This window comes from Oryctolagus cuniculus, chromosome 2, assembly GCF_051225735.1.
Source record: "Oryctolagus cuniculus isolate XC-2025 breed Fujian yellow rabbit chromosome 2, ASM5122573v1, whole genome shotgun sequence".
NCBI lineage: Eukaryota > Metazoa > Chordata > Mammalia > Lagomorpha > Leporidae > Oryctolagus > Oryctolagus cuniculus.
In genome coordinates, this window is record NC_142868.1 from 49642874 (window position 1) to 49714962 (window position 72089).

Genomic DNA, 72089 nt, shown 5'->3' on the forward strand with positions numbered 1-72089 from the left:
ATTTATTTTCAGTTAAAATATTTTTGTTCCCCAAATACCTCCTTTTCTATCTTTTTAAAGATTTTATTCATTTGAGAGGCAGTTAGAGACAGGGAGAAAGGTCTTCCATCCGTTGGTTCACTCCCCAAATGGCCACAATAGCTTGAGCTGGGATGATCTGAATCCATGAGCCAGGAGCCTCTTCTGGGTTTCCAACACAGGTGCAGGGGCCCAATATGGGACGTTGGTGCCACAGGCAGAGACTTAGTCTACTGTGCCTTAGCACCACCTTCTCCCCTTTTCTTTCTTTTTTTGTGTGTTTTCTAAAAACTGTATTTGAGTTATATAAGTTTCATGTATTTCACATGTACAGATTTAGGAACATAGTGAGATTCCCACCCTACCTTCCCTCTTTCCAACGTCCAACCCTCCCCCTCCTCCCTTTCCCATTCTCACTCTTAATTTTTTTACAAAGATCTGTTTTCAGTTTACTTAATGATCTTTAAGTTAACATTCCACTAAGTAAAAGAGTCAAACAAATAGTGTGTGTGTGTGTGGGGGGGAAACACTGTTCCTCAACAGAAGAGGCAAGGGCTGTAAACAATCTTCAGACCTCAAAATGTCCGTTGCACTTCAGTACATTACATTTTAGGTACTCTATTAGTTACTTTGGATCAAGGAAAACATATGATGTCTTTTTGGGAATGGCTTATTTCACTAAGTACAATAGTTTCTAGTTATATCCATCTTGTTGCAAAAGACAGAATTAATTTCTTTTCCTTCCCTCCCCCCTCCCCCTTCCTCCTCCTTCCCCCTCCTTCCCCCTCCTTCCCCCTCCTTCCCCCTCCTTCCTTCCCGTATTTCTGTCTTTCTTAAGATTTATTTATTTGAAAGACAGAGTTACAGAGAGAGGTAGAAACAGAGAGCTATTCCATCCACTGGTTCACTCACCAGATGGCCGCAATGGCCGGAGCTGCGCTGATCTGAAGCCAGGAGCCAGGAGCTGCTTCCAGGTCTCCCACGTGGGTGCAGAGGCAAAAGGACTTGGGTCATCTTCAACTGCTTTCCCAGGCCATTGCAGAGAACTGGATTGGAAAAGGAGCAGCCAGGACTAGAACTGGTGCCCATATGGGATGCTGGTGCTTCAGGCCAGGGCTTCAACCCACTGCACCACAGTGCCGGCTCCCTTTCTTTTTCTTTTTCTTTTTCTTTTTCTTTTTCTTTTTCTTTTTCTTTTTCTTTTTCTTTTTCTTTTTCTTTTTCTTTTTCTTTTTCTTTTTTCTTTTTCTTTTTTCTTTTTCTCTTTCTTCTTTTTCTTTTTCTCTTTCTTCTTTTTCTTTTTTACAGCTGACTAGTACTCTGTAGTGTATATATACCATAATTTCTTTATCCAGTCAACAATTGATGGACATAAAACTATGGATACTAATGTTTCATCTGTAATAACATTTTCACATCTCTCAGTAGCAGCCTTTTTATTCTGCTTAGTGATACATATATTTTGATTCAGAACCATGTCAAATTCAATGTAGAATAACAGTATTTTGTGTGTTTTAAATAAATGTTTTACTGTGGATTAATTTTAGATTTATTATAAAGTTACAAAGATGGTACTGAGAATTTTAGTGTATTGCTGGATCATATGGTAGCTCTATTTTCATATTTCTGAGGTATTGCCACACTGTGGTTATTAAAAAAAAGTTAATTTATTTACTTGAGAGGCAGAGAGGTCTTTCATCCACTGCTTCACTTCCCAAATAGCAACAATGACCAGAGCCAAACCCATCCACAGCCAGGAGCTTCTTCCAGGTCCCACATATAGATGCAAAGGTCCAAGCGCTTGGGCCATCTTTCTACTGCTTTCCCAGGCCATCAGCAGGGACGTGGATCAGAAGTGGACCAGCCAGGATTGGAACTGGCACCCACATGGGATGCTGGCACTTTAGGCAGATGTTTAGCCTACAATTCCACAGTGCTGGCACCATCCATATTGTTTTCCACATTGGCTGTACCAGTTTATATTCCCACCAGTAGTGGACCAGGATACATTTTCTACACATCCTCACCAGCATTTGTCATTTGTTGATTTCTATATAAAAGCCACTTTTACTGGCGTGAGGTGAAACCTCATTGTGGTCTTGATTTGTATTTTTCAATGTCTAGTGATCTTGAGCATTTTTTCAAGTGTATGTTGGCCATTTGAATTTCCTACTTTGAAAAATGCCTTTGTCCATTTCTTAACTGGATTGTTTTATTGTTGAATTTCTTGAGCTCTTTATAGATTCTGTATATAAATCCTTTATCAGTTGCGTAGTTTCCAAACATTTTTCTCCATTCTTTTGGTTGTCTCTTCACTTTGCTGAGTGTTTCTTTTGCAGTGCAGAATCTTCTCAGTTTGACATAATTCCACTTGTCAATTTTGGCTTTGGCTACCTGTGTTTCTGGATTTTTCTCCAAGAAGTCTTTGCCTATGTGCATGTCTTGCAGAGTTTCCCCAGTGTTCTCTAATTTGGTGGTATCAGTTTGTAGATTTAGTTCCTTGATGCCTTTTGAGTGAATTTTTCCAACAACTCTCTTTCATGATCAAAGAAAACAAGGCAACAGGGTTGTGAGTTTTTTAAGCATGAAATCTTTCAGGTATAAGCTCCAAGACCATTTTTTAGGATGTTTTAGAGCAGGATCAAGCACCAGTATGTTTGAATTGGGCTCTATGTCCTCTCCCAACAGTTTAATTGTACACTTTTATGACATCTCAAAGCTATCCTTAAAGAAAACTTCCTAGGACCATCTGCCTAGGATGTGAAGTGACAAATTCAAAACAACACTGTCATTTGGTGAGAAAACTCAATGTGAGCCTAGGCATTATAGGTCTTAGCCTTAAATTCTAGGATCAGCTCATGCTGATTTCAGCTCAGATAAGCAGCTCTCCAACACTTGGGTGCTGACGATTCTGCCATTATAGGAACAGGGGTACTCACTCATTCCAACGAAGAGCAGAACTGAGATGAAAACTGTCAACCTAGGAACTCTCAAATTATTTTTCTTTTTTTATTGCCTCAGTTGTCATAAAATATTCTCCTTTTTGCATATAGCTCATAGGAGTCATCTCCTGGATGACAGTCAGAGGAGAGACTTGTAATTTGGCACTGGTTTTGATGGAGATATTTGACAATTTATGGTTTTGGCAAGTGAAAGCTAAAATAAAATGAAGACATTACAGCTTTTTGGGAACAAAGATTTTTCAGTAAGTTTCCTCTGCCAATTAATTTGTGTTTGACAGATTACTTTTACAATAATAGAGATGAGTAGAAACAACCATTCCCAGAATGGCTCTTTTTATGCATATTGTTTTTAATGTCCCAGTTTAGGGTTTAGAATCTGTAGGGTTTGATAATACAGACTTATGCAGTGATATTCTGCTGAGTATTCAAGATACTTTTATTAATTTGTTTATTTAGCATAGAAAATATTTTTTCCTGAAGTCAAAGTGTATTAAAATTCTTGTTCAATGAATCTTCATTTAGAAGGAGACAACTGCTTGCATAAAAGTGAGAATATTAGTATGTTCTCCAATTTTTAAGAAATAAACTCACATAGAATAACACAGCTCTATGATTATCAGAATTAGGGCCATTATAAGATTCAAATTCCATTAATTATAATTCATACATGGTTACCTGAGATGACTATTTCTTTGTGTTTTTCCAAACTATGTAAGGTACTGAGCAGTTGTCTCAAAAGTCTCTTACATAGCGTAGATCTGATTCTCTGATATCTGGAAGACAGCATTCAATTTGCCACAACAGATAAAGGAGGAGTTAGCTGGATCTAAGCCATCTTAAATGTATATGTAAAATGTTCTCTTGTGACACTATGGATAATAGAGATATTGATAGATTAGTTTGAAGATGTTAAATTTTTGAAGTTTGTAGTTTTATTTGTTTATTATTTCCCCTTCTGCCTCATGCTTTTGAAAGTTAGAAAGAAGGAAATTTTCATGGGCCTAGAGAATTCAAGTAATGACCTAAAGCTCATAGCATATTGATGAGGCTACACATTTATATTAATTTCCTCACCTTACTGGAGTCAGTAAGCTGGTTTATAGCTTGCATTTTTTAAGAAAATGCTATATATGAATCTTAAGAGAATAATGAATAAATCAGGGATAATAATGATTATTCATATTCTAAACAATCTTTATTTTAAAACGGATTTAGACTGAAACAGATGACTGATTATTTTTGCTCAAAAAAGTTGTGTTCATAAATCAAAATGTGGGAAGAGAGGGGAAAGTAGATGCTGAATAATAATGTAGCTTAAAAAATTCTAGGTAAATCTTGGATCAGCTAAGAAAGATCACACCATTATGATAAAATAATAAAAGATAAGTAAGCCCTCAAAATGACATTATTTTTTTAAGATTTATTTTTTATTTATTTGAACAGGAGAGAGAGAGAGAGAGAGAGAGAGAGAGAGAGAGAGAAAGAGAAAGTATCTTCCATCAGCTAGTTCACTCACTAAAAGCCTGCAATGCTGCAATGGTTGGGGCTGTGCCAGGCTGAAGGCAGAAGCCCAGAGCCTCCTCTGGGTCTCCCATATGCGTTCAGGGCCTCAAACACTTGGGCTATCCTCTGCTGCTTTCCCAAGTGCATTAGTGGGGAGCTGGATAGGAAGTAGAACAGCCAGGACTTGAACAGGCATCTAGGCAATGGCTTAACCTGCTGCGTCACAGTGCTGGCACCTATTTTTATTAAAAACACACTTTTGGGGGCCAATGCTGTGCTATAGCAAGTAAAGCTGCTGCCTGCAGTGCCAGCATCCTATATGAGCACTGGTTCAAGTCCCACTTGTTCTAATTCTGATCCAGCTCCCTGATAATGGCCTGGGAGTTAGTCTGAAGAATAGTGGAGGGGCCAGCACTGTGGTGTAGTGGATAAAACTGCTGTTGCGATGACAGCGTCTGATACAGTAGTGCTGGGTTGAGACCCAGCTGATCTGTTTTGCACCAGGCTTCCTGCAAATGGGCTTGAGAAGATAGCAGATGATGCTCCAAATACTTGGGCCCATGAGATCCATGTGGGAGCAAAGATGGAGTTCTAGATTCCTGTCTTTGACCTGGCACAGAACCAGCTCTTTTGGTATTTGGAGTGAATCAGTGGATGGAAGAACTCCCTCCTCTCTTACTCTTTTTCACTCTGCCTTTCAAATTAAATAAAACTAACACAAATGATGGTGGAGTATATTTTTTTGGGTTGAATCTGGTTGTAAATTTGCCATATCTGTACCTGGATAGTTACATCTTTTTCTAGGTTTGAGGCATTTTTTGTCACTGTCTCTTTGAATATGCTTTCTATCCATTTAGTATTTTCAAGTCAGTCTTGAATCCTAGTAGCTTGAATATTTTTTCTGGTCTTGTGAACTCATATTTCCTGTAATCTTTCTCCCTCTTCTTGGTTCTGTTTCCTTTTTTCCTCTTCCAACTGTATACTTTCAAATAGTCTATTTTGGAACTGACTGATTCTTATGTTTGATCTGTCCTGTTATTGATGTCTCCTGTCATGTTTATTTCCTTTTGTGTATTTTTCAGTTGAAGAATTTCTGTATGCTTGTGTTTAATTATTTCCATCTCTCTGTCAAATCTGTTAGGATATTGAATTGTTTCTCTGTGTTGTCTTGAATTTTGTTGAGGTTCCTTAAAACAGCTATTTTCATTTCAAATCTTCATGTAAGCACTTAGAAATTTGAATTCCTAAATGGTTGGTTTCTGGCACACACACACACACACACACACACACAATACTGAATAAGGAATAGAATGGAAGGGAGAACTAGAGAAATGGAGAGAAAGAGAACTTCAAAATGCCTAAGTACATTATCCGTTTGTTTGTTTAACGATGATGTGAAATTTACTCTAACTTAAGTCATAGAATGATTTACAGTCAGTCACTCCCATAATCCTACTGTGTAATTAACCTGCATTTCCTTTGCAGGAGGCTCTTTCTACTTCTTGTTAACCCTAGCTCTCAAGGGTGACCTGGAGCTGGCTTTGGAATTGCTGCAGCAAATCCCTTGGGACAATCAAGGAATAAATAGAGTCCTTTAGAAAAGTTTCAAAGAGACAGGACTGATCTCTTCCATTGCAGAAGGGCAGTGTACTCCCTGCAGGAGGAAAGCTAGGGCTGATTTAACCAGATGCTGAGAATGCTTCTTTGAGAAGTTTGTATGTATCTTTTGAATGGAATACTCAGAGCCATACCTCATTGTTCACTATTTCAAGCTATGACACAACTCTTAAAAATGATGTAGAGAAAGCTACTGCTCTTCTTTCCTCAAGGAGCCCACTGAGCCTTGGCAACTCAAGGGCTCCTACACTGACAAGTAGGGAAGCAATGATCAGGCCAGCAGCAGGGATAATAGTGGTAAAAATTAGAATCTTTTAATCAGATGTTCAAGACTGTCCAGGTTTCAAAGGTCCCTTATCTTTAGTAAAATACTTTCACTCTAGAATCTGTTCTTTCATTATATGTGTGTTTCTTTGATAAGGCACAATTCCTTTGATAAATACCCATTATCAGTCTGTTGGTATCTGTTAGTATTATCTTTTTGGATGGAAAGATTTTTTCATGCATGATTTAGAACATTGTATTCCCTTAGCATGCTAGGGATGCCATTATGCACTTTCTAAACAAGTTATTTAGGAGTTTTCTCATCATGGTTTCTCTTTGGGTAACATGTTGAATGGGCTGGTATTTCGCAGAAAGATTGATGGTGCAGTGGAACATATGCAATGGCATGGACAGTTTAGGTTCCATTTTGCAGATCTCTAAGTAATTCATATAGACATGATTTAGTCGTGCATTGAATATTTGACTTTGAAAACCATCTGGCTTATAGTTTTAGTTATAATGCAGAAGTCTCTCAATTGTCCCCTAATCTCTCATTCTTGGAAGGCTATGCTGTTTAATTTCAGAAATGGAGAAAACTTGACTGGCTGCCAAGTGTCAGCTTCCAGAGCATTTTTTATGGTTCCATTTACACACCCTTCCAAAGATCAGGGCTGTATGGAGCAGTTTATGGTCTCTTTGCTCTGGCTTTGCTGGTAAAACAAATCAAGCTGTAATAAAAAGAACATCTGTACAGCTTTGTATGTTGCAGTATTATTTCTTTCAGTTTTAAAAACAGGATGAAATACAGCATGAACCAGAAACTCTAAATTTAGACAGCTTCTGGGCTTCTATATCAATATTTCTTTCCTCTCCATACTACTCCTCTCCTCTCCTTTCCTTTTTTCCTACTCTGTTCTCTCTCCCTCACTGCTATATATACTCATTTTTCTATTTAGTCTTTATTTCCTATGGATAGAGATATGTACTTATGGTAGGTTTGGAATATTATCTCATTTTATCATCTAAATATTCAGAGCTTGTGCTACTTGCTACTTTTTGGAATTATGCGCAAGAAAATATTGGAGCTATTATAGGATATAGTCTTAATAAAATCCCGGTATTTATTTGGTGATGGTTTTCATAATCGTGGTTAGCATATAAAATTTAAAAGTAAATACACTGGGGCCAGTACTGTGGTATGGTGGGTTTAATCCTCTACCTACGGCACCTGAATGCTGTATGAACACTGGTTCTAGTCACGGCTCCTCCTCTTCCAATTCAGCTCTCTGCTGTGGCCTGGGAAAGCAGTAGAAGATGGCCCAAATCCTTGGGCCCCTGCACCCATGTGGGAGACCCAGAAGAAGTTCCTGGCTTCAGATCAGCTCAGCTACAGCCGTTGCGGCCATTTGGGGAGTGAACCAGTAGACAGAAGACCCCCCCTCCCTCCACTGTCGGTAACTCTTTTCTTTTTTTTTTAAGTCAAAACATTAAAATTTAATAGATAGGAGAAATGAAGTGTTTACTTAATTTTTGTTTCTATATTGTTATTTTTTTTTTTTTTTTTATTTTTTTTGACAGGCAGAGTGGACAGTGAGAGAGAGAGACAGAGAGAGAGAAAGGTCTTCCTTTGCCGCTGGTTCACCCTCCAATGGCCGCCGCTGCAGCCGGCGCACCGCGCTGATCCTGGCAGGAGCCAGGAGCCAGGTGCTTTTCCTGGTCTCCCATGGGGTGCAGGGCCCAAGCACCTGGGCCATCCTCCACTGCACTCCCTGGCCATAGCAGAGAGCTGGCCTGGAAGAGGGGCAACCGGGACAGAATCTGGCGCCCCAACCGGGACTAGAACCCGGTGTGCCGGCGCCGCAAGGTGGAGGATTAGCCTATTGAGCCACGGCGCCGGCTCTCTATATTGTTATTATGCATGATGCTATTATGATGTTATTATGCATGATGTTATTATTACATCCACTCCGAGGATGTAAGTCCCCTTGAATTAGATTGTTTAGCTTTCGACTTGTAATTCTGTTGTATTCTTGTGCTCCCATAAAACTGAACCACTTCCCTTTCCTGCTTTGCAAAACTTTCTTCTTTTTCTATTTCTACCTCCATCTGCCCCTTCAAAAAGAGCACTTTTCATCACTTTACATCAAATTATTTCTTCTTAACTCTTTGGGATTCTAAAAACCACAATTTACCACTGATGCCAAAGTGAAATTTCTCTGTGACCTCTTATAGCACTTGCTTTTTAATATTTCAATTCTTCTCTCCTTTCTTTTGTATTGTATATTCTCTCTCTCCATACTCTTTTATCTGTATCTATTTATGTACTTACCAATACTTTATCTACAGGGGAGAGATGGATAGAGACAAATCTTCCACCTGCTGGTTCACTCCCCAAATGGCCACAACAGCCAGAGCTGGGCAGATCCAAAGCTTGGGGCTTCTTCCCCATCTCCTATGGGGTGCAGCAGCCCAATCACTTGGGCCATCCTTTGCTGCTTTCCCAGGCACATTAGCAAGGAACTGGATTGGAAGTGGTTGCGGCTTTACCTGCTACACCACAGTGCTGGGTCCCATCCATTTCTAATCTATCAACTATCATCATCTATCTGGTTTTATCATTTCTGTTTCTCTAATAGTTCTAAAATCCTTGAACTCTGTTATATCCTTGTTTCTCCTTACAATATCCAGCACTTCTTACTTATATTATCTATTCATTTAAAAATTATTAATGACTCAGTAAATGAGAATCCCTGCATATCCATGCATAATAGATATATTTATTTTGTAATAATAATGGATTCCAAAACTGGGTCTCTATAACCATTTCAGGTTTTTCTTTCAATTCAGATTTTTTAACCACTCCCATATAAAACAAATGGGTAGTGGGGATCTGAAACAATTAAGATTAGAGAAATGAAAGTGGGAAGAAGAAATAACTCTCTTCTCGTGTTCTTCCCATTTTCTACCATGTTCCCTGTGCAGGAGGAAGGCAGAAGACGTATCACCTTTCCTGTGTGTTATAATACCATCAACTTTATTTTTTTTCAATCTGAATAAGAAATTTTTATCTACAATGTGGTGAGATTCTTTTTAGAAGCAGCTTTATAGTCACTAGTGCCATCCTAAGTACTTTTTAAAAAATTTTAAAATTTTCTTTTTGACAGGCAGAGTTAGACAGTGAGAGAGACAGACTGGCTTAATTCACTCAGCATGATGTGTTCCAAATTACTCCATCTTGTTGCAAATGACCGGGTTTCATTGTTTTTGACTGCGGTATAGTATTCTAAAGAGTACATATCCCATAATTTCTTTATCCAGTCTATCGTTGATGGGCATTTAGGTTGGTTCCAGGTCTTAGCTATTGTGAATTGAGCTGCAATAAACATTAGGGTGCAGACCTCTTTTTTGTTTGCCAATTTAAATTCCTTTTTCATAGATTGCTTTGATTGTATTGAGGAATGTTCCTTCCAAACCCAGTTTGCTTAGAGTTTTCATCATGAATGGGTGTTGTATTTTATCTTTGGCAAATGGCAGGGCAAAGTTACCACTTATCATTAGTCACTTTGGACGTGAATGGCCTGAACTGTCCAGTTAAAAGACACCGATTGGCTGATTGGGGTAAGGAACAAAACCCATCTATTTGCTGCTTACAAGAAACACATCTTTCCAACAAAGATGCATACAGACTGAAAGTGAAAGGCTGGAAAAAGATATACCATGCCAACAGAAATGAAGAAAGAGCGGGCGTAGCCATCTTAATATCGGACAACATAAACTTTACCACAAAAACTGTTAAGAGAGACAAAGAGGGACACTATATCATGATTAAGGGATCAATTCAACAGGAAGATATAACAATTATCAATGTATATGCACCTAACTACAGGGCACCAGTTTATCTAAAAGATTTATTAACTGACTTAAAGGGAGACTTAGACCCCAATACAGTAGTACTGGGGGACTTCAATACTCCACTCTCAGAAATAGACAGATCATCCGGTCAGAAGATCAACAAGGATACAGTAGATTTAAACGACACTATAGCCCAAATGGATCTAACAGATATATACAGAACTTTCAATCCTACAGCTAAAGGTTTTACATTCTTCTCAGCAGTACATGGAACCTTCTCTAGGATTGACCACATACTAGGCCATAAAGCAAGTCTCAGCAAATTCAAAAGAATTAGAATCATACCATGCAGCTTCTCAGACCATAAAGGAATGAAGTTGGAAATTAGCAACTCAGGAATCCCTAGAGCATACACAAACACATGGAGATTGAACAACATGCTCCTGAATGAACAATGGGTCATAGAAGAAATCAAAAACTTTCTGGAAGTAAATGAGGATAACAGCACAACATACCAAAACTTATGGGACGCAGCAAAAGCAGTGTTAAGAGGAAAGTTTATATCAATAGGTGCCTACATCAGGAAATTGGAAAGACACCAAATAGATGAGCTTTCAATTCACCTCAAGGATCTAGAAAACCTACAGCAAACCAGACCCAAATCTAGTAGGAGAAGAGAAATAATTAAAATCAGAGAAGAAATCAACAGGATTGAATCAAGAAAAACATTACAAAAAATCAGCCAAACGAAGAGCTGGTTTTTTGAAAAAATAAACAAAATTGACACCCCATTGGCCCAACTAACTAAAAAAAGAAGAGAAAAGACCCAAATCAATAAAATCAGAGATGAAAAAGGAAATGTAACAACAGACACCACAGAAATAAAAAGAATCATCAGAAATTACTACAAGGACTTGTATGCCAGCAAACAGGGAAACCTATCAGAAATGGATAGATTCCTGGACACATGCAACCTGCCTAAATTGAACCAGGAAGACATCAAAAACCTAAACAGACCCATAACTGAGACAGAAATTGAAACAGTAATAAAGGCCCTCCCAACAAAGAAAAGCCCAGGACCAGATGGATTCACTGCTGAATTCTAACAGACGTTTAAAGAAGAACTGACTCCAATTCTTCTCAAACTATTCAGAACAATCGAAGAAGAGGGAGTCCTCCCAAATTCTTTCTATGAAGCCAGCATCACCTTAATTCCTAAGCCAGAAAAAGATGCAGCACTGAAAGAGAATTACAGACCAATATCCCTGATGAACATAGATGCAAAAATCCTCAATAAAATTCTCGCCAATAGAATGCAACGACACATCAGAAAGATCATCCACCCAGACCAAGTGGGATTTATCCCTGGTATGCAGGGATGGTTTAATGTGCGCAAGACAATCAATGTGATACACCACATTAACAGACTGCAGAAGAAAAACCATATGATTATCTCAATAGATGCCGAGAAAGCATTTGATAAAATACAACACCCATTCATGATGAAAACTCTAAGCAAACTGGGTTTGGAAGGAACATTCCTCAATACAATCAAAGCAATCTATGAAAAACCCACAGCCAACATCCTATTGAATGGGGAAAAGTTGGAAGCATTTCCACTGAGATCTGGTACCAGACAGGGATGCCCACTCTCACCACTGCTATTCAATATAGTTCTGGAGGTTCTAGCCAGAGCTATTAGGCAAGAAAAAGAAATTAAAGGGATACAAATTGGGAAGGAAGCACTCAAACTATCCCTCTTTGCAGATGACATGATTCTGTATTTAGCGGACCCAAAGAACTCTACTAAGAGACTATTGGAACTCATAGAAGAGTTTGGCAAAGTAGCAGGGTATAAAATCAATGCACAAAAATCAACAGCCTTTGTATACACAAGCAATGCCATGGCTGAGGAAGAACTTCTAAGATCAATCCCATTCACAATAGCTGCAAAAACAATCAAATACCTTGGAATAAACTTAACCAAAGACGTTAAAGATCTCTACGATGAAAATTACAAAACCTTAAAGAAAGAAATAGAAGAGGATACCAAAAAATGGAAAAATCTTCCATGCTCATGGATTGGAAGAATCAATATCATCAAAATGTCCATTCTCCCAAAAGCAATTTACAGATTCAATGCAATACCAATCAAGATACCAAAGACATTCTTCTCAGATCTGGAAAAAATGGTGCTGAAATTCATATGGAGGCACAAGAGACCTCGAATAGCTAAAGCAATCTTGTACAACAAAAACAAAGCCGGAGGCATCACAATACCAGATTTCAGGACATACTACAGGGCAGTTGTAATCAAAACAGCATGGTATTGGTACAGAAACAGATGGATAGACCAATGGAACAGAATTGAAACACCAGAAATCAACCCAAACATCTACAGCCAACTTATATTTGATCAAGGATCTAAAACTAATTCCTGGAGCAAGGACAGTCTATTCAATAAATGGTGCTGGGAAAATTGGATTTCCACGTGCAGAAGCATGAAGCAAGACCCCTACCTTACACCTTACACAAAAATCCACTCAACATGGATTAAAGACCTAAATCTACGACCTGACACCATCAAGTTACTAGAGAACATTGGAGAAACCCTTCAAGATATTGGCACAGGCAAAGAATTTCTGGAAAAGACCCGGGAGGCACAGGCAGTCAAAGCCAAAATCAACTATTGGGATTGCATCAAATTGAGAAGTTTCTGTACTGCAAAAGAAACAGTCAGGAGAGTGAAGAGACAACCGACAGAATGGGAAAAAATATTTGCAAACTATGCAACAGATAAAGGGTTAATAACCAGAATCTACAAAGAGATTAAGAAACTCCACAAAAACAAAACCAACAACCCACTTAAGAGATGGGCCAAGGACCTCAATAGACATTTTTCAAAAGAGGAAATCCAAATGGCCAACAGGCACATGAAAAAATGTTCAAGGTCATTAGCAATCAGGGAAATGCAAATCAAAACCACAATGAGGTTTCACCTCACCCCAGTTAGAATGGCTCACATTCAGAAATCTACCAACAATAGATGCTGGCGAGGTTGTGGGGAAAAAGGGACACTAACCCACTGTTGGTGGGAATGCAAACTGGTCAAGCCACTATGGAAGTCAGTCTGGAGATTCCTCAGAAACCTGAAGAAAAATCGCTTTAGATGATAGTGTCCTACATGCTATAAATAAGGTGAGAGAGACCAACTTGGGAGCAGAGTGCTAGATACTTGAAGAAACATCTGGGTCGGGAGCGAAGACACAAATCAGTAGACAAGTCTCAGTGAATAGATCAGGACTCCATTATATTCCAGGAAACAAGTTAATCTAAAATGACATAGATACTGTGAAGTTGGCAGCAATGTAGCCTGTTCTGAAATTTTGCAGCAGGTCTAACAGTCACTGATGCTACAGACACTGCATTTTATGTAGTGAATTGGATGCAAGGCAAGAAAGGTTGAAGTGGATAGTTAAGATTTCTGGAGAAACATGCTGTCAGAATCTCCTGATCTGAAAAGTTCCTACTAAAAGATTTATTATGAATGTCTTCGTGAAACTAGAGAGACAGATTTAGAGTAAAATGAACTCTGGGGACTAGGAAGGCTCCCTTCCCAACTTCAGGTGGTTGACAAGGATATTTAAATGCTGTCATTAATTCATACAAGTTAGCATTTATTGAGCATGCCCTTGAGTTTTTAGCACCTTAGGTGCTGGGGATACAAGGATGAAAAAGAACTTTTGTGTCAGTGCTTTGAAAGAGTTTACCCTTTGCAGGGTGGTGCTGGTTGACTGAAGAAGGTAGGGCTATCTTTACTTCACTATATTTGTATATGTCTGGTTTGTCACAGGATGTGAGTTTCTTTCACTAAAAGGTAGTTTATTTTTGTACATCTTGATTCTGCATTTGGCCAAGCAACTTTATTTGATCAATGACATTTTAGCAGATACGAATCACCTGCAGCCTGAAAAAGCATCATGTTCTTTTGCTTCTATTTTTATACCTTTGCCATCAACTGTGAGAATAGGTCAAGGTTAGCCTCCTGAGGGCTATGAAAAACATTTGAAACAGAGCCAACTAACCCTCCCCTGCAGCTGGTAGACCATCAGATACACAAACGAGCCCAAGTAAGCTCAAAAGAACTACCCAGCCTAAATCACCAGCCCACTGATTTATGAGCTACACAAAAATGTGTAGTTTTAAATCACTGAGCTTTGAGGGGGTTTGTCCCACAGCATTCTCACAGCAGTAAGTACCTGACAAGGGAGATACAGATAAGTATACAACCACAATTAAACATTATGATAAAATGCACACAGGGAGATTGACACCTCTGAGAAACTGGGATAGTATTTTTCCCCAGGTCACAACTAAAAATCCTGGATACTAAATATAAAAAAAATATGAATTGTAAAAGTGCGCAGAAAAGGCAGACAGGTAAGGGAAATGTTGATCCGAAGGATATATAATGATTAATTGCCTGAGTCCTCTTGATGCCCTGTAGGTTCCTTGACTTGAAGACAAAGAAACTGGAGACCCAGAAATGCGAATGAGTGCAAACAAACTAAATATCAGACCAAGAAAGAAACCCTCCAAATCTTAGTCCAATCCCGAGTTTACTCTCTAATCAAAGGGCTAGGAAAGAGGCAGCTTTGCCAATCAAGTAATTTTTTATTAATAACTATTCTATTCCAGACAAATTCCACAAACATGTGATCCCACTCCAATCCCCACCAGAAAATTAAAAAAGTTTAATTAAGGAAATACATATGGGGTGCTGGGAAGCTTGATACTGGCCCTGAGGTCTTAAATACATTCTCCAAAATTTTGCTCCTTGATGTAACTTCGAATCATTATTTCAAAGTGGATTTAGGCCACCAATGAGTGGTGAGAAAATGCTCTAGGCAGATGGCGATGGGAAGAGGTTGAAGCTGGAGGGTTCACATATGTGTACGTATGTGCAGAGTTCTCATGCCCCTGATTTGATCATGGTGTTATTGCTCCCATGCATCTATGAGTTTCAAGTCATTTTTTATAATCAATATATATTCACCTACCTGTCTCCTGCCGTTGGTTTACCACATGTACTTAGGAGGTCTGCAGATACTTCTAAGACAGGGGTTAATATACCACAGCTTTGTCTAGAATTATAAAGGACAGATCAGCTAAAATTCATAAAGCTGTTCATTCTGTACTTAAACATTTTTCATTGAGATAAAATTTACATACATTGAAATGCAGGAGCCGTAAGTCTGAAATTTTTGTTTTGATTAATGCATGCACCTATAACCATCACCTCAATCAGAAGGTAGAATTTTTATCCCTGGAAAGTTCTCTCATTACTCCTTCCAGTAAGTCCTCATTCGGAATATTCAGTCACTTTGCTAATATTGCCTACCATAGATTGGTTTTTGCCATTTTCTATGCTTTATGTAAGGAACTCACTCAAAATTGTGTGTGTGTGTGTGTGTGTGTGTGTGTGAATGAATGTGAGAGAGAGACTGTATCAGTTGAGTTTCCTTTAGACAATGTGGTTTGGGAGTTAATTCTATATTACAGAGGGAAATTATAAATATTAAATAGGGATTTGCCCTTCAGAAAAAAACTTGGGTTGGAGTTGTGGAGCAGTGGGATAAGCCACCATCTGTGATGGCATCCCATATGAGTTCTGATTCAAGTCCTGGCTGCTCCACTTCCTATCCTCCCCTCCCTGGTAATTCCCCTGGAAAAGCAGTAGTAGATAGCTCAGGCACTTGGACTCATGTCATCCACCCGGGAGACCTGGATGGTGGCCATTTGGAAAGTGAACCATCAAGTAGAAGATCAATCTCACTCTCTCTAACACCCATACACACCTTTTAAAAATGCTCCAGATAGTAGATGCTTTTCTACTTCATGACTGATCATATGTTAATACCATCCAATGTGGGATAAAACTTCCATGTTATGAGCCCCAAATCTTCGATATATAATTCAAAAATCAAGTTTCTATTTCCTAGCTTCCTAGATCACTGATATTGTGTTACACTCTCCCAAGCAGATACTCTCTTAGGGAATTTTGGTATGGAAATGAGGAATATGAACAGGCTCAGAACTCTGTTTTTATCTTACTGGCAGAAGTATCCATGCTTTGATTTTGGGACAGTGGTCTTAGAAATGTAAATTTGAATTGTTGTTCTGTGTCTTCTAATGATTCTGAGAATTAACTAGCACCCTTTAAATTTCAGCCTAACCTATCAAGATTGGATTCTATTGCTTGAAACTAAGAACTCTGAGTAGGATACTCCATTTGCCATGAAATTCACATATTTTCACTCTTCTACTATAAATCTAATATTACAATTATGCAAAGTTGAGACAAGATTTTAATGTCTTCAAAATAAAATAGGTTTTGGTTCAGTAGATGCTTTGGATTAGACATATTTTTTTTAACTTTTATTTAATGAATATAAATTTCCAAAGTACGGCTTATGGATTACAATGGCTTCCCCCCCATAACGTCCCTCCCACCCGCAACCCCCCCCTTTCCCATTCCCTCTCCCCTTCCATTCACATCAAGATTCATTTTCAATTCTCATTATATACAGGCAATCAGATTAGCATACATTAAGTAAAGATTTCAACAGTTTGCTCCCACACAGAAACATAAAGTGAAAAATAATAGATGATTTTTTAAATGATGATGAAATCAGATCAGACCTATTGTCATGTTTAATCCCAGTGAGAGTCAAGTTGGGAGTTGATAATTTCTTCTTTTTTTTTTTTTTTTAACAGAAGATCAGTTTAGTATACATTAAGTAAAGATTTCAACAGTTTGCACCCCCATAGAAACACAAAGTGAAATATACTGTTTGAGTACTCGTTATAGCATTAAGCCTCAATGTACAGCACATTAAGGATAGAGATCCTACATGAGGAGTAAGTGCACAGTGACTCCTGTTGTTGACTTTACCAATTGACACTCCTGTCTATGGCATCAGTAATCTCCCTATGCACCAGTCATGAGTTTCCAAGGCTATGGAAGCCCCTTGAGTTCTACAACTCTTACCTTGTTTAGACAAGGTCATAGTCAAAGTGGAGGTTCTCTCCTCCCTTCAGAGAAAGGTACCTCCTTCTTTGAAGACCTGTTCTTTCCACTGGGATCTCACTCACAGAGATCTTTTGCCAGAGTGTCTTGGCTTTCCATGCCTGAAATACTCTCATGGGCTTTTCATTCAGATCGGAATGACTTTAGGGCTGATACTGAGGCCAGAGTGCTGTTTAGGACATCTGCCATTCTATGAGTCTGCTGAGTATCTCGCTTCCCATGTTGGATCACTCTCCCCTTTATTTATTCTATCAGTTAGTATTAGCAGGTACTAGACTTGTTTATGTGCTCCCTTTGACTCTTAGTCCTTTCATTATGATCAATTGTGAACTGAAATTGATCACTTGGACTAGTGAGATGGCATTGGTACATGCCACCTTGATGGGATTGAGTTGGAATCCCCTGGTATGTTTCTAACTCTACCATTTGGGGCAAGTCAGCTTGACCATGTCCGAAATTGTACATCTCTTCCCTCTCTTATCCCCACTCTTATGTTTAACAGGGATCATATTTCAGTTAAATTTCTTTTTTTAAAAACTTTTATTTAATGAATATAAATTTCCAAAGTACGATTTATGGATTACAATGGCTTCCCCCCCATACCGTCCCTCCCACCCACAACCCTCCCCTTTCCCACTCCCTCTCCCCTTCCATTCACATCAAGATTCATTTTCGATTATCTTAATATACAGAAGATCAGCTTAGTATACATTAAGTAAGGATTTCAACAGTTTGCTCCCACACAGAAACATAAAGTGAAAAATAATAGATGATTTTTTTTAAATGATGATGAAATCAGATCAGACCTATTGTCATGTTTAATCCCAGTGAGAGTCAAGTTGGGAGTTGATAATTTCTTTTCTTTTCTTTTTTTTTTTTTTTTTTACAGAGGATCAGTTTAGTATGCATTAAGTAAGGATTTCAACAGTTTGCACCCCCATAGAAACACAAAGTGAAATATATTGTTTGAGTACTCGTTATAGCATTAAATCTCAATGCACAGCACATTAAGGATAGAGATCCTACATGAGGAGTAAGTGCACAGTGACTCCTGTTGTTGACTTTACCAATTGACACTCCTGTCTATGGCATCAGTAATCTCCCTATGCTCCAGTCATGAGTTTCCAAGGCTATGGAAGCCCTCTGAGTTCTCCGACTCTTATCTTGTTTAGACAAGGTCATAGTCAAAGTGGAGGTTCTCTCCTCCCTTCAGAGAAAGGTACCTCCTTCTTTGAAGACCTGTTCTTTCCACTGGGATCTCACTCACAGAGATCTTTTGCCAGAGTGTCTTGGCTTTCCATGCCTGAAATACTCTCATGGGCTTTTCAGCCAGATCCGAATGCCTTTAGGGCTGATTCTGAGGCCAGAGTGCTATTTAGGACATCTGCCATTCTATGAGTCTGCTGAGTATCTCGCTTCCCATGTTGGATCACTCTCCCCTTTATTTATTCTATCGGTTAGTATTAGCAGGTACTAGACTTGTTTATGTGCTCCCTTTGACTCTTAGTCCTTTCATTATGATCAATTGTGAACTGAAATTGATCACTTGGAATAGTGAGATGGCATTGGTACATGCCACCTTGATGGGATTGAGTTGGAATCCCCTGGTATGTTTCTAACTCTACCATTTGGGGCAAGTCAGCTTGAGCATGTCCCAAATTATACATCTCTTCCCTCTCTTATTCCCACTCTTATGTTTAACAGGGATCACATTTCAGTTAATTTTCAACACTTAAGAATAACTGTGTATTAATTACAGAATTCAACCAGTCATATTAAGTAGAACAGACAAAAAAACTACTAAGAGGGATAATGTATTAAGTTGTTCATTAACATATTTTTGATACACTTTAATTCTATGAAAGTTGGTTATCCATAATATGATTTAGAATATGTTGGGGATGGCATTGTGGAATGGCGGGTAAAGCTGCCCTTGTGAAGCCAGCATCCCATATGGATACCAGTTTGTGTTCCAACTGCTCTACTTCCAATCCAATTTCCTGCTAATGTGCCTGGAAATCAGTGGACAATGAACAAAGTGCTTGAGCATCGCTGCACCCATATGGGAGAACCAGAAGAGGTTCCTGGCTCCTGGCTTCTGCCTGGTCCAGCTCCTGCTGTTGTAGCCGTCTGGGAGAGTGAACCAGTGGAGTTGAATCTCTCTCACTGTCTCTACGTGCTTCTCTCTAACTCTTTCAAACAAATAAAATACACAAAAAAATTTATCTGAGTAGTGTTAAATTCACAAGAAAAATCAAGATAATAACACTGTCTAATACTAATATAATGCAAGCTACATGTAAACATTCTAGTTTATGAAAGCAGCAAAAGTAAGTAGGAAAAATTAACATATTTTGTTTAGTATAATAAACATAAAGCTAATCAACAGGTAATCAATATATAAAGTTACTAATGAAATAATTTACATTATTTGTTTGTACTAAGTCTTCAAATTCCAATGTGCATTTTACATTTACAGGACATCTTAGTTTATTTTAGTTACATTTCATGTGTTTAACAGCCACAAAGGCTAGTAGCTGTCATACTGGGCAGTAGTAGGCATGCTCAAATGAATGGATTTATCAGAAGAAAAACTCAGCATGGTGTGTAACTGAACTAAAAAGACAGTGATTTGGGGCATGTGCAGCCAAAATGAGGGTGATTTGAGCATTAATAGTCAGAAGATCTATCTGGGAATAAAAAAACCCAAACTTCAAAATGGTGTTTGAATCAAGGATAAGTAATCAAATGTCTAGGCATGGTGTGCACTCTGACAAAAGCAGTGCTTTGTAAGCAAATAAGTTATTTTATTATTCTTGACTTTTTAACCTATCCCTTTGTTCAGTTAGCACCAGTAATATGATGGTTATACTCTTGTCCCCAGTTATCAATTGATAAATAGTTAAAGCTGTGTAATTCATGCCAGCTAAACCAGAATCTGTAACATCTTAACTAATAGAAAAGGCAATTTTTTCTAGATAGCCTTCTATTTTCTGAAAAATAAGATTGTGTATTCTGTAAATATTTCATAGAATTATTACTCAGATGAAACAATATGAGAAAATTTAAAAACTGACAATATAAAAATCATTGAAATGTGGGATAATTGCTATAGGTCTGTGCTATAATTATATATTTTTTTTATTTTTTTAACTTTTATTTAATGAATATAAATTTCCAAAGTACAGAATATGGATTACAATGGCTTCCCCCCCATAACGTCCCTCCCACCTGCAACCCTCCCCTTTCCCACTCCCTCTCCCCTTCCATTCACATCAAGATTCATTTTCAATTCTCTTTATATACAGACGATCAATTTAGCATACATTAAGTAAAGATTTCAACAGTTTGCTCCCACACAGAAACATAAAGTGAAAAATACTGTTTGAGTACTCGTTATAGCATTAAATCTCAATGTACAGCACACTAAGGACAAAGATCCTACATGAGGAGTAAGTGCACAGTGACTCCTGTTGTTGACTTAACAAATTGACACTCTTGTTTATGGCATCAGTAATCACCCTAGGCTCTTGTCATGAGCTGCCAAGGCTCTGGAAGCCCCCTGAGTTCACTGACTCATCATATTTAGACAAGGCCATGGTCAAAGTGGAAGTTCTCTCCTCCCTTCAGAGAAAGGTACCTCCTTCTTTGATGACCCATTCTTTCCACTGGGATCTCACTCGTGGAGATCTTTCATTTAGGTTTTTTTTCCCCCAGAGTGTCTTGGCTTTCCATGCCTGAAATGCTCTCATGGACATCTCAGCTGGATCCACATGCCTTAAGGGCTGATTATGAGGCCAGAGTGCTGTTTAGGACATCTGCCATTCTATGGGTCTGCTGTGTATCTCACTTCCCATGTTGGATCATTCTCTCCCTTTTTGATTCTATCAGCTAGTATTTGCAGACACTTGTCTTGTTTATGTGATCCCTTTGGCTCTTAGTCCTATCATTACGATCAATTGTGAACAGAAATTGATCACTGGGATTAGTGAGATGGCATTGGTACATGCCACCTCGATGGGATTGAATTGGAATCCCCTGGTATGTTTCTAACTACCGTTTGAGGAAAGTCAGCTTGAGCATGTCCCGAATTGCACATCTCTTCCCTCTCTTATTCCCACTCTTATATTTAACAGTGATCACTTTTCAGTTAAGTTTCAGCACTTAAGAAGAATTGTGTATTGTTTACAGTATTCAACCAAAAGTATTAAGTAGAACAAACAAAAAAAATACTAAGAGGGATAACATATTAAGCTGCTCATCAACAGTCAGGGTGAGGGCTGATCAAGCCACCATTTCTCATAGTGTTCATTTCACTTTAACAGGTTTCCTTTTTTGTGCTCAGTTAGTTGTCACCTATCAAGGAGAACAAGTGGTATTTGTCCCTTTGGGATTGGCTTATTTCACTCAACATAATGTTTTCCAAATTCCTAACAGGGATCACTTTTCAGTTAAAATTTAAACACCTAAGAATAATTGTGTGTTAATTAGAGAGTTCAACCAATGGTACTAGAACAAAAAAAAATACTAAAATGGTTAAAGCATTACATTGTACATCAACCGTCAGGACAAGAGCTGATCAAGTCACTGTTTCTCACAGTGTCCATTTCACTTCAACAAGTTTCCCCTTTGGTGCTCAGTTAGTTGTCGCCAATCAGGGAGAACATATGATATTTGTCCCTTTGGGACTGGCTTAATTCACTCAGCATGATGTTTTCCAAATTCCTCCATCTTGTTGCAAATGACTGGGTGTCGTTGTTTTTGACTGCTGTATAGTATTCTATGGAGTACATGTCCCATAATTTCTTCATCCAGTCTACTGTTGATGGGCATTTGGGTTGGTTCCAGGTCTTAGCTATTGTGAATTGAGCTGCAATAAACATTAATGTGCAGACAGCTTGTTTGTTTGCCAATTTAATTTCCTTTGAGTAAATTCCAAGTGGTGGGATGGCTGGGTTGAATGGTAGGGTTATATTGAGGTTTCTGAGGAATCTCCAGACTGACTTCCATAGTGGCTTAACCAGTTTGCATTCCCACCAACAGTGGGTTAGTGTCCCTTTTCCCCCACATCCTCTCCAGCATCTATTGTTGGTAGATTTCTGAATGTGAGCCATTCTAACTGGGGTGAGGTGAAACCTCATTGTGGTTTTGATTTGCATTTCCCTGATTGCTAGTGATCTTGAACAATTTTTCATGTGTGTGTTTGCCATTTGGATTTCCTCTTTTGAAAAATGTCTATTGAGGTCCTTGGCCCATCTCTTAAGTGGGTTGTTTGTTTTGATGTTGTGGAGTTTCTTGATTTCTTTGTAGATTCTGGTTATCAACCCTTTATCAGTTGCATAGTTTGCAAATATATTTTCCCATTCTGTCGGTTGTCTCTTCACTTTCTTGACTGTTTCTTTAGCAGTACAGAAACTTCTCAATTTGATGCAATCCCAAATGTTAATTTTGGCTTTGACTGCCTGTGCTTCTGGGGTGTTTTCCAAGAAGTCATTGCTGGTACCTATATCTTGCAGGGTTTTTCCAATGCTCTCTAATTATATGTTTATTAAAAATTTTTTCTAGTGGTGGGTGTTGTGGCAAAGTGGGTTAACCCACTGTTTTGGATGTAGATCCCATTTCAGAGTTTGAGTCCATACTGCTCCACTTTTGATCCAGTTCCGTTAATATACAGAGGAATATGGAACATGGCTTGAGGACTTGAGTTTCTCCCACCTATATGGGAGACCTGGATGAAGTTCCTGGCTCCTCTTTGGCATGGCCCGGCCCTGGTTGTTTTGGTTCTTTAGGAAGTAAACCAGTGAATGGAAGATCTCTTCTTTCACTGTGTCTCTCCTTTTCTCTCTGTCACTCTGATTTCAAATAAATGAATAAAGATGTCTTAAAAAAAAACCTGTTCAGAACATTTTTTAAAAGTTTCTACTTAAAATTTAATTTCAATCCAAATTCAGCTTTAAGACCATTGAAACTTAGTTAAAGCAATTACTTGGCTTTTAAAAATGTTAGCATTCTTTTACTTGAGGAAATCACACTAACGATTTAACATGATTTGGAAACTTCAACATGTTGTCTCACTAGGACACAAATGGACCAGATACCTTCTCTGACATCAGTACTTCACTTTCATGTTGCTATCACCACCACAGTCCCTGTGTGTTTTTGATCTTGATGTCGCTGTTGCTTGCGTTGACACTTTCAGTCCTGTTATATATACTCTTTTCTTTTAGAGGAAAACTGAATAGAACTTACGTTATTTAGATCCTTTTTATTTTCCTTCTCTTTTCCTTTCTGTCTTCACGCGCACACACACACACACACACACACATTTTTATCTACTCGTTGATTGATCAACTGTAGGAAGTTATTATATAGGTTCTCAGTATTTTATTTTAAAAAGAGTTATTTGAAAGGGAGGGAGGGACAGAGGGAGGGAGAGAGAAAGGAGACAGAGAAGATAGACACAGAGATATCATCCATTAGCTGTTTCACTTCCCAAATGGCCACAAGACCTGGGAGTGGACTAGGCCAAAACCAGGAGCCAAAAACTGAGTCTCCCATATGGGTGGCAGGAACTCAAGTACTTGAGCCATCATCTGCTGTTTCCAGGTAAAATAGCAGAGATCTGGATCAGAAGCTGAGAAATCAAGACTTAATTCAATGCTTCAGGGTGGGCTGTTGGTGTCCAACGTGCTTGCTTAATTTGCTGTGCCTCAAAGTCCACTCCCTTCCATCGCTCTTTTACATCCCCTGTTTCTCCAGGTTTCTAATAACTTTTGATTTGATGCTGTGCTATTTGGTGTGGATTATAGTTACTATCAGAAACAATTTCACTTGTCTTTTAACACATTTCTACTTTGACATTAATACGCTAGCCTGGCTTTCATTTTCTTTCCAACAACTTTGTATATCTTCGCTCATTCCTTTACTGTCATGAATTTTCGTTGTCACTTCATTTTAGATGTATCTTTTTATAAAGAAGTATGTATGTATTTATAATCACATCTGAGATTTTGTCACTTAAGGGGATTAAGGGATACAATATAACTAATATGTCACCTCTTTAATATTTTTTGATTTCTTATTCTCTTTAAATTATCATGTTTTATGCTTTGTACTATTAGAAACCTAGAAGGTATATACCTACTTTTTAAATGTGTATTTCTTTAAATAATAACATAATACCCAGATCTTTGTCTATGTAAGATGAAAACAACAGTATGTTGTCATTTTCTTCTAGCTTCCCCTCTTGTTTCCTCATTTAAGTTAGTAGAGTCTAGAAGCCCAGCCCATTTTTTCCCAAAGAAATCTTTCATTTAATGAGTACAAATTTCATAAGTATAACCTTCGGAATACAGTGATTCTTTCCACCATACCCGTCCTCTCACCCCTACCCCAATTCCCATCCCTACCCCTATTCCCACCCTCTTCTTCCTCCCTCTCTCATTCCCAGTCCCATTCTCCATTAATAAAAAAAAAATACTCTCCTTGACAGTCAAGACAAAAAAAATACTCTTCCTTGACAGTCAAGACAAACACTGTTCAAATTTTTGCTTATCAAAGTGTCAATTTTACTTCTACAGATTTCCTTTAGGTGCTCTATTAGTTATCACAGGTCAGATAGAACATATGATATTTGTCCCTTTGAGACTGGCTTATTTCACTAAGTATGATGTTATCCAGATTCACCCATTTTGCTTCAAATGACTGGATTTCATTACTTACCACTGTGTAGTATTCCATAGAGTACGTATCCCATAATTTTTTTTTATCCAGTCTTCAATTGACAGGCGTTTAGGTTGATTTCATGTCTTAGCTATTGTGAATTGAGCTGCAATAAACATGAGAGTACAGATAACTTTCATATGCTGATTTCATTTCCCTTGGGTAAATTCCCAGGAGTGGGATGGCTGGGTCATATGGTATGTCTATATTTAGATTTCTGAATTATTTCCAAACTGATTTCCATAGTGGTTTTACCAGTTTACATCCCCACCAACAGTGAATTAGGGTAGCCTTTTCCTCACATCCTTGCCAGCATTTGTTGTTTGTTGATTTTTGTATGACAGCATTCTAACTGGAATGAGGTAAAACCTCATTGTGGTTTTGATTTGCATTTCCCTGATGGCTAATGATACTGAGCATTCATGTGTCTGTTGGCCATTTGGATTTCCTCTTTTGACAAATGTCTGTTTAAGTCCTTTGCCCATTTCTTCACTGGGTTGTTTGTTTTGTTGTTGTGGGGTTTCTCCATCTCTTTATATATTCTGGTTATTAATCTTTAATCAGTTGCATTGTTTGCAAATAATTTCTCCCATTCTATCAGTTGCCTCTTCACTTTCCTGATGTTTCTTCTGCAGTACAGAAGCCTCTCAATTTGATGGAATCCCATTTGTTAATTTTGGTTTTGATTGCCTGTACCTCTGGAGTCATTTCCAAGAACTCTTTTTGTGTACCAATGTCTTGCAGGGTTTTCCCAATATAATTTGATGGTATCAGGTCATAGATTTAAGTCTTTAATCCATTTTGAACGGATTTTTGTGTAAGGTGTAAGGTAGGGGTCCTCCTTTATACACCTGCATATGGATTTCCTTCCTTTTCCTTCTTCCATGGTGATGACCATGTTTCTGTCTTTCTGTGTGCAGCACATCCTTAAACATCTTCTGCAGGGCTGGATGGGTGGTGACAAATTCTTTCAGTTTTTGTCATGGAAGTTCTTTAATTCACTTTCATTCATAAATGAGAGCTTTGCAGGGTATGGTATTCTGGGTTGAAATTTTTTTTTTCCTTTTTTTTTTTTTTTTATTTGGCAGATAGAGTTAAACAGTGAGAGAGAGATGGAGAGAAAGGTCTTCCTTCCGTTGGTTCACCCCCGGCGCCAATCCGAAGCCAGGCACCAGGTGCTCCCTCCTGGTCGGGTGCAGGTGCCCAATCACTTGGGCCATCCTCCACTGCACTCCTGGGCCACAGCAGAGAGCTGGACTGGAAGTGGAGCAACCGGGACTAGAACCCGGCACCCATAGGGGATGCTGGCACCATAGGGGGAGGATTAACCAAGTGAGCCATGGTGCTGGCCCTCAATTTTTTTTCTTAAGACTTGAGCTATATCTCACCATTCTCTCCTAGTCTCTAGGCTTTCTGATGAGAAGTCTGCTGTGAGTCCTATTGGAGATCCCCTGAAAGTAATCTAGAGCTTCTCTTGTGCCCTTTCTAGAATCTTTTCTTTATGTCTTACTGTGGATAGTTTGATTATCATGTGTTGTGGTGAAGATCTTTTCTGGTCATGTCTACTAGGGGTTCTATGTGCTTCCTGTACTTGGATACCCATTTATTTCTCCAAATTAGGGTAATTTTTGTTACTTCACTAAAAAGCCCATTATTCCTTTCTCTTTCCATGCCTTCAGGAACTCCTAGAACCCGTATGTTGGGCCATTTGATAGTATCCTGTAGATTCCCAACAGTGCTTTTTAGTTTTCTAATTTCTTCTTGTGTTTGGTTTGACTGTATAATTTCCTGTGCTTTGTCTTCTAAGTTGGGTATTCTTTCTTCTGCTTCACCAAATCTGTTAAGGCTTTCCACTGAATTTTTTATTTGTTCCATTGAATTCTTCATTTCCAAGATTTCATTTTGATTTCTCTTTAAGATCTCAATTTTGTGGGTGAAATTTTCTTTCATGTCATGTATGAATTTCATTAGTTAATGCATTTGCTTCTGATTACTTCTAAGTAATCCTATAATTAATTTTTTGAATTCTATTCCTGGCATTTCTTTAATCTCATCATTTTCACAATCTAGTATTGAAGTGTTGTACTTTTGGGGTGTCATATTGTCATCCTCATTCTTGTTTCATCAGTTGGTGCATTTACTATTCAGCATTTGCAGAGACACTCTTAGTTTCTTCTTTGTTTTTTTCACTGTGGTGGCTTTTATCTTTGGACTATGTCTGAGTGGATTAGAAGATTGTCTGCTTTTCAGGAAATGTCTACAGGCATGTGGTAGGTGTGGCCCAGGAGCTCTGTTTAGTGCTCCAGGGTGAAGGGCATGTCTGACACCAGGTTTGGAATGGTAAAATATTTTTTTTTAATCAGAGGGGAGGTTTCTTCTTGTCTGTTGGCATAGACTCAGCCGAGCTCCTCTGCTTGAAGGAGACCAATGCCTGGGCACTAGCCCCAGTGAGTGTATTTTTTATCCACTCTGCCACAAGGACCACACAAAGAATCTATGCAGTCCTCAGTATAAGCTCAGATTCCCTAGCAGCATCCCTCACCAGGGAGCCCTGATCATGTGGTTCCTCCTACAGTGACTGCCCGGTGTCTCAGCCACACCCTGAGTTCTCCCATGAAGCCTCAGTGTTTTCACAGTCCCAGCATGCTAGCCTCCCACTGTCACAAGCACCCAGCCTCTTATCTGTTCTCCCCACCGGACATGAGCTGGTACAACTGTTTCGCATGTCCAAAATGGCACCTGCTCTCTGTCAGTTTTTTTCAGAATGCCTTTGCAGGGTAATCAAGGGGAGAGAAAACATGCCCCTACTTTGTTTTTTCTCCTCTAGTTTTATGGGTACAGTGTCCCCCATGGAGCTCTAAGCCAGATTCCCTCTAAGCTTTTCCTGCAGCTTTTTTGCCAGTGACTTGGGCTGCTGCAGTCTGGTCTCAACTCACTCTCCAACACTGGTACAGTGGCTCTCGGCTTCTGAGATCCTAAGTTGTGCTCATTCTCACCCTCCACATATGTGCACTGTGTTCCTCCAATTTGTGTAGAATTAGACCACTTATAGCTATTATGGATCTCTCTTTTTCTGGCAGGGATATCTTTCTGTAAGCTTTCTTTTCTGTGTTGCAAAGGGCTTCAGGTGGAATATTTTTGGATGCTTTATAATTATGAGAAAATCTTCTGTAGCTTTCATACTTGAACGATATTTTGGGTGTTGTAAGTCTTGAATCAAAACCTTCTCCTTGTAATATTCTGTCTATTAATTTAACACAGTAGCATAAATAAACAGTATTTAGGGACAGCACACTTGGTGCAATGGTTCTATCTATTGTTTACAGTGAATTTTTTAACATTCTTAATATTCTGCATCTTATTTCCTGTTCCTTATGACTTACAGAATTCTCTTTGTCTTATTTTATCAACAGCACAGAATAAATACTGTTGAAATGTTCTTTCTTCCTTTCCAAAATATAGTTTATTTCTGCTCCTCTTAAGTGTCCTCTTTCCTCACTCCATTTAAGATGCAGATGTTTTTCATGAGCTCTGCTGGCTTTGCTCTGTTTATCTTTGTCTTGGGAGCACTCTGGTAGCCAGCCATATGCAGGATGGCTGGATTGGTGCCTTGCCACATTGTTGGAACCCTCTCTGCATACTCTATGCAGAGTTGTATCCAGCAACCGAATGGTCCTGCTGTCCAAAGGAGTGGGGAAGGAGCCAGGATCACTGATGAACTGCAGTTTCTTTTCTGTGGCAATGAAACTGTTGAGTGGAGAGCCAACCTTCTGCTTCTAGGTTGTCATTCATCTTGGCCTACAGATCAAGTGAGTGATCCTAAAACTTGCTACACCAATTGAATCAGAATCCCTGGGGCAAAGACCCAGGCATCAGTATTTCTGAAATGTCTTAAATGATTCTATCATGTAGCTGGGCCAGGAGTCACTGACTATAGTACCTCTGTGAATGGACTTCCAGGAGGCCTCCTCACCTGTTGGCTTTCTCCTTGGTCTCCCATCAATAGCAGAAGTGATGTTACATGGAATCTCCTTGTTTTCACAGAAGCTTTTATTTGCTTTAGTTTTCTTCCCCCTCCAAAAACATGACATTTTGCTACCAACTGAGGCACTGTACTGCTTTCTTCATAATCAACTCTGTGAGTCAGTCATTTGCAAAAGAAGCTAGCAGAAGTATCTGTCTACTGGGCTGTATTTGTGTCTGTATTCTGTTGCTGATGCTAGGTTCTCTAAATTTTTGTATTCCTCTGAGCATTTTAATTATCAGCTAAAAGGGAGAAAGATGTTTATATTTCATAACTACTACAAGAATTAAGATGATTATTATGACTACTGTATAATAAATGCATAATATTAGATATCATAGCAATATTCAGTGCATGAATTATCACATTGAATCTTCACAAAAATTTTGAGAACCAGATATGTTATTATATGAGTGATGCATTAGTTGTCATCAATGCTGGAAATCTTCAAAGTTATTTAAAATGATGAAAAGCATTCTAACATATGGTCAGTGGTGAGGGACATAAAGGGAATGAGGTGGCACGGAGGAGCTACTGTAAGGCATGCTACTGCTGCAAACTCAGGCCTTCACAGGATCCAGGTCATGAGAACCAAACGAGGTGGTACAATTGGAAACCACTCTCCACAAATATTACTTAGAATTAGCCTAGTCAGTTCAGTTCCTGCGTTCTTCCACTATTAATTCCAAGCAGGTTTAGTGTTTTGCTTTAATGGTGCCCATGTGAACACTAAACTTTACTAACTGAATAGGGTGTGGGTTAGGAACTACCTGAGGCCTGGCCTTTCCATGGTGCCCATCTACTGTTTACAGTGAATTTTAAAATGTTCTTTTATTAGCATATTCTGCATCTTATTTCCTGTCCTTCATGTCTTTCAGAATTCTCCCTGTTTTAAAATATTATTGACAGCACAGAATAAATACTTCTGAAATGTTCTTTTTCCCTTCCAAAAATGGTGCATTTTTGATCCTCTTGAGTGTCCTGGGTTTAAATGCAGCCACATTTTGAGTGCCTGAGAGTTGACTTAGAGTCATCACCTTCTCACTGTGTCTTCACCATTCCTTTTCTGTGCTTCTAGACTCAGCTTCCTAGCTTCCTTTTCCTATCTAACATGGACTTACTTATAGGCTGGGAGTGGTCTTGTCCTACAATCGAGATGCTGCCTCACTGCATTCGCATTGCTTGGACTCCATCTTGCTCATTGAGTTCTGCTTACATTGACTTTTCCTTTTCCCCTGTTGCTTTCAGGAAGGACTTGCTCCTGTCTCCTGGCCACTTTTTCCGGTGTCCTATTTGGGGTGGATATAAGCTGCTATCTATTCCTCCAATATAAAGTGCTCCATATTCTCTGTGGCCAGGAGAGAATTGCTTCCAGTACCTTTGTGTGTCTGACTTGAATTTCTCATCACTGTTTCTGCAAGGAGGGTCCCAAACTCCATTTTTTTTTTCTCCCTGAGGTGAACATTACTCCTTTCAGGACTTTTGTGACAGAAATTTTCATTAGGCTCCAAAAATCTTTGTTTTGTCATCCAAAATTTTCTACCTTGAAAAGGAGAAAGCTCAATCACAACTGAAGATTGCTTATCTTATCTCTGGCCTGAAGACAGGAGAGTTTAATTTTTTTGGAAACTGCCTTGGTTGGGCAAATTACAATGAGAAGAGAATATATTTGGCTTTTCACTAAGAGACTTGGCCACACACATTAAGCTATTAATCCTTTCAAATCATGGTGCATCCATCTCCTGAATGCCAGAGGTTTTCAGTACACTGATGAGCCCAACTCTATTATTTCTGTCTTATCTCACCAGGAGCTTTTCACCCAGGTGTTCAAAAATGTCAATCTTTGAAATTTCCACAGTGTTCTCAATTCCAGAGAGGCAGCACTTAGCTGGGGAATTGATTGGAAGCTTTGAACAAGAAGGTCAGAGTGCTGAGGAATAGAGCCCACAGCAGGGGCGGGAAGGAGACAGAGTCTTTGCAGAAGCTTATTTTGTGTCCGTGGCTGACTTTATTCTCATGATGTGCAAAGATTGGTATGGAACAGAGCTTACAGTTTGATAATGTGGGATGTCAGCGCTTCCAAAAGACACTGTGCTTTCAGGTGTTTGCTGAGCCTTGGCATGGCAGCAAGGCCCCATACTGAGACAGGCAAAGCAGAATGCAGCAACAAATTTTTTTCTGACAGTTTGCAACAGAAAAATTACCCTATTCTGCAGGACTGGAGGAGGAGGCCCCTGGGAGGAAATGATAGAAAGGAATTAAACAGGAGGTCCTCTCAATTATTTAAAGTCAGCTGGGGATGTAATCTGTTTTAGTTTCTTTGGTACATCCCTAATAGTTAAAAATAAGACTCTCTCCAAATATCTTCTGGCCACCTCAATGACCCAATTAGTTATTTCTGCTAAGAACTTTCAGTTGTATCTTAGTTTTTGTGTAAGACAAGTGTTTTCTGTCGTAGAGGCCAGTGTGTTTTTCGTCATGGCATGCTGTATCAGATGTGGTCTCTGTCTATTTTTAAGAAGACTAAAAGAAGAATTCTATTCATTCACCTATAGGTCTTACAGGAGAAAACTGATTTCTTCATGCTTTAAAAAATTCTTTGCAAAGAACTAAATTCCTTTCAACCACCAGCTCAAGGGAGATCTCTTCCCCCTTTTACTTCTCCCCCCTGCTCGCTAAACAAATCTTTGTCCTCAGCACATGAAATGCAAGTTTCTTTCATGTTCCAAATTGTCAGCCTTGAAATAAAATTTGCTCAATAACACAGAAAAGACATTGAGTAGGAATTTTAGCATCAGCATATGCTAGGCCTAGTGCTTAGTTCTTTGCCTACAATATGGTTTTAGTTTTCACAACAACTTTATGAAATTTCATTATCCTCATTTTTCAGATAAAGAACTACAGGTTCATAGACACCAAGTAACTTACTGAGGATATTGCAATTAGTACGTAGCAGAACCTTGTTGTAAGCTTGGGGTTGTCTGATATTAGAACCTCGCTTCAAATCCACCATGCACTATTCCCTTTTTGCATAGCATTGCTTTATGAATCTGATGATCGCATATTACTATTCCATTAGTAGATAAGCTGATCACTGAAGCATGCATTTATTCAGTACCTGCAACAAGGTGTCAGTCACTGTTTTGGGTATCTGTGGTATTGTGTTAAGACCTAAGCAGATTGTAGAATGCAAACTATGGAGTTTCTAAGTATTGAGATCACCCGGAGCCATGAAAGGAGCTTTGGAGCACACTGAAGGAAGAAGGTGTGACTGTGGTATCAGAAAAGACTCATGTCAGAGTCCTGAATCTAAGACTCATGAGGTGTATAATGCTCAGAAAGCTACCTGTCTTTTCACGGTTTGGTTTCTCATCTATAAAATCATTGTTTTTATTTTTAACAGGCTTTACTGCTGATAAGACATTTTCTTATATGAATAAGTTTTCTAATACATTTTCTTGTGTTTTTTTTTTTTTATTTTTTTTGACAGGCAGAGTGGACAGTGTGAGAGAGAGACAGAGAGAAAGGTCTTCCTTTGCTGTTGGTTCACCCTCCAATGGCCGACACGGTGGCCGGCACACCACGCTGATCCGATGGCAGGAGCCAGGTACTTATTATGGTCTCCCATGGGGTACAGGGCCCAAGCACTTGGGCCATCCTCCACTGCACTCCCTGGCCACAGCAGAGAGCTGGCCTGGAAGAGGGGCAACCGGGACAGAATCCAGCACCCCGACCGGGACTAGAAGCTGGTGTGCCGGCGCCGCAAGGTGGAGGATTAGCCTAGTGAGCCGCGGCGCCGGCTCTCATTTTCTCGTTTGAATCTCATTAGATCCAGGTAAAAAGGGAATAATTAACCTAATTTTACAGATGATAAAACAAATTCAAAAAAGCCAAATGGTTTGTATGAAGTCAAATAGATGTCAAATGGCAGAGAAGGGAATGGCAATTCTAGCGCAGAATCAAGTTCCCCAAGAGTTCACAGGATTGTGAGGAGCAAGTAGCATAAAGCATGTGAAAATCTTAAAATATTAGTTATCACGGTAGCCAAATTTTAACTATTTATCCACCAAATTCTTATTAGACTCCTAATTCTTGGTGAAGAGTCAGCCCTTTATTGCCCAGGGAAGTGGGAACAGAACAGAGGAGGACTTGGCTTGACACAGACTTTGGCCCCACAAGAGCCACTGATTATACAGTGCCCAGAATGCCTTAGAAACACCTTACATTCAACATATAAGAACACTTCATTGAAAGAAAATAATTGGTATAAATGTGAATTCTGCAGTGTGCATAGTGTCTCCAAAACATATCCCTCTGCAGGCATGGAAATGACAGAGGGGTGTGAACACTGTCCCTGCGGACATTTGCGAAGGGGGAAGAAGTCACTTGGACTCTGAGGATCCTGAAGAATGCCTCTGGCCCTAGGACCCCTGCATGGTGCCCTTCTGGATCTATGTTGGCTTAAGGGCACAGACTTGCCTTTCGCGGTGGCTGCATTCTGCCGCTGTGGTAGGCCAGGTTCCCAGAGCTGTTCCACAGCATCCTGTGTCCCCCTCAGTGTCAGAGTAATCGCTTCTCTTCCTCTACAGGGATGCCATTCATTCATCCTTATTTATCTTGAAAATAAAACCTTTAAACAATGTGAAAAATGTAGAATTGGACACATAATAAAATGTGGAAAATATTAATCCAAAACACTCAGGCACAAAAGTGTATGTGTGGAGAGGGAGAGAGAGACAAAGTGGGAGAAAGTAAGGAAAACGTGATTATTCAGAGGTTTTAAGCAGGTCTGGAGAGGGCCACAGGACCGTGGAATACAGAGGGGAAGCAAATCCTTGATTCTCTAGTACATGTTCACGAACTGCCTGATAATCGTGTGCATGAATGATCATTTTTAGGCTCCAAAGGGAAGGAGAACAAGGGATAAGCCAGAATGTTGACTGAAAGTGTCAGGGGAACAAGAAATAGGACAAATGTGGAAAATTATGAAATGAACAAGGCCTTTTCTTGCTGTAGTTTCTCAGTCTTAACACTCTTGGAGGTTTTGTTTGGATAATTTGTTTTGTGAGTGATTGTCCTGTGCATTGATGCACATCTGGCCTCTATCGCCACATACCAGTAGCACCTCTTCCACATTTTGGAAATGAGAGAGCAAGAGCGAGAATGAGAGAGAGATGGATCTTCCATGTGGTGATTTAGTGATTCATTCCCCAAATGCTCACAACAACTGGGGCTAGCCTAAACTTAAGCCAAAAGCCCTCAACACCATTAAAGTCTCCCAAGTAAGTAGCAGCTAGTCAAGAACTTGAGTGCACATTAGAAGGAGCCTAGATCAGAAGCAGTGTCGAGACTTGAATGCAGGCATGCAGATGTGGGATGTGGAGGTCCTAAGCAGGGCCTTAACTGCTGTGCACAATGCCTGCCCCAACAGTGACAATCCTCTGCAGTAGGAGGAGATTTGAGTTTTGTGCTTACTTTGGTGTGCTTCTGCATGCTTTTGAACATTTCTGGGAAGAGTATGTATTAATTATGTGATATGAAATGTTGATTCATGATGTCCTTAACAATGAAGCTGCTCTGATCAACTTTGTGCATGCTCGGATAAGCAAAGGTACGTTCTGAGAAAACAGGGACTCATGGTGCTTCAATATGATAAAATAGAGGATAACATCAGCTTAGACAAAGGGAAACAGGACACACACACACACACACACACGACAGGAGGAAAAAGAATCAGTAAGAAACTGAAGCTTCCAGGAGTGAACGACACCTTTCATCTGCTTGGGCCTACAACAAAGCTCCCAAGCACTGAAGCATTGAATGGTGATGTTTGATTATGTGTCATATGCAAATGTGTTAGAGAATGTAGACATTAGCAAATATGAATGGTTATGCATGGTTGATGGTGTTTCTAGATGTGTATTCTCTTACTTGTCGTTCAGAAATATTGATGTCTTGGCTAGGCTGATGTCAGAACAATTAGTGGTGATTCTTAGATCACAAAGTGGGAGAGGAACAAATACCAGTGCAATGCCACTGAACATAGGCCTAAAAAGTGATGTAAACAGCAAAGGGTTGCTCTCAGAAGCTGGGAACAAAGCAACTCCGACACCAAACTGCCCTTTGCAGAGGGAGCTGGAAAGATTGAATAAAAATCTATTTGGTGATGCTCTTAGCACAGACGATAGCACATAGCAGATGTTCAATAATGTGTGCAGGTAGCTCCTGACTTCTAGCAGAGTTCCCTTTCCACGATATCAGACTGCTTTTCTACCATGCTGCACACTCTGCTATGAGTCATGTCTTCAGTGGGACCAAAACTGGATTGATTAATGCAAGTGCAGTGGTGCCTGTCTCTGGATGCTGCCAGCACCCACTTAATGTATTCCTGTTGTTTTGGAATCCCAGTTAAAATCATTTGTCAAAGTCAGGTTGCCTGAGAGTGTTTGCCTCACTTGAATACCATTGCTCCTACTTTACAGGGTCAGCCTCTGGGCCTATCCCTGTCTGAGTTTCAAAAGCTTTTGGTAACAAGCATCCATTCCACTTTCAAACAGTCCTCCAGATTTCTGTAGCTATTGCCTAACTCGGCCCACAGGAAAGGTTGAACACACTTGCATGGGTCTGGCAGAAGCATACTTACATGCTGTCTCTCTGCTAGCTGAGGGACTACTGCATCTGAGTGTATCTCAAAGTATGGTACAAAATATTTTCAAAATATCTGCTCAAGCTGAGACAGTCTGTGATTCCTGGTTCTTTGTTCTCCAAATCATGCTATATTTAAGAAATGGAAGTGGATTGAAGTGTTAGCAAATATTATAAAGTCAAATGGGATTTGTCTGTCTTTGCTTTTATTCATTTCATGTTTATCTTCCCATGTCTTTTTTGTGTACTGTTTCTTCATATGAGGATCAACATCTTAATGCTGATTTTTCCTAGATCTTTATTAGCATTATTTGCAAGTTTTTATCTGCAAAGTGATAAAGAATGACTCTACATTAATCAGATTAAATGATTTTTGCTGATTCAGTTCCCAGAATGTGATACCTTTTTGATCATGAAATTCTGATGAATGGAAATAGTAATAGAAATACATCTGGAAAGTTCTGAGAAATGAGACTAATGGCCAGTTACAGCACTGCAGCAGAGCACACAGGATGTTAGATCCTCAACCAAGGGTTGAAGGGAGACATTTTTCAACACAGATAGACTTGTGCAATGTAGGCATCCTAACAGTGTGACAAAATAAGCTTTTCTAACTTCATGGGGGGGAGTAAAATAAACTCAGTGATTTTCTAAGACTCACTCTCAAAATTTAAATGTCAAACTATCAGATCTTTAGCTCCCTTAATAGTAGGGCTTAATGTACTGTGGCTCATTAGAACAGCATATTTAAAGGGAAGGTTTATACGGTTTGTTACTATTTTCCAGACTTTAATTCTAATGAGATTCTGTGTTATGTTTCCCTGGATAAAACAGAACTATTAGAGCAAAACTGCCACATGCTGAGTGGGTAATAAATCCTGAAGACCAAGCAGTGTTACCTGGCAGACATAGACCAGGTAGATGTTATCTTTTATAGAGTCCTGAACTCTCCCCAATAAATGAATTTTGCATTTCCTAATATGTGTTAGTGTCACTGGTTTATTTGAGACTTTCATGTCACTGGACTCAAATTTTACCAGGACCCAAATTTTGAACATATTATATCTGTCTTTGTTTCTTCAGTATCTCCAGTTTGACTTAGAAAAGGGAAGATGTTTGCCTTGGTACGCTCAGTGGAGGTCCTGCTGAATCTGTTTTAATGGTCCTATTTCTGAGTGCAAATTTCTCACCTGGACACCTTTACTTGGTGAGCCAATCTATCAACCAGCCGTATTGATTGAGCACCTCCGTTTATAAGGCAATAAGCTGGGGTTTTTTCCAAGAACAATAATGCATTATATATGTCAGAGGTCTTTCTGGCAAAGGAAGGCTCTGAGCACACTATCTTAAATCTTTTTTTTTTTTTTGAGAGGTATGAATAGAAAATAGATTCCACTCTATCTTTGCATTTATTCACACTGTCCAAAAATAGTTCATGGGCTACTCAAGGTCATGCCAAAAGGGAGAGTGAAAAGGTGACATCTTATGTCATAATCAAAGAGATAAATTAAATGGCCACTGGGGACTTCCAAGTCACCATCAAGAGCAGTATTCAGGACTTCCTTTCTGCATGTTCTTGAGAGCTTGTTTCAGCAAAAACAATTTGTGCAGGAGGTAATCTGATTATTGACACTATCAATCTTCAGAACGCAGGGTCAGCATTGACTTTCCACTTGGCCCTTCTCAACAGCTGGGCAAAGTAAGCATAATCACAAGCAAATCTCAACTGTTCTCCTTGTCCAAAATATGCTTACCTACAGGGCTTCTTCAAATACAGCAAGCTGCTGTCTCAGAACCACTCAAGTGAATCATGATGTTCACTTCTCAGAAATGACATCTTCTGATTAGAACTTGACAAGAACAAGACTTTGACCTTTAGTCTACTGGGAGAAAATATGTGTTGGTATTTATTTTTAAAATGCTGAAGTAGAAGTTGAATTGATGGCAACCATGACCTTGAAGAAATGTTGGGATCTTGTTATCAGGAAAATTTAAGTTCATACAATCACTTATTTAAGTAGATGGCTTCAGTACTGTTTCCTAAACAGGAGGTCTTAAACCACAAAACCAAGCCAAACATTGAAGTTGTAAGTAATAGACACACATTTATTCATTTTGGATAATAAGTGCCAGTTGCCATGGTTATGTGGCAGAGGCATGTGTGATGAGATGGGATTGGAGAAATTATTATCCATCTCTTTGTAGTTGTACTTTTTTGCTTCCGTGTATGACTGGTGGTCTCTGACATTTTTGGTTTCTCTTTGCTGGGTGTTGGATATTTTTGTATTGCTATAGATAAGTTTTACCTTTGTTTGGTCTTGAAATAATAATTTTATTTATTTTATCTTTTTATTGTCAAGTGGAAGAATAAATCTGGTCCCCATTATCATATCGTGGTCAGAAGCATAAGTTCATGTTAAGTTTATACGAACAAGACTGGTGTCTGCAAATACAAACTGAGAGAATAAAAAAGGGAGAAAACAATTCAACATGGGAAGCAGGATACACAGCAGACTCATAGAATGGCAGATGTCCTAAATAGCACGCTGGCCTCAGAATCAGCCCTTAAGGCAGTCGGATCTGGCTGAAGAGCCCATAAGAGTGTTTTAGGCATGGAAATCCAAGACACCCTGGAAAAAAAAAAAAAGACCTAAATGAAAGATCTCTGCTAGTGAGATCCCAGTGGAAAGAATGGGGCCATCAAAGAAGGAGGTACCTTTCTCTGAAGGGAGGAGAGAACTTCCACTTTAACTATGACCTTGTCTAAATAAAATTGGATTCAACGAACTCAAAAGGCTTCCATAGCCTTGGCATCTCATGACTAGAGCCTAGGGAGATTACTGACGCCATAAACAAGAGTGTCAAATTGTTAAGTCAACAACAGGAGTCACTGTGTACTTACTTTTCATGTGGGATCTGTCCTTAATGTGTTGTCCAATGTGAAGTAATGCTATAACTAGTACTGAAACAGTACTTTACACTTTGTGTTTCTATGTGGGTGCAAACTGATGAAATCTTTACTTAATATATACTAAATCGATCTTCTGTATATAAAGATAATTGAAAATGAATCTTGATATGAATGGAATGGTAGAGGGAGCAGAAGATGGGAGGGGTGTGAGTGGGAGGTAAATTATGGGGGAGGGAGGAGCTATTGTAATCCATAAACTGTACTTTGGAAATTTATATTTATAAATAAAAGTTAAAAAAAATTTATGAACAATGGAAACCGGAACTAGTAAATCAAGTAAAGGTATTGTACAAAACCAAACCAAGAAAGGCTGGGACACTAGGAACATCATTTTTGCAGGATGGGTTAAGACTAAGATATAAGTATCCAGATATTTGAGTGCTAGCTAAAAGATGAAGTATGAGTACCATTTCCACGCCCACACAATTTTTCCCCTTTAAACAACAGTGCTCTTGAGTTGCCAAACTGCATTTATCATGAATCTACTTAATTATTAATTCAGTACCATTCTTTCCAAATATTAATATGATAGAAAAGGTGATTTTATCCATCACTGTAGTAAGAGTTCTTACAATTTAGGGAAATGATTATTTTTTTAAATCTGATCCTGGAAATGAGCAAATCTTTGTACAGCATTTTGTACTCAACATGGAAAAGTGTCTGTCGTGGATAAGCTTCTGAATTCCTTGCTCTTTCTAGGATTTGATGCTCACTTATATGTTGAACCTTCATCACAGTCTTTCCATGTCATTTCTATCAGTTTTTGCTTCATGTTTTTCAATGCTATGTTGTTTGATGCATACACATTAAAGATTGCTGTATGGAATGACACTTTAATATAGTGTCTCTGAAAATTTTCTCTTGTCTACTTTATCAGTATTAGTGTGGTCTCTCCTGTTTTCCTTTCATTAATGCTTATATGGTATATATTTTTCCACCAATTTACTTTCAGTCTACTTAAGTCATTATATTTGAAGTGAGTTTCTTGATACATGCTTTCTTATCTACTCTGACAATATCTGTCTTTTAATGGGATGATCTAAACTATTTACTTTTACTATTTATTTTCTGTATTTGTCCTCTATCTCTCATTTCTCTGATTGTACTTTTCTTGACTTCCCTTAACTTCTTTATAGTATATTAAAATAGATTTCTCAATATAGTTTTCTTAGAGTTTAAATTTTTCATGAAATAGGGAAATCTTCAGCTATTTTATTTTTACAGATTTCTTTACTTGAAAGAGTTATACACACAGAGAGAAATCTTCCAACCACTGGTTCATTCCTTAAATGGCCACAATAAGCAGAACTGAGCTGATCCAAAGCCAGTTGCCAAGAGCTTCTTCTGGGAGACCCAGCCACAGATGCAGGGGCCCAAAAACTGGTTTCTGGTATGACAGAAGACCTTAAATAGTCATATTTAAAATTATAAACTCATTAACCAACAAGAAGAGGCACTTGGTTACTCCACACAGTATTTTTGAAAGCACCTGTAGGATTTTATAAAATCATTTATGCCTTTTAGGCTTCTGGGCCTTTCTCATTAAGATAACAATCATGTCTGATAACACAAGTTCATTAGAATTTTGTAACTTTTGGACATTTGTATCAGTAGCATTTTACATTATCATAACTTAAAATTTAGTACCACTTCACATCTTGACAGTACCTTTATTATACTCTAAATAGTCTTATTAGTTGGTGTCTCTACAAGATGAGTGACACATTCTTTGACATTTCCAGGGACCCAACTGGAAATATCAAAGTCCAAAGGATTTGGAACTTTTTAATTATTTGCCTGTTAGAGATGACAAGAAGGTTTAAAATATCCAGTAGAAATAGGATCTCTTAATATCAAGACATAATAAAGACCAGATTGATCATTATTACAAAGCGATTACTCAAATACTTTAGAATGAGTACATATTCAAAAAAATCATAACTCTTATTAAAAAACAGCTGTTTTTAAATAATCAGAACTTAAGAGACATAAGAGAACATAATAGATTACGTAGCATAACACGGAATCTGTCTCTTTGGCCATCCCAAAATTTGGAAATAAAACCTTAAATGTAAGAGTTGGCACATGGAATCATCCTGAAACTTGGAACAATTTTAACAGAGTCAGGACTAGGGAAGAGAAAATAGCTTACTGGAGCTGGCTAGAAAACTGAGAGTGTCACCAAGTAACAAAAACTATTAAAAGGAGATATTGCAGTTTTTAAACAGATTTTTCAAAATATTTAGTAACATATGTACACTGCAAACCCTCAGTGCTTTAAAAGAGGATTGGATTCTAATTCTATGTAAAATATCCAAATTAAGACAATATTTTCTAAATTAGGATAACACATTGAATTTCAACATCAGTTACTTTCAAACAGTTTATTATTTTTCATATGGATAATTTATGAAAATATATTTGACAAACCTAAGTATTTTTTCCATAGAACATAAAGTGCTAAGAGTACCAAAGTTTTACATTTAGACACATTTATCTCATTTGCTTTTACACAAAAGATGCTGATATTATATCTTTATCTGAATTAAGGTAGAAATTACATTTATATAGATTTCTACTGATTTTTACACTACTCTAGCTAGAAATCAGTGGCATAAAACAGATTGTGAAATCCACCTTTGAGGAGCTGTAATAAGCACTGATTACCCATTGATATTAAATCAGAAACCTGTTAAACCAAGTTGCACATCAAGTTTGGCAAGTTACAAAGCAGTATTTTTTAAAGATAGTGATCCTCCTAGATTCAAGAGAAATTCCTTTAAATGCAATGTCCAGTTATAGTTGAACCAAATTCTCATGAGACTATTATTTACAAAAGACATCTTTTTAGATTTTAATTAGAGTCTAGTTTTCTTGTTACCACTCCCCCCAACCCCGCCAAAAAAAAACCCTTAGGCCGTTGATGCCTTGTCAATGGTCAGCTACTTGGGACTGCCTCTGAAACACAAGGTTCAGGCAGCTGCCAGCCAGGTGCTAAGCATGACTGTGGACTAGGGGCCTATGTATCAGGAACAAGAAGTGCATTGGATGAGGCCGGCACTGTGGCTCACTTGGTTAATCCTTCGCTTGCGGCGCTAGCATCCCATATGGGCGCCAGGTTCTAGTCCTGGTTGCTGCCCTTCCCATCCAGTTCTCTGCTGTGGCCCGAGAGGGCAGTGGAGGATGGCCCAAGTGCTTGGGCCCTTGTGTCATAAGCGCCTACTGTCACGCAGCTCGACAGTAGCAAGAGTGACGTACGACTTGTCAGTCACAGGGAAGAAAGGAACGCAAGGACACAAGACTGTCTTTCCAATGAGAGATTTTGCTTACACACAGGGGTTTTTATCACACTACTCATAAGCATGCTTATGGAGGTCAATACACTTATCAGTATCAATATACTTATCAACTTATACTATTTAATATACTTATCAATAAACTTAACTACTTAATCGTGACTTAACTACTTAGCTACTTAGCTTAACTACTTAGCTTAAATACTTAGCTTAACATAACTACTTATCTTCTACTTAACTTACTATAATAACACTTAACTATCAGAGTAACACTATTTCCTTAATGACTAGAGGGCTACTGGAATCAATACCATCAATATCAATATCAATACTACTACTTGAACTTACTCATTAATCCACAGATCACAGTATACAGTGTTAAATTAATTTTGAGGGCTATCCAATTATAATAGTATATGTACATCAAAGTTTCCAGCATTATTTGCAGATACCTTGCATGGGGTCAAAACATAGGGTCAAAGCATAGTTATATTACACATGACTAACATTATTTGTAAAAGCTGCGTTTTCAAGGCTCATATCAGTCACGAAAAAGAGTGTCAGTTCACAAGGTCTATAGCTCCATGTTTTGGCAGAGACGGATTTCGGATCAGTCACTTACAGTCCGGAAGTCGTGGGAAGGCTGTCACTCTGGGCAGTAGGCTCAAAGTTCCCAGGTGGATGGCCAGGCAAGAAGTTGGAGAGATCCCCTGCTGAGAGGCCTGGTCTGGCTCTGGTCAACTCTGGCAGCAGGCTGATAAGGACTCCAGGCAAGGAGGTGAGGTGGCATCTCGGCTGCAGTTTTGATCCCGTAGCCTTGTGTCACTTAGCAAGGGGGCTAGCAAGCTGGCGCTTCAGCTCCAAGTGCGAGGAGATCCAGAGGTTCACTCGCACTGGGCCCTTTGTCCGTTGTCGGCTTGTGCCGCTACCTGTTTCATGCAGAGTTATGGGCTGCCTCTTCAGCTCCAGATGTGTGGAGATCCTGAGGTTCACACACACCAGGCCATGATCCCCGAGAGGATGGAGAACCGTGCAAGGGCTCCCCTTTTTATCCTCATTTTCCAGCAGTCCTCCAGCTTGCCATCCTCCGACTTGTTGTCCAATCAATACTGTTCCCGCCTTACTTATGTTTGAATGGTCCAGTCAGCATGGGTAGGAGGGTATTGCCCATAGCACACTGTTATCTGACTGACCAGAGATGTCTGCTTGGTATGATTAAGAGTGTCTCCCTAACAGCTGTTAGGTATTGCCTCAGCCCCTGACTTATAACTCCACTTTACTTTTATTTTGTGGCTGGTGGTAATGTTTTCCTGTGGAGTTTCCACAGTTCATCTCCTTTCCAGGTAAGCTGTGATCTACGACTCTTTTTGAGACTCCTGTGGGATTCTCCACACCTTGCACCTGGGTAGGAGACTGGGAGGAAGCACCTGTCTCCTGGCTTTGGATCAGCGCAGCGCCGGCTGCAGTGGCCATTTGGGGAGTGAACCAACAGAAGGAAGACCTTTCTGTCTCTCTCTCTCACTGTCTATAACTCTGCCTGTCAAAAATTAAAAAAAAAATGTGCACTGGAGATTTTTTACCATTATATTAGGTTTAATGGGAGAGGGCACCCCTCCAGAGATTCCTAAGGAGATTCTGATAGGAGGCAAAAAAGAGGGCAATGACCTAAAAGGAGGCTCAGGTAAGAGTGTGCAGAGAGGCAGGGCAGAGGGAGAAAAACTGGAGGCCCTGCAAGGAGATAATAACCTTATGCCCCAGACTAAAAGCCAATACTAGAAGTATTTAATCGTGAGGCTTTCAGTCAAACCAGCCTCAGTGATGAGGAGTCAGGTCAGGAGGTATCTCAAGAAGTCATCATATGGATTAATCCATACGTATTCAATAGCATCTGAGGTTATTGGACCTAGATTTCTTGCAAAATTACAACAGTGGGGTCAGTGGTCACCTGATAAAAACTCTACTCCACTGGGATTAAAAAACTTCAGTAGTCAAACGTGATAACAGAGGAACCCTGAGAGCTCACTAAATAGACCCAAGGATCCTGTGACACTCTGCAACAGAATTTAATGCATATTGGAGCACCTACAGGGAAACAAAGGCAAGAGACCAGATGGGAGACAGAGTTCTGAAACAGGGACTCAAGTAGAGGGGCTGGCACTTTTAACAACTTTTAGGCTAAATTCTCCATCCTCTAGCTTTTAAGCAGGCAAGGTAGTGGTGCAGAAAATGCTAAAACATTTTTCTGTAAGCTCAGGGGTCAAAGAAATAAAGTAGATGGTTTGCTTCCTGGCTGGAATGAGAGGTTAAAAATAGAAGTGTGCTTCAGGACCTATCACTTTCGTTGGAGACATCTCTCAAAACTCTCACTGCCTGTGGTATCCAGACATGCACTGAAGCCCACAGGGGTGGGATTAGCATGTATCACCCGCTCTCACTCAGCCTTCCCTGCCTGTAGCCTAGGGTATACATTTATCAGAACAGCACATGCAGGGAGTGATCAGTTCCCTTACTGGTGGTGTGCTAGGTGGGCCTCTGCCTGGTCAAATATATACTGTCACTTCTTTCTTATACATAAGGAAAAATAGTTGTCTTATGCCTCTTCAGTCTCATCTAACAGGCCTGATTTCAACTATGAGTCTTCATGGCGAGAGCCACAGTAAAGGTGTTTTGAAGCTACAGAGTGCCAGCCCTGGTTACCACCTAGGCTGGTGACTAGGCAGGTGAAAGGATAAAGAAGCAAAGAGGAAAACAAAAAATTCTCCCCAGTAAACTTCCCTGAGGAAGTACTACCTAGGGAGGACTAGACTGAAGAGACCCCAAAAAGGGGACTTGAGCAGGAAGGTGGAGGATATGGGAGACACGCTGAGACTTGTCTACACAAGTTCAGGCCATGTGGGAGTCTAGATGGAAAAGCTACCAGTCTGCAAAAGAGGTAATTAAACTTTAACCCAGAGCTAATGAACAAAATATCTAGGAAATACCTGATACTGGGACCAAGAATTCAAGTTTGTAAGAACTGAGACCTGGCAAGGTCCAAAAAGCATTTAGAGGAACAGCGAGATGGAGATGTGATCGGGATCTGGGGCAAAAGAAAAATTCACTGAGGCATGGAGCCTGGAGCCCATGGCCTCACTCCAAGCTGCACCCGGTCTCACCAACAAATCATTCTTCAAGAAAGGACGAACAGAATGCAGTTTTTAGCCAACATGCTAACAGGCCATCAGGGGTCTGGTGTCTACTCAGAGTCCTTGAAAAATGCCAGGGAGTGGCCCTGAATTTCAAGATTACCCCAAGTCCTTCTCCCAGTCCCATGTGTTGGGCCAATCCCCATGAGTTGGACGAGACTAAATTCCCAGAGCTGAGATGAAAAGTATGAAGAGCGGAGCCTCTGGCTTTACAGCTTGTGAGGACTCCACAAGGCAGGAGATACTCCCTGCAGGTAAGTGCGTTTCCAGCCCAACATCATTCCAGCTGTGGGGGTCTGGTGCCAGCCACAAAGCCTTCTGAAAGCACTGGCATGTTGCCCCAGCCAGGATCTGTCAATTGTCTCAAGGCCTTCTTCCAGTCCCATGGGAAGGGCCGATCCACACAATGGGGAGGAGAGGTGGTCCACAGCCCAACGTTTACACAGGCTTTTCAGGGACTGGAGTCCAGCCGAGCGATTTTCAGGACATGTCGGGGAAGGCCCTGGCCAGAGTCCTTCAGTCATCTCAAGGCCTTTCCCCCATTCTTTAATGAAGGGCTGATCCACACCGGAGAAGAGGGGCTAGAATAGAGTCTAAGGTCCAGGGCGTGACTCTGGCCTTAATCAGCAAGCTTGGCCTCTGAGTCTCAAGTTCTGCAGCCATGCTATTCACCTTTAATTGGTTGACTGGAGCCAGGTGTTTTTGAGAAAATGAGAGCTGCTATGGAGGAGAGTGAAATTCTCTGAAAAAAGTGGGCACTGTCTGCATGCTCCCAGTCCAGCAGGACGATCAGAACTCCAGCAAGATCCACGTCACGTTGGAACGTCAATCCAAGTCACAGCACCAAAATGTGATGGGTGACGGTAGCAGAAAAAGATTATTCATTTCCAAGGGCACAAACACAGAGATTTAAAAGAAAGGTTTATTAGAGTAAAAGGCCTCCAGGCAGAGTGACATGGCAGGTGGGCTCCAAGAGAGGCAAAACCCTTCTCAAACCTCTTGGCATGTTGAATCTGGTAGTTTCATGCTTGACTTGGTCAGGGCTTCATTTGCAGATTGTTAGGAACCCTTTCTGCAGCTCTCCTTTCTCCTAGATCCTCCCTCCACTGTTAGCTTTGAGCGTAATAGGTGCTGCCTGCTATGCTGGGGAATCTGTCTTCCCTAAGTTAGTAGGGAAGGCAAGTGCTTCCCTGGGTCAACCTGCTGATGTGGGAGGAGAAGTGGATATCAAGTTCCCTGCCTGGTCAGAACAGGCACCACCAGCTGGGGAGGAAGGTGCTGACCCTGGCCTGCCTCCTGTCTCCAGGTAGAGGTCAGGAGATGGGACTCCCTGCTAAGTCTTGGCTGGTGCTGCGGCCTTGGGCATGGGGATTCATCCTCCGTGTTTGGCTGGCATGCAGGTTCCTATCTTGCTGGGTTGTTCCTTCGCCCACCCTTTGGCTAGAGAGAACAGGCTTTTCTTGAACATCTTGCTCTTTGTCATTCTATGCTTATTAGAAGTCTAAATTGAAGGCCTCTTTGACATCTAGTCTGGAATATGTGGCAAATTAAAAGAAAAAATCAAGGGAACTCACCATAACACCACTCCTCTACTTCTGACTTTCCTATCCAGTTTGCCTCCCTCTTTCTAAGTTTCGGCATCCTTTTTATGTTTGCCTCTTCAATTATTTACCGGATGTTTATTTGTATTTAGAGGAGAAGAACAGGGAGACATTTGCACCTTTTTTTTTCTAGAAATGGGAGGCTCATCAAGTCTGCATTTAATATGTGACTCTTTGTTTTTCTGTATTCTTGCCTCAGATGAGTTGCTTAATAGTTCATTTACAGATACAGCCTGAGAATTTTTGATGTAATTTAACAAGCAGTGACTATGTGTCCCTTGTGTTTGTACACCATGTACTTGCACTGGCCTCTCTTTCAACATTTAGAGGAAAACATCACCTTCTAACCAGGGAAATAAAGATGGAAAAAATAACCCAGGTCATCGAGGTCAGACTTCAGTTGAAACTGTTTAAATATGACAGGAAAAAGATATGCAAGTGGGTACTAGTGTCTGGTCAAGAAAGCAGCAAGCCTGATAGGAATGCAGAGGAGATGCTATGATGTGGTGGTGATGGATGGGTAGGAATTCATCTGACAGTGAAATCCGAGGACAGCATTCTGGGCAGAGAGCAAGCATGAGCAAACATTTAGAGTGTAATGGCACTTGGCAGCCTGGAAAGAGTAGAGCAGTTTGGTTTTTCAAAAGTAAAGGACTCATAGACTCCGACTGGCTCAAATTTAGAGTACTGAGCAGATCACAAAGGTTCTTGCATGCCAGGAAAGGAGTTGGGAAGTTAATAGGAAATGGGAGTCCCTGAAAGCTCTTAAGTGGAAACTTGAAGCAGGATCATATGGGTATTTTAGGAGGATTCTAGTATCACTGTGGAAAATAAGTGGTTGGAGATGAAATGGGACGAATAGAGACTACAAGTTAAGCTTTTTTTAAAAAACTCATCATTCAAGTAGTTTTTATAGTGTAAGGTGAAAATTCAAACAGTGCAGAAAGTATACAGTAAAGTTTCCCCTCCCCTCTCCCAGTTATTCCACAGTCTGCTTTCCAAAGGCCACTTTATTTGCATGTTTTGTATAGACCCAGAAAATTTTCTTGAATAAAGCAAAGCACACACAGAAACACAGCTTACTCTCCCAACCTCCATTTATACTGTTTTATATAAAATTTTTTCTTGACATTATTTATGGACTCCAGGTGCAAAGGTTTGAATTCATCATTTCTCTCCATGCATGAAAGTCATTATTACTTGTCTGTATAGTGGGTCTATTTAAATTAGTCTCCTGTTCACCACAAAATCCTACCTCCCATTTTCTCCCCACAGCCATATTGTCCAAGGCCTTTGAATTTGCGTGGCCCTTTGTAAAATATTCAGTGTTTTAAGTGTTTTTAATTTATTCTCTCCTTGATAGTGCACGAGATTCTTGATTGAATGAACATTCCTTGCCCGCGTTTGGTATTTTGCAATGCCCTAAGGAATTTTTATTTTTCATCTCTCAGATTACTAGAGAATTTGAACATTTCCTTCCATAGTTACTTGCCCTAGGCATAAAAAAAAGTTACCACAAAGTTAAGTCACATTTTTTGAATCCCTTGAGTATTTGGATTTTACTTATTTTATACTTCATATAAATTTTTGCTGAAGATATTACTGTTTTTCTCATTTTATAGATGAAAGAGCAGAGATTTGGATGATTATGTCACACAGAGTATCTTTTTCTTTTTTAAAGATTTATTTTATTGGAAAGTTACAGAGAGAGGTAGAGACAGAGAGGTCTTCCATCCACTGATTCACTTCCCAGATGGCCAAAACGGCTGGAGCTGAGCTGATCTGAAACCAGGAGCCAGGAGGTTCTTCCAGGTCTCCCATGTTGGTGCAGGGGCCCGAGGACTTGAGCCATCTTCTACTCTTTCCCAGGCCATAGCAGAGAGCTGAATCAGAAGTGGAACAGCCAGGACTAGAACTGGCGCCCATATGGGATGCCACAGCTTCAGGCCAGGGCTTTAACCTACTGCGCCACAGCGCCAGCCCCAGAGTATCTTTTTCAATCTGACCTCTCTGAATCCAAATCTCATGATTAATATTCTCCACTATACATGATGTTAGCACACTTGATGAAGAGGTTGAACTGGATTTTTTTTTTCTCTCAGTAGAAGTACAGAAATAGATACTTCTTATCATAGCAGAAATAAGGAAATTAGGTAGGAGAAACAAGAGCAACTTCATAGCACCTGCCATTTCTCCTAAGTAAAAAAGAGATTATTCCCAAGATGATAAGGATATGCAAATCTGGTCAGGCTGACATCTCACTTTCAAGTCCTGAGTCATTGAAATTCACTCACAAACACGCATTGTACCTACACTGCATTGTAGAGGGAGCGTGAAGTCTGGTCAGAAAAATTAGAAATGAACTCTGCATTCAAAGCACTTTCCATTGAAGAGGACAAAATCATAAATAACCACAATTATAAGTAGAATGTGCAAAGGTGGAGGGACTGACTCAGACTTCTAGGGGCTGCAAGCCAGACACCTGACTTGAGCTGTGAGTAAAGATCAGGTGAGGCTCAACTTCATGACCTTTGTTGTTGTTAGTACAATTCTGAGTGCTAGAAACTGGTGACTGAGAAATACATGGTACAGATACTGAAATGGGTATGTTGGCAGACACAGTATATCCCATACCTGGAGTGTCAATGCATAATCAGCCTCAAATGGGAGTTGCTCAGAGGAAAGCCTTATTACAACAAGTCCTGGAGACTGTGGGAAGGTACAGTCTCTGAAAAAAGTGCCTCCTGGGAAGTCATTTGTTAGGGCTTTTGTAGCAAGGTTAGGGGGTAGACAGGATGTAGAAAAGGAAGCAGGGGCTGGCCCTTCTTCCTTGCAATACGTACCTTCATACATTGTATTTTCAGAAGTCTGAGGCAGACTGGTTTCCTGCAGCTTTAATCATTCAAGATTATTTTAATTAAAATTTCAGAGCCCTGAAAATACAGAAAATTAGGAATATCAGGCATTTAATACTGGTTTCAGGGTAAGGCAGCAAAAAACTTGTATAAAAACTAAGTACAGACACACAAACACACACCATACAACAAACCCCAACCTACTAAACTATTAGGCTGTTAGGAACTCAGCATATTGCTCTAAGTCAGCTTCAGTGAGTGTTCTGCGCCAGCCCAAAATGGATTTAAGTTTACTAAAGAAGCCCAACCTGCTCCTTAATCCGCCAGCTTTTTCTCCTATCTCACATCTCCAAGGCTTTCCCTGTCTAGTCCTGTAGACCTGTTGCTAGAGCAAACTACCCTGGGCAACCCAGAAGAGACAAATTATTGCAGCCCGGGAACCTGTCAGAGGAGCAGTCTACCTAGACATTCAATGTCTCACTTCCTTTCTGCTCCAATCCCTGATTCAGAGAGATTGAAGCAGTATTCAGAAGAGAAAGGACAGTCTGAAAAAAAATCACCTGGGAACTGAATATTCACTACTAGCAAAGTTTGATTTAAAGAGGATTGCATATGTGCCTGACACCACAGACTTTGAACAGATTATTTAATTCAATTCTCATACAATCTGGAAAAATAAATACTATACACATTTTACAGATGAAAAAACCAAGGCTCAGTAGGTTAAGTTATTTGATCAAGCTCATTAAGAATATAGTTGCATGTCAGGCTCCCTAAATGCAAGGTCAAATTTTACAGCCCGTTATTAGAATATGGGGTATGGTATAGGAAAATTAGAATTTATCTCAAAGTTGTATTTATGAGGCATATAGTGCAGGAAAAAGTATAAAATCATATAGGGGAAACTGTGGTCTAAAATGGACCTGGAAAACAGAAACAAGGGAAATGAAAGAGCAGAGCATATCCACTCTGGTTTTTCATGTCTTTTATAAATTATTCTGAGTTGGGTCAGATGGCTTTCTATTCCAGGGAGACCAGAGCAGGGATTGACTTTAAGAAAGACTATTAAATTAATGGATGAGATATAATGCAGTACTAAATAGCTTTCACCATTTCATTATATAAAATACATGAAGGATATGTATCACCATCTCCACAACATGTGCTCTGTTGCTAGGATTTGGGTCTCATGGGTCAGCATGGTAATGGTTCCGGTTGCCTCCAAATCAATCCATTTCAGGCACAGGGAAGACATTTATAGGAAAATTAAACAAACCTTTGTCCCTGTTGAAAAAGCACTCAAAGTAGAAAACATTGCTTAAATCTAAAGCTACAAAGGAAACTGGAATCAAGTTAAAAAGATGCACAAGTAGCATCCTGGGTAAGGCAGCTGGAGGCTGGCTCTTAGATGAAGAAGAAATCAAATAATTTCCCAGTGCTATGAGTTAAGAGGTTCAGAAGTAGAGGTCACAGACTTTTTGTTTGAACAGATAATGTCTGTGAGTCCAGAGAAAATAGAAATGTGAGACTGTGTTGCATGACTTTGTTTATTACATCAGTGACAGTTGCAAATGGGAAAAGAGCAAGACAAGTGAAGGGCAGAGAGATCATAGCTGTAGTCAGCAAAAGGATGAAATTAATTGCAATTGACTCCCATCTCCAAGACATGAAGTATTTGAACAAGTGAAATGTTTGCGAATCTCAATCTTTAGATGGAATAAAAGGTAACAAATAGAGAGCGAAGCAGTCTTTTGGAAGTTTACCAGCTCTAATTTTAATCAGCTAAGTATCTCCTCTGGACAAGAGTGAAAGAGAGAGGGGGCTGGCTTGTTTTTCTTCATCTAAGCAGTTTTAACCTATCATCAAAACTTTTTTGCCTCTTCCTTTATTCGTTTCTTCATTGCCCTTTTAAAGATTATTTATTTATTTATGTGAAAGGTGGGATGACAGAGGGAGAGAGAGAAAAATCTTCCATCTACTGGTTTATTCCTCAAATGCCTGCTACACCCAACATTGGAGCAGGCGGAAGCTGGGAGCCAAGAACTTCATCTGGGTCTCCCATATGGATAGAAGGGGGATCAAGTATGAGGGCCTTCATGCACTGCCTTCCTAGACACTTTAGCAAGAAAGTGATTTGAAACAGAGAAGCTAGTGCTCAAATTGGGTACTCTGATATGGGATATCAATGGAAATGGTGGCTTAACCTGCTGCACAACAATGTTAGCTTCTCTCTCCTTCCTCCTTTTACTTTATGTTTTTATGCATTGGTACAAAATTATAGCACTGAATGGCCTCTTCATGTCTAAGGAATTTAAATAGAAAAGGGTACTATGTGGTTAATAGGGAGAAAGGGAGAGTCAAATCCCATCCTTCCTTTTCGTTTCTTTGTTCCCACTTTAATTCCCCTCTTTCCCTCCCTATTTCTTTCTTCCTTTTCTCTGTGCTGTCATTGGGAGCACAAATTCATGGTTTCTGCAACAAGGCAACTAGTGTTCCATAAAGATAGAGTAAGAGGCAAACAAAAATTGTTATCCACTGTAGAAAGTGCTTACTTAGAGGAATGCCCAAGTTCTAGGAGAGCACAAAGGAATGATGATTACCTCTACCTGTATGTAGAACAACATGTAAGTTGGGCGAGCTTTAAAACGTGAGAGAAGAGTTTAGTCAGATGGATTAAACAGTAAAAGACATGCATTGCTGCTAAACACAAAACCAGGAAGACGACACTGAATTTCAATTCATGTTTATTTAGGTTTTGGTTTTGCATCTCAACCGGATGTTTAAGAGTGTTTTTCTGACTTCAAATCCCAGCTCCATTCCTTCTAGGAGTGTGATTTGGAAAAGTGATTTAACCTCTCTGTGCTTTGGTTTCCTGACCCATAAAATGAAAGATAACAATGGTAATTACTTCATTGGATTATGATTGTCAAAGTTAATAGTAAATGTATATGAAACACTTAACAGGGAAGCCTGGCATATGTTGCAGTTTAGTCAATAAAATCATCAGTGTAGTACATGGAAGAGCAATTCAATCTGGATACAATTTAATTATTATTTTTACTATGGGTGGAATGAGAGCTTAAGCATTTCTATTAACCTGTGTCTAATGTATCTACCAAAGTCATCATGTTATTAAAATTAAGGAAGCATAGAATGCTAAAGAGTTGGTACTCTTCTCTAAAAATAATGAACTTGTGCTCCATGGGGTTATACTCATTGCAAAAGTGATTTGGCCATTTGTAAAGGCTAACCTCATTTCCACTTTTATCTGGGTGCTATTTATAGTAGTGGATTTTAATTTCTACATATATTTAAATTTTAGAAAACATATTAATTCATATTGTACCAATAATATATTCAGAGAATGTGATCTGAATTATTTCTGCCTCTAGAAATATATTAACAAAATTTGGATGAAATTTGAAAAATGTATTATACATGGTAATTTATATAATGAGGGCTTATATTCTAAGTCAAATATTTTGCAAAAGTATGACATATATGTTAAATACAAAGAGCCTACGTAGACAGCCATCTATAAATTTCCAGAGAGTTAACAGATGCCTTGAGACCAGCCAGTGCACATGGAAGTCCTTGTTACATCTCTTCCAAGTCATAGCCCCTTCATATATAGGTAGCCACTACCTTGTTAGCTTCTTTTATTCCTATCTTAAAATTTGGCCTTTATTTAGGTAATATCATAGAATATGTTCTCTTTGGTAATGGGCTAATTTGATCAGCAATATGATTGTGAGTTACTCAAGTTATTGTGTGTACTAGTAGTTCATTCACATTTTATTACATGAGCATTCTATATTTATACTTTATACTGTTGATAGGGTTTTGAGTTATATTTGTAACAGAAATGTCTCCAAAATAGAATATCTAAGAATAATTGCTGTGTCATGTTATATATGTCCACTTTTGGTATGTGATTATGATTTTTCTAGATAGTTTTAACAATCTTTTATCCCACTAGTGGTATGTGAAAATTCTGATTTCTTCCAATCCTCTTGAGCTTTTGAGGTTTTCTGTCTTTTTCAATTTGGCTATATTAACAGGTATATAATAGAATCACTTTGTGGATTTAAATTTCACTTCTCTGATGACTAAAGAAGCTTATCATCTTTTATTATATTTTCCACTTGGCATCTTACTCCATGAAGCATCTGCATGATTCTTGCCTATGTTTCTACTGGGTTGCTTTTTCCTTTCTTTAATTTCTAAAAATTCCTTACATATTCTGGATATGAGTCATATTTCATTGTACCTGGCTTGTGAATGTCTTTATTCTGTGGCTTGTTTTTCACTCTTGTGATGTAGTATATATCTCCTGAATGAGTACTGAGAGTTTCAGTTTCTCAGACTGCAGTAAGGTCGAAATTGGTGACATTTTAAAGTTTCTGTCATCCTTCTTCTTGTGCTAAGGGCCCTAGATCCATGAAGTCAACAGGTGAAAATGGAACGGTGAAGGCTTTACTCTTATCCCCAACTTAGCTAAGGTGTTGGCTCTTAATGTTGTGAGTTTATAGCAGAAGGCCAGGGAGTATTTGAATCACAATGAAAACAAGTTGTTTCTCTCTAGAGTATTGATCCTGTTTGGATTTGGTGTTGGTGTGTGTGAAATAAAATAACTAGCAAGCATATTTTAATACCTTTAAAAAACTGTAGCACAAACACAGATTCTAAACAACAGAAGGAAAAAATGTACACATTCTATGACAAACCATAGAGGTTCCTAATCTTTTTCATTTTCGGTTCACTGTTTTCTTCTGTTTCCCATTTGGGGATGGGCACTTAGTTTCTTCAGCTGTTATATTTACCTTTTTGAGAAAGTCTTGGGGTTTCTCACAAATAAGACTAAAGTTAGACACTTTCAAGATTTTTTACAAATAATGAAAAGGGATTCACTTCATTGAATTGGTTTTATTGACTATCAAAATACTTTTGAAAAGTGTAGAACATTGATTTAAATCAAAATCTTCTTTTTAAAAATTATTTGTGTATATTTATTTTTATTTTATTTGAAAGGAACAGAAACACAGGGGTGGGGGAGAGAGAGAGAATATATGAATCTTCCATCTGCTGGATAATTGCCAATTGCCCACAACAGCTGTCTGGGCCAGGCTGAAACCAGGATCCAGGAACTCAACCCAAGTCTCCCAAATGGGTGGCAAGAGCCCAGGTTCTCTGTCTCAGCAGGAGGCCGGGTTGAAGTGGAAAGGTTGGGGCTGGACCAGGTACTCCAAACTGGTATGCAGGCATTCTAAGTGGCAGCTTAACTACTGTGCCAGACACCCACACCAAGGTCCTCTTTTTCTCTACTTTGTATTGCACATTTTTTCATGTATTCTCTATTTTACCTGATATCCTCAATGACAATCACATTTTATTGTTTAGCATTGCTCAATCATTACCCAGTTGTTAGCCACTTAGTATTTTTCTCCTTTTAACAAAACACTAGTCTGATTCATATCTTAGCATTAAGATTTAACTTGGAGATAAATCTGAAAAACTCTCATCAGTAATTATGTCTTCATTTTCTTTCCTCGAGAAAGTCTGCACATGTAACAATTGTCCTTAGGATTGAGCAGAAGAACTAAATCACAGAAATTTGGGATTTTAAAAGTTTAATATGCAGCTAAAGTGTTTTGTGTTTTTCATTTTAATTTCTTGTGTCGCTACTTTGTGCCTAAGATAAATACATCCATTTATATCGGTAGCAGTAACTTTTAGAGTTATCCTTCAGTTAGGTGGAGAAAAAATGACAGCACATATTTCAGAATTTTGCCTACTATTCTGTTTTTATGCATACACTTGCTAACAGGGTTGTGTATGTTTGTACATAAATCCCATCTGAATTTTATTTAGGAAATCATAGCAAAAAAAAAATTGTCCAGAATTCCTCTATTTGGCAGTGTTGGGAGGCAGGGCCTAGTGGGAGGTGTTTGTGTCACAGGGACAGAGCTCTCATAAATGGAGCAACACAATTTTGTGGTTGTGAGTTCTCAGCTTCACAGAATGAGATTAGCTGCTGTGAGTGAGTCGTTAGAAAGCGACCTCTAGTGTTCTGTCTGTCTCACCCTTGCATACTTGTCCTTTTGCTTCCCACCGTGAGTTGAAGCAGCGTGAGGCCCTCACCAGAAGCTGAGAAACTGTTGGCACTTGCATCTGTCAGCCCATGGGAATATGAGCTGAAAACATCTCTTTCCTTTATAAATTACCTGATCCAAGGTATTCTGTCATAGCAAAAAAAAAAAAAAAAAAAAAAAAAAAGACTAAAACAATGGCAGTTAATGCATAAGGCCACTATGCATTAGCCAGTGGGAATTTAGCTTAGAACGTTAAAATGTCACATCTCACATCTCAGTACTTAGGCTCAATTCCTTGCTGTGGCTGCTGACTTGCACTTCCTACCAGTGCAAATCATGGAAGGTAGCAGTGCTAGCTCAAGTCATTAGGTCACTGCCACTCGGGAGACCCTCTGGGAGCTCCTGGCTTCAGTCATTGCCCAGACTTGGACAATACAAACGTTTAGGGAATAATCAATGGATGGGAGTTATCTCTGTCTCTTTCTCTGTCTCTCTGTCTCCCAAATAAATCTTTTTTTAAATTATACACACATTAAAATATGAAAGAAAGTGAAATGTTTCGAAACTAATTTTTGAAAGCTACTGAGTATTTAGATGGAATAAAACACAAACACTCTTGGGTGCTGAAGAGTATGAGTTTTCAATCCTTTGGGGCAATAAAACTATACTTTCTAATTAGATTCATAAAACTGTTTACTCAGAATCCATTTTGGCTTTGAAGCATCTGATCTATAGGAGCTGGGCGTTTCCAGCAGTCTGCGCTGTTTACCCAACTTCCCTGATCTGAGTGATAAGACAATCCTCAATCTTTCTCACTTTGATGGTTCTACTTTAAAGTGTTTGGTCACCGTCATTGCAAAAAAATGCAGGATGCCCAAGTGGATTCAAAATCAGTATGTATTGAGCATTTCCTTGATGAGTGATTAAGCAGAGATATCTCATTTAATACCCCCAAAAGTCATTTGAGTTAGGTACTCTTAAAATCCTCATTTGAAGGATAAGGAAACTGAAACATTTTTTCCCAAGGCTACACAGTAGTTAATGATGAAAATAGGACCTAAGACAATTTAGACTGAGCCCACATATGCAACTGCTGCCTTCTATATATGTTACAAGTTGCTGCCTAACCATACTATCTTGTCATTCTGATCTCTTTGCTTTAGCTCCCCAAACAATTACTAAACTTTTAAGGACAGAAATTGTAATTTAAGCATGTTTGTATTTTCTTACCACCTAGCTTCATATTTTGAATACAGTGGGTGTTCACAGAAGTTGTGCTGATTTGATTTGCAGATGAAGATGTTTTCCCTCAAGGAACTATTTTTAATTTTTCATACATGATTTATCTGCTTTGGCAGGTATTTTTTTTCTCAATTTGAACTTTAATGAGTCTCTCTAGTCTTTCCATTTCCCCTTTCTTTGTAAGACTTTTTTTCAAATGGCAGGTTTGTGTGTGTGTGTGTGTGTGTGTGTTTCTCTATGTGTTGGAATAATGAAATGAATATAGAAGAAAATGAAGAAATGTAGAAGAAATGCACATTTCAAGAAAAAGTATAATGTTGGATTTGTATTTGGGTGAAGTGGCTGGCAAAATAGAAGAAAAGTAAAAGCTGGGAATTGGAGTGATATGTGAATGAGATGGTGTTGATTAGTTCACAGGCCTTTTGTGTTATGAGCAAAGAGGTGGAGTGGTGGTTCCCAGGGCCTGGGGGAGTGTTACTAATCCATGGACATAAGGTTTCATTTGAACAAAATGAGAGCTTTGCGATTTTCTGTACAACATTGTACCCATGGCTAACTATAATGTACTGTACATTTTGAAGATCATTTTTTGTTTATTTGAAAGGTAAAGTGAGTGGGATTGTCCATACACTAGTTCATTACCCAGACTGGATCAGGACAAATCCAGGAGCTAGGAACTTCATCCTGGTCTCCCACATGGGTGGCAGGGACCCAAGCACTTGGGCCATCTTCTGCTGCCTTTCCAGGTGCATTAGCAGGAGGTACTGGGACTGGAACAGGAGCTCTGATATGGGATATTGGTGTTACAAGCTATGGCTTAAGTCACCGCACCACCCACAGTGTCAGCCTCATATATTTAAAAAAAATTGCAGCATGATAAATTTCATGTTAAGAGACCTTACCACACACACACAAAATAATTCCTTTTATTTTGTTCAGATGGAGATTTTATGGGCTTCTGTGGGAATTTTAAAAATTCTCCCTATAGGATAAATCCAACATATGGCCAACTCCTCCTCTCCAGTCCAATACAAGTCCCTCTTCCTATTGTGGGAAAGCACTTGAATATTCTTTAACAAAGCAAAAGAGGTAGTTGGCTCACATTCCTGAAAGCTGACTGTATTTTGTGGCTGACTTAGAAGCTACTGTTCAGGTGTGTCCCACTCTTTCAAATCCCCGCTACCAACTGGGTTCCTGTGGGACATCCCAGAGCAACAGAAGGACTGGTGGACAGGAAGCTACATAGCAGCTCAGCCTCCCCACCTGCTTCTCTAACCTGCTCCACCTGTCAACTGTACTGTATGTCTAGAGAGCCCAGCAGTTCCAAGTTCTACCCTGGTTTGCTTCTGAGCATTTCTTTACCCTGCAAAGGCCTGATATTTCTTGTCATGGAAAGTGGTTTTGAAGCCCAGTGTTCCTCAACTCAGCAGCCCAGCATCTATGGGGTTGGCCATCACAAGGCCCCATGCTGTGCTGTTCCTTAGATATTTGAATGAGAATTGCTATGCTTATTTCTGTTCATTTTATTGTCTTTCTTTTTAATGTGATTCATCTGTGTGACATTTGCAATGATGGCTATACATTTAAAAGCCAATAATGCATTCAGTTAATAGAGGCTTGTTTTTCAGTAACTGATAAGAAAACTCAAGGTTTTTCTAATAGGCCTGGTGAGAAGAAAACAGCATCAGTGTGGAAAGATTATGGGTATTGCAGATCTAGGAAGTCCTCTTTCTGGAGAATTGGAGAATAAGCATCAGGACTTTAGCCAAGAATGGGTGTTAGGTGTAGATGCCAGTTAAGATGCTGCATTCAATATAGAAGTACATGGGTTTGAGTCCTGGCCTTGTGTTCCCAATTCTGTGCAAGCTGGGAGGGAGCAGGTGATGACTCAAGTAATTGGGTTCCTGCCTCACAGGTGGGAAACCTAGATTGAATTCCAGCTCCCAGTTTCAAATCCAGCTGTGTTCCATACAGACATTTAGAGAGTGAACCAGCTGATGGGAGCTCTCTCCCTCTCATTGTCTCTCTTCCTGTCAATATATAGTTTTTTAAAAAAAACCTTATCAGATGTGTGTTCATTTAAAATTCACCACAAATACTTAAGTTTTAAGGACTGGTGTTACCAATCCAATGTCACTGATGCATGGCTCAGGCAGAGGAGCAAATGAGGTCACTTTATTTTTTTTTTTAACTTTTATTTAATGAATATAAATTTTCAAAGTACAGCTTTTGGATTGCAGTGGCTCCCCCCACCCCCATAACCTTCCTCCCACCTGCAACTCTTCCATTTCCCGCTCCCTCTCCCATCCCATTCACATCAAGATTCATTTCCATTTATCTTTATTTACAGAAGATCAATTTAGTATATATTAAGTAAAGATTTCAACAGTTTGCATCCACACAGAAACACAAAGTGTAAAGTACTGTTTGAGTACTAGTTATACCATTAATTCGCATAGTACAACACATTAAGGACAGAGATCCTACATGAGGAGTAAGTGCACAGTGACTCCTGTTGATTTAACAATTGGAGGTCACTTTATTAATTTTCAATCAATGCATAGCAAATTATCACAAACTTAACAGCTTAAACTGAAATATTTGTTATCTCATTTGGTGGCTCCAAAATCCAACCTCAGTTGCACCTTCAGGCAAGGCTTTAGTGAAGGGGCCAACTAGATTATGTTTTCATCTGAAGGCTACATTGGAAAGAATCTGCAGAATTCAATTCCTTGGAGCTGTCAGATGCAGGGCACTCATTTCTTGTGGTTATCTGTTATCCTCTGGCCTTTAAGGTCTATAGTCTCTTTATGCATCCTGTTACCCAACAGAGAAGACTTCAAGAACCCAGAGAAGTATGGGAACACAAGATTTTAAAGGCTTGGGTCCGTGAAAGACTACATGGAGCAGAGTAATACTCTGTCCTCAGGCAGTGGACAGCAATTTCATCAAAAGATGAACTCTGCTATCTGAAGTAACTGATACAACGGATACACATTTTCACGTGATTTAATTGCAAGAACTTTGGGTAGGTTTTCACCTCAAACTAATTCTAGTAGAAATGTCTGAGAGTCCACAATTATACATTCATTTTCTAAAAGGGATTATTACCTTTCCCACAGCATCTTGTAAAATGAAAATACTATGTGAAGGAGGAATATATAATGCCTTAAAATATCAGTGTGAATACATTTAACGAACTTGTTCTTGGGAGGAGGGAGAACACCACCTAAGTGAAAAGCAAGGATAAAAGAACGAGAGCAGATATGACTTTATTTTACAAATATTTGTTATAGTCCTGCTATGTGGTGTTCACTGCGCAAGGCTTGGAATAGAAAGAATACAATGCCTCAGTTCCTATGATGTGAATATTTCAGAAATGAGATGTCACTTTGCATTAAATGTGTGCATAGAAAAGCCTGATATTTCTTTATCCCCTACTAAACCATTCCTAAATCAATGTATCTTTTCATTCACAACATCTTAGAATTGAGCAAATATGCCATGGCCTGAGACTTTTCATACAGTGTTTGACTTAATCCTCTCAGTGACACTGTGACAAGATATTATTAACCCTGTTGAACTCTAACTCATCCTTCAGCTCTCGGTTCAATTATCTGGAAAATTGATCTGATTCCCCACATTAGATCATCCTTTCTTATTAATGACTCACAGGGAGATGTGTCTCATCTCTCTCAGGAACTCAGTGTAATTATATTTGTAGAATTTTTCATCTTGCTTTTATCTTCCTTGTTATAATGCAAGCTCCATGAGGATAGAGACGATTTATAATATATATTTGTTGAATAGATCAATACATTTTGTTTCATTGAGCAATCAGTTTTCTAAAGATATGGGGAAAAGAAGGTCATCCCTAAATCCTGAGCTGGTTGTGTAGTAACTGCTACTTGACAGTACTTCCTGAACTGGAGATGCTGTGTACCCCTCCAACCACGGTCTGGGCCAACCAGACGTCATTAGCTCAGTGGAGAAACCCATGTGAAGCACTTCCTCCTCTCCTTTACTCTCTCATTCCTCTAGTCACCCTTGTGTCTCTTATAGAATGGTCATATTTTAGAATATGTCTAGGGAGACAGATGGCACTTTCATAACAGCACAAGTTGGAATTGACTGACACATTTTCCATGTTTCTGCCAAATTTATTTTTTAGTTGATACATAGTAAATGTACCATATTTATAGGAAACAGTATGATATATATGATATGTGCAAATTGGAGGGACACAGTGGACCTATGTGCCAGGTGTGGATGCACACAACTCAGGGTCCCAGCAGCCAAGAACTTCCACACCAGCATTGGAGAGTGAGATAAGACCAGAGTGTAGATGCCCAAGCCACTGGTGAAAAAGCTGCCGGAAGAGCCTAGAGGAAATCGAGGAAATCCAGCTTGGAGCCCTGTAGGGGATAGTGTACCTACCAAACTGGAAGGGAAAAACACAAAGTGGGGGGGCATGTTTCTTCGTCCACCATCACCCTGCAACAGCATCCTCTAACAAGCTGATAGAAAATGGGTGCCATTTAGACATACATAACAGCTGTGCCAGCCCCTGTCCACAACCAGCAACCAGCTAAGTGGAGACTCCTGAGTCTGGTGGGGAGAACAAATGGAGCTGAGTGCTCATGACTGTGGGAGGCTTATGTACCAGGACTGTGAAAACAATGAGGCTTTGCAGGAGGACTCAGGGTGTGGGTGTGATTTTTGGGCAGTCACTGTGGGAGACTCCACACACTCAAGGCTCCCTGGATATCTGGTGAGGGACATTGCTAGGGAATCTGAGTTTACATTGAGGACTAAACAGATCCTTTGTGTGGTCCTTGTGGCAGAGCAGACTATTTGCTCTAACATACCCACTCAGGCTAATGCCCAGGTGCTGGTCTCCTTTGAGCAGAGGAGCTCAACTAAGTCTAAGCCAACAGACAAGAACAAACCTCCCCTGTGATTAAAAAAAAAGATTAACCACACCGAACCTGGATGTGTTACCCCAGTCAGGCCCTTTACCCGGAGAACTGAATAGAAGTCTCTGGCCACATGTATCACATGCCTCTAGGTGTTCACTGAAAGCAAATACTCCTTTAATATACAGAGGCATAGTACAAAGATGAAAGCTGCCACAAAGAAAAAACAAAAAAGCAACCAACAGTGTCTCCAAAAATGCCAAATAATAAATGCACCAACTCAAGAAACAAGAAAACATGATGCCCCAAGAGAACACAACACTTCAATATTACATTGTGAAGATGATGAGATTGAAGAAATTTCAAAAATGGAATTCAAAAACTTGATCACAGGATTATTTAGAAGTAATCAGAAGCAAATGCATGAACTAATGAAATCCATACATGACATGGAATAAAAATTTTCACATGAAATTGAGATCTTAAAGATAAATCAAGGCTCACTAGGCTAATCCTCTGCCTGCAGCGCCAGCACACCGGGTTCTAGTCCTGGTCGGGGTGCCGGATTCTGTCCTGGTCGCTCCTCTTCCTGTCCAGCTCTCTGCTATAGCCCGGGAGTGCAGTGGAGGATAGCCCAAGTCCTTGGGCCCTGCACCCACATGGGAGACCAGGAGGAAGCACCTGGCTCCTGGCTTCAGATCAGCGCAGCCATTTGCGGTGTGAACCAACAGAAGGAAGACCTTTCTCTCTGTCTCTACCTCTCTCACTGTCCACTCTGCCTGTTAAAAAAAAAAAAAAAGATAAAGAAATCTTAGAAATAAAAAAATTCAATAAAACAAATAAAAAATTTAGTGGAAAGCCTAACAGAATCAGTGAAGCAGGAAAAAACATATCCAACTTAGGAGACAAAGCACAGGAAATTTACAGTGTGATCAATCACAAGAAGAAGAAATTAGAAAACTAAAAAACACTGTTGATAATCTACAGGATGCTATCAAATGACCCAACATGCAGGTTCTAGGAGTCCCTGAAAGCATGAAAAGTGAGAAAAGAATAACAGCCTTTTTAGTGAGATAATAACAGAAAATCTCCCTAATTTGGAGAATAAAAGGGGACATCCAAGTACAGGAAACACATAGAATTCCTAATAAGCATGACCAGAAATGATCTTCAACAAGACACATTGTAATCAAAATCACAATAAAACGAAGATTCTAAAATGTGCATGAGACTTTTCTCTTCTTTTTTTAGCTAGTTGGGCCAATGGGGTGTCAATTTTGTTTATTTTTTCAAAAAACCAGCTCCTCGTTTGGCTGATTTTTTGTAATGTTTTTCTTGATTCAATCCTGTTGATTTCTTCTCTGATTTTAATTATTTCTCTTCTCCTACTAGATTTGGGTCTGGTTTGCTATAGGTTTGCTAGATCCTTGAGGTGAATTGAAAACTCATCTATTTGGTGCCTTTCCAATTTCTTGATGTAGGCACCTATTGATATAAACTTCCCTCTTAACACTGCTTTTGCTGCGTCCCATAAGTTTTGGTATGTTGTGCTGTTATCCTCATTTACTTCCAGAAAATTTTTGATTTCTCTTTTGATTTCTTCTATGACCCATTGTTCATTCAGGAGCATGTTGTTCAATCTCCATGTGTTTGCATATGCTCTAGGGATTCCTGAGTTGCTAACTTCCAACTTCATTCCTTTATGGTCTGAGAAGCTGCATGGTATGATTCTAATTCTTTTGAATTTGCTGAGACTTGCTTTATGGCCTAATATGTGGTCAATCCTAGAGAAGGTTCCATGTACTGCTGAGAAGAATGTAAAACCTTTAGCTGTAGGATTGAAAGTTCTGTAGATATCTGTTAGATCCATTTGGGCTATAGTGTCATTTAAATCTACTGTATCCTTGTTGATCTTCTGTCTTATTGATCTGTCTGTTTCTGATAGTGGAGTATTGAAGTCCCCCAGTACTATTGTATTAGACCCAAATCAATAAAATCAGAGATGAAAAAGGAAATGTAACAACAGACACCACAGAAATAAAAAGAATCATCAGAAATTACTACAAAGACTTGTATGCCAACAAACAGGGAAACCTATCAGAAATGGATAGATTCCTAGACACATGCAGCCTACCTAAATTGAACCAGGAAGACATCGAAAACCTAAACAGACCCATAACTGAGACAGAAATTGAAACAGTAATAAAGGCCCTCCCAACAAAGAAAAGCCCAGGACCAGATGGATTCACTGCTGAATTCTACCAGACATTTAAAGAAGAACTAACTCCAATTCTTCTCAAACTATTCAGAACAATCGAAGAAGAGGGAATCCTCCCAAATTCTTTCTATGAAGCCAGCATCACCTTAATTCCTAAGCCAGAGAAAGATGCAGCACTGAAAGAGAATTACAGACCAATATCCCTGATGAACATAGATGCAAAAATCCTCAATAAAATTCTCGCCAATAGAATGCAACGACACATCAGAAAGATCATCCACCCAGACCAAGTGGGATTTATCCCTGGTATGCAGGGATGGTTTAATGTGCGCAAAACAATCAATGTGATACACCACATTAACAGACTGCAGAAGAAAAACCATATGATTATCTCAATAGACGCAGAGAAAGCATTTGATAAAATACAACACCCATTCATGATGAAAACTCTAAGCAAACTGGGTTTGGAAGGAACATTCCTCAATACAATCAAAGCAATCTATGAAAAACCCACAGCCAACATCCTATTGAATGGGGAAAAGCTGGAAGCATTTCCACTGAGATCTGGAACCAGACAGGGATGCCCACTCTCACCACTGCTATTCAATATAGTTCTGGAAGTTCTAGCCAGAGCTATTAGGCAAGAAAAAGAAATTAAAGGGATACAAATTGGGAAGGAAGAACTCAAACTATCCCTCTTTGCAGATGATATGATTCTTTATTTAGGGGACCCAAAGAACTCTACTAAGAGACTATTGGAACTCATAGAAGAGTTTGGCAAAGTAGCAGGGTATAAAATCAATGCACAAAAATCAACAGCCTTTGTATACACAGACAATGCCATGGCTGAGGAAGAACTTCTAAGATCAATCCCATTCACAATAGCTACAAAAACAATCAAATACCTTGGCATAAACTTAACCAAGGACGTTAAAGATCTCTATGATGAAAATTACAAAACCTTAAAGAAAGAAATAGAAGAGGATACCAAAAAATGGAAAAATCTTCCATGCTCATGGATTGGAAGAATCAATATCATCAAAATGTCCGTTCTCCCAAAAGCAATTTATAGATTCAATGCAATACCAATCAAGATACTGAAGACCTTCTTCTCAGATCTAGAAAAAATGATGCTGAAATTTATATGGAGACACAGGAGACCTCGAATAGCTAAAGCAATCTTGTACAACAAAAACGAAGCTGGAGGCATCACAATACCAGATTTCAGGACATACTACAGGGCAGTTGTAATCAAAACAGCATGGTACTGGTACAGAAACAGATGGATAGACCAATGGAACAGAATTGAAACACCAGAAATCAACCCAAACATCTACAGCCAACTTATATTTGATCAAGGATCTAAAACTAATTCCTGGAGCAAGGACAGTCTATTCAATAAATGGTGCTGGGAAAATTGGATTTCCACGTGCAGAATCATGAAGCAAGACCCCTACCTTACACCTTACACAAAAATCCACTCAACGTGGATTAAAGACTTAAATCTACGACCTGACACCATCAAATTATTAGAGAGCATTGGAAAAACCCTGCAAGGTATAGGTACCGGCAATGACTTCTTGGAAAACACCCCAGAAGCACAGGCAGTCAAAGCCAAAATCAACTATTGGGATTGCATCAAATTGAGAAGTTTCTGTACTGCAAAAGAAACAGTCAGGAGAGTGAAGAGACAACCGACAGAATGGGAAAATATATTTGCAAACTAGGCAACTGATAAAGGATTGATAACCAGAATCTACAAAGAAATCAAGAAACTCCACAAGATCAAAACCAACAACGCACTTAAGAGATGGGCCAAGGACCTCAATAGACATTTTTCAAAAGAGGAAATCCAAATGGCCAACAGACACTTGAAAAAATGTTCAAGATCACTAGCAATCATGGAAATGCAAATCAAAACCACAATGAGGTTCCACCTCACCCCAGTTAGAATGGCTCACATTCAGAAATCTACCAACAATAGATGCTGGAGAGGATGTGGGGAAAAAGGGACACTAACCCACTGTTGGTGGGAATGCAAACTGGTTAAGCCACTATGGAAGTCAGTCTGGAGATTCCTCAGAAACCTGAAGATAACCCTACCATTCAACCCAGCCATCCCACTCCTTGTAATTTACCCAAAGGAAATTAAATTGGCAAACGAAAAAAGCAGTCTGCACATTAATGTTTATTGTCTTTGTTCTTTTAATGGTTTTTGTGTTAAAGTCTGTTTTTTCTGACATTAGGATTGCTACACTTGTTTGTTTCTGCTTACCATTAGCATGGAATATTTTTTCTATCTTTGACTTTCACTTACATGTATCTTTTTTGAGGTGTGTTTCTTGTAGAAACCATATCGATGGCTTTGTTTTTTAATGCATTCAGACAGCTTGTATCTTTTAATTTTGAGAGTTTAGGCCATTCAAGGTTACTCTTGATAAGTAACAACATGGCCCTACCATATTTTCATAAATATTCCTATCATTAGCTTTGGATTACCTTTGTTATTTTACTGGGAGATTTTATACTTTCACATTCTTTCATAATGATGACTATCTTTCTGTGTGTAACATATCCATTAGCATCATTTGTAAAGATGGATTAGTAGTGACAAATTCTTTAAATTTCTGTAATGGAAGGTCTGTATTTCACCTTCACTCAAAAATGAGAGTTTTGCAAGGCACAGTATTCTTTGTTGACTATTTCTTTTTTCTCTTAAAACTTGGGATATGTCCCCATTCTCTCCTAGCCTGAGGGTTTCTGATGAGATATTAGCTGTAAGTTCACTTGGAGATCCTTAAAGTAATCTGGCATTTTTCTCATGCACACTTTAAAATCTTTTCTTTGTAGTCACACTTTCCACAGTAAAACAATGTGTCATGGTAAATATCTTTTCTGGTCATGTGTGTAAGTATTTCTATGTAACTTGTGTACTTGGACATCCTTTTTTCCCCTACAAAATAGGAAAGTTTTCCGTAATAATTTCACTAAATAAGCCTTCTAATTTTCCAAACCTTCAGGAACTCCTAAAACTTGTATCCGAATCATTTGATAATATCCCAAAGTCCCTAACACTGTCTTTAATTTTTCTAATATCTTCTTCTTTTTTATTTTTTGTCTCACTGAACTATTTCCAAAGATTTGTCTTCTAGTTCAGATGTACTTTATTGTGCCTCACCAAGTCTGTTAAGGCTTTCCCCTGTATTTTTTATTTGATATATTGAATTCTTTATTTATAATATTTTATTTTGATACATCTTCAAAATCTCAATTTTAGGGGAGAATTTTTCATTCATGTCATGTATAGATTTCTTTAATTCATGAATTTGCTACTTAATATTTCTGAGTAATGCCATGATTAATGTTTTGGTTTATGTTTCAGGCATTTCATGCATTCCTTCATCTTCACATTGTAATATTGAAGTGTTGTGTTCCTTGGGGAGGTCACACTATCTTCCTTATTCTTGTTTCTTGAATTTCTATGTATATTATCATTTGTGGAGATACTTTTTGGTTTTTACCTCTGGTGGCTTTCATCTTTGAACTATGCCTCTCTGGCTTAGTGGAGTATCTTCTCTTTCAGTGAATACCCAGAAGTATATTCTGGGTATGGCCAGGGAGCTCTGTTCTTTGTTCCATGGTGGGGCAAGTATCCAGGGTGATACCCAAGAATGGTAGATATCCTCTTTTTAGCAGAAAGAAGGGTATGATTACCACTGTTGGCATAATCACACCCCCATCTCCTCTTCCAAAATGTAAATGTCTGGTTATTAGCCCACAGTGAGTGCCATACACATCTGTGCTGCCATATGAACTGTGCAAAGGATCTGTGCAGTCCTTAGTGTGATCATAGATCACGTTGCAATGACCCACTCCACTCCCATCTGGGAGCTCTGAACATTTGGAATTGCTCATAGTGATTTCCCAGAGACCCAGTTACACCCTGTGCCCTATCATCCAGTCACAGAGTTCCCACAGTCTCAGCACACAAGGCTCCCACAGTTACAGGGTGCGAAGCATCTGCTCTGCCCCATTAGCCAGTCTTGTCCACAGAGAGGCAGAGATGTTCACAGAGCCAGGTGGCTATAGGAGATCTACCTCAGTGGTTTCAGCTTGGAAGCCTGTGATATGTCGAGAGGCCTGGGGTACCTCACAGTCCTATGTGGGTGCCCACTCCCCTGTTGACCCTCCTCACCAGACAGAGTCAGCAGGGATTCCAGATTTTCCCACTGGTAATACCCCTGGGTCACATGCATGCAAAAGAGCCACTGGCTTCAGCCCCTACTCATTTCGTGATGGTGAGTCCTCCTCACTGGTTGTTGGTTGTATGTACCTGAGCTGCTACACTGATACTTCTGATAAGATGTAGTCTTTCCCTGCCCATTTGCTGGGCATGCACACAAGAACTGTCCAAAATGATGCCTGTCTTCTTCAGCCATTTTCCAGTACCATTGTGGAGGGTGGGATTGGGAGAGAGAAATGTGCCACCCCCCTGTTTTTTTGATGGCTTAATGGGTACCCTAACCCGTTAGGTCTCCAGGCTAGACTCATGACATGCTGTCCTTCCAGCTATCTCATCAGTGGCCAAGGCTGCTGCAATCTGATCTCAGCTCAATCCACAAAGCTTGTGTTCTCTGGCTCTTGGCTGCTGGGATTGTGAGTTCTGTCCGTGTTCATTGCTGTGCATTCGCACCTTCCACACAGATCCTCAGCATCCCTCTTCCTTCTGTCGAGTTTCCACTGTGGCTTCTCTCTCTGTCCTGAGAATGCACTTTTTCTACATTTTTTTTCTTTCTGTTTTCCTCTATCCTAGAGCTGTATGCCCTTTCCCTGATCTGCCATCTTGGAATTGAGAAATGCAGTGAAGTTTAATATAAAAAACTACATTCTGTTTATAACATAAATCATTTGGAAGATAAAATACTACACATAATACATACAAATCATGAAATAGATATAAACAATGCAATCTCTGCATGACTTGTATGATGAAATTTCAAAACATTCCTGAGAGAAATTTTTAAAACATATACATTGAGACAAAAGAATATTTGAGAATATATTCAATTTTTTGTATAATGCAATTCTGATCAAAAATGTCTGTATTATTCTTACATTTATTTTTTAAAAATTTATTTAAAAAGATTTACTTATTTGAAAGGCAGAGTTAAAGAAAGGCAGGGGCAAAGAGAGAGAGGTCTTCCATCTGCTGGTTCACTCCCCAAATGGTTGTAATGGCCAGAGCTGGGCCGATCTCAAGCCGGGGGCCAGGAGCTTCCTCCAGGTTTCCCACGTGGGTTCAGGGACCCAGGATCATGGGCTGTCTGCTTACTCCTTTCCTGGCACATTAGAAGGGAGGGAGCTGTATTGGAAGTAGAGCAGCCAGGACTCAATCTGACACCCATATGAGATGTTGGCACTGCAGGCCTGGGCTTTAACCTGCTGTAACACAGCTCCAGCCCCTAAATGTATTTTTAATTCATATACTTTATAGAAATTTGGAAGCTGAAATCTGAATCTAAGACTTATATAGAGATGAAATGGCTCTAGAATAGTCAAAATAATTCTAGAAAAGCCAAACATGACATATTGCACTCTCTAATTTCAAGCCTTGTTATAAATGTTAAATTAAGATTTTGGCATTGGTAGAAGGCTTGACGTATGAATCAATGGAACATAATAATGAGCTGAAAAGAAACCCTCAGTGTGCCACCAATTGCTTTTTGAGAAAAAGTTCAAGCTGATACCTAGGGGAAAATAGTCTTTCCAGCAAATGATGGTGAACCAAAATAAGCCTGAAGGCTCGCCTCATAACATACAGAATTTTACTTTATATGTAGTATAAGCACAAAAGCTTATAATTTATAACACTGAAACCATAATTCCAGAATAATTTGAAGAAAATTTTCACAGCACTAACATAAGTAGAGATTTTTTAAATAGGATGCAAAAATATGAACCATAAAAAGAAAAAAAAAACTGTTAAATTTGATACCACAATTAACACAGTAGAAGACAAGTAGCTGATTTAAATTCATTTTAGTACAAAGGAATTGTATTCAGGATCTATTAAGGGCTTTACATTCTTAGAAATATGATAATCAACTCAATGAAAATGAGTAAAACATTTACAGAACTTATGAAGTTATAAGGAATATCTATGAATAGATAATAGTAAGGCTAGCAGTGAAAAAAAATCAAGATTTAAATTGGATGGAGCTTGATTTTTCATGGGGTAACCTTTTGTGTCATTTGATTTGAAAATAGCTTAGAAAAATGAAGTTAATAAGAAAATTACGAAAAGTAACCCATCTAAAATTCCTTTAACACTTTTATGTAGTATATCCATTTGGCTCATGAAACATGGCCCACTGGTAATTTCTCATTCTATTTGATGAAATGTTAGCTCCTTCTCTGGATAAAAGAGAAGACATTTGTAATAATCAGGAATAATTAAGACCAGAATTTTCAAAAAAGAAAGAGGGGGGGAAGTGAATAGGTAGTGAGATAGTCAAGCAGAGATATTGAGAGATTTTAAAGCTTTATGCTTCAATTTTACTCATCATAAAAGAGTAATGCTTGACAGCTACAAAACACGGTTGATCTGAAGCCAGGAGCCAGGTACTTCTCCTGGTCTTCCATCTGGGTGCAGGGCCCAAGGACCTGGGCCATCCTCCACTGCACTCCCTGGCCACAGCAGAGAGCTGGACTGGAAGAGGGGCAATCGGGACAGAATCCGGCACCCTGACTGGGACTAGAACCCGGTGTGCCAGTGCCACAGGCAGAGGATTAGCCTATTGAGCCACGGTGCCGGCCTACAAAAACACTATTGATTATAGCAGCTGCAGAAAAAGCTACTTGTAGGGAGTAGGTGTTAATTCACAAATATAATTAATGAAGCGGATTTGTCTTCCAGTAGGCATGTTTGGATATTGGCCTGTAGTACATTATTACAAGTTATGAGTTCTCTTTCATCCAACAGGTGCTTATTACTTCCATGTCTTTTTTATTTTTTTTATTTTTAAATTCATTTATTTATTTGAAAGTCAGAGTTACACAGAGAGAGGAGAGCCAGAGAGACAGAGAGAAGATCTTCATCTGATGGTTCACTCCCCAGTTGGCTGCAACTGCCGGAGCAGAGCTGATCCGAAGCTAGGATCTCTATCCTTAATGTGTTGTACTATGTGAATTAATGCTATAACTAGTACTCAAACAGTACTTTACACTTTATGTTTCTGTGTGGGTGCAAACTGTTGAAATCTTTACTTAATATATGCTAAATTGATCTTCTGTATATAAAGATAAATGGAAATGAATCTTGATGTGAATGGAATGGGAGAGGGAGTGGAAGATGGGATGGTTGCGGCTGGCGGGGTGGTTATGGGGGGAAAAATCCACTATAATCCGAAAGCTGTACTTTGGAAATTTATATTCATTAAATAAAAGTTAAAAAAATTTAGCACAACAGATTAAAAAAAAAAAAAACAGGAAATAGAGCAGCCAGGACTAGAACCGGTGCCCATATGGGATGCCGGCGATTCAGGCCAGGGTGTTAACCCACTGTGCCATGGGCCAGCCCCATCCTTCCATGTTTTTAAAACTCTTCTGGAACTTTATTCTGCTTTGACATTTTGGTGATCAGAGTTATTCATTTTCAAAATATGTTATTCTAGCAATGTCAAAGAGCTAGAAGGAACCTAACAATATTCTGAATCATACAGTAACAGTCTTAAAACATGCAACTTTGCAGTAAAATGAACCTATATCTTTCCCTAGATATCTTCTCAAACATTATATACAACAGAGTGTAATAAAACCAACATGACTCATAATTTTAGCATTACATTACTAGGAGATAAAGAATACCATGAACTTCTGGTAATCTTCGAGAAAAATAAACTCCAATTTGCTTCAGAGCTGGCCCTATAACCTACAGGTATGGAAAAAAGAGAATAGGGGCCTTGAGATTCTGTCAAAAGGAGGGGAGAGATAAGATCTTAAATGAAACAGACAAA